The following is a 60,948-nucleotide window of genomic DNA, read 5'->3' as shown; positions in this document are numbered from 1 at the left end:
GTTTGGCACCAGAAAGAGGGGAGGGGGCAGTGGGGTCTTTTAGAAAAAGAAGAGCAGGTCCTTATCTGCTCTCCACTACCACAGGCAGCTTCCTGCTGTGGTGGCACTTGTCCCAAACGCTGGTGCACGGCACCAGCATGCATATGGAGTCTGCATATGCATGGGCACTATGTGCATGCTGGTGCTACACATGGGAACTTGGGACAAGCGCTCCTGCAGCAGGAAGCTGTCTGCAGCAGTGGAGAGCAGATAAGGATTTCTAAAGCAGGTAATATTCTAAAAGACACCCTCCCCGCTGCTTGCTCCCCTTCTCCATGGTGCTGAACCAGTGTACAAAACTTGGTTCATGCAGATCCCTATCTGCCAACTTATCCCCAGTGGTGACTCTTGCTTTAGCCACCCATTTGGTGGATGCGACAGATGTGATGAACCTGGAAGTCATGCTGAAGCAACAATGCATGACAGGATTGGCAAAGAGGGGTTGTTTAGGTGACCAGCTGGACTGCTGGTGGAGACAGGCGGGGAAATTTTTGCAACAGCAGGAACAGAGCCGGTTCTCATGGGGTGGAGAGAAGGGATTTCATGTAGTGGGAGGTGGAGGATGAAGAGAAGAAGCACAAGGCAACTGATGGCCAGAGCCTTAAGGAAGAAGGCAGCCAGAGGAAACAGTCCTGCAGGAGGAGCGCTGCATGCTTGGTAAATGTATCCCGCCACCTGTCAGTACAGAGGCTTCCAGGAAAGGAGAGAGTCCTCCACAATATACCATTGGCTTTTATTGTGGGCATTTGAGACCTTATCTGCATCATAGAAATTTAGAAGGGTGTGTGCCATAGAGGGAGCCTGTTCTGTATGAAAGGCTTCCAAAAACAAAGCCTGTTACCCATTGTCAACCTGCTTCCCAGAAAGACTTGAATGAAATTTTAGGCCTCTCATGAAAGGAGCTATTTCAAAAGACTGTTTCTTGTGACAGAACAGTGTAAAAGAAGCTGCAGCTAGCTGCCTGGGGTGAATAATATAGTAAACACGGTCTCTGTGACGTAAGGAGATGGCTCCAATATTATGAGTTTCATAATTTTGAAGGAACTGGCCCACATAATGGGCCCAGGATGTTCTCTTAACACTTTAACCAAAATGTACCAAAATCAGGAAACAGTTTATGACACAAGGATGGATGAAGAGCATGGTTTCAAACTGAGAACCAATTTCGTGATTTGGAGGGCTCCCCAATTCAGTTTGATTCAAAAGTTGGTGGTACTTAGGATCAATTTGGCCGAATTCAAAGTGTGGCACCTTACCACCCTCCACTAACTCCTGCAGTTGCTCACTGGATAGTTTGGACACAGGTTGGTTTTTCTTTATTTTCACAGGTTAGTTTTTCTTTATTTCAAGAAGTGGAGCTTTCACAATAATCCTGAGAAAGGAGCACACTATAGTTCCCAAGAAACCCTGTGCCTTTCACACAGCTCCAAAGGAAGAAGGGGGGGAACCCTCCTTCTGTCAGGGGTCATTTTAAATTGCAGCTGCTATTGATGCTGCACCCTTACTGGTGTGAGTGGAATAAAGGAAAGCCAGCCATGTCTCTTGCCCATGTCCAGTAAGTAACTACAGTGCCCTGGGGAAAGTGTTATAGTGGGGCCTTCAGATCCTGAATAAAGTCCTAATTGAAGCAAGGTTAATTGGGGCAACTTTGGGCCAATTTGTCTGAACCAGGTTTGAAGTTTTGCAACACACTCTTATTACAGAACGTTCTTTCTGTACATGTTTAGTTAATTGTTGATATGGGAGGAGAAATTGGCCATGAAACAGTGACTATCCCTCCACAATAGAAAGAAATAGGTGTGGTGTGTGAGACAAATATTCATGCCATCCTTTGAAGACACCATTAGAGTCAATGAATACCTCCAAAGGCTGCCCTCCCCGTCTCCCATGCTTGGTAAGGAAGAAGGCTCCTAGAGGAAGCCCTAATGCAGACTCTTAAGAGTCTCACCACACTCTGCATTTCCAGAGCTCCAGAATAAGCTGGGTATAAACAAAAATATTAATAGTTTCAATGCATATTCCAGGTCAAGCAAGAGAAATTCTGTCTTGGCTTGGACTAGATTATATTTACTCCTGACAATGGCATGTTTATGTTTGGTAGGCAATTTTTCCTCTCCCTTAAAAAAAAAAAAGTCAAGGCAGTTCACAATTACGTTTAACAAGTTGTTCTAGTAAGAACTAATCTGCCTACTTTCTTTTCACTATCCTTATACCTGCACCAAATTTGGTCCATATCGGTTTCCACTTGGACCTCAAACATTTACGTGTGCACCATCTTGAATCAGGGTGGATGACAACATTACAAATAATGCCCTTGAGCCATCTCTATGTGTCCCTACAAGCAGTGTTTTTTCTATGAGCCCTAAATGTAGCAAATATATTCAAATCACACCACTGAGGTTTTCATGTGTGTCACTCACTACAACTGTACCCAATTTGGTTCAAATTGATTAGGTAGCCCACAAGTTAGCCCTCTTGCACCTCAAACATTCATGTGTCCACCAACGTGGATTGGAAAGGATGACATAATTACAAACTACACCATTGAGGTGCCCCTATGTGTCACTCACTGCAACTATAGCAAATTTGGTTCAAATCGGATAGACAGTCCACAAGTTAGCCCACTTGTGCTTCAAAGGTTTATGCATCCACCCTCTTGGATTGAGGTGGATGACATCTTCACAAACTATGCCGTTGAGGTATCAATATGAACCAAATCAACTATACCTGATTTGGTTCACATTGGTTCAGGCATTGTGAAGTTGATGTGTGCACACACACACACACACACCACTGACAGGTGATCTCATAAGCCTACTGGAAATTTGGCTAAAAACTTTCATGTATCAGCTGGATCAAAATTTTAAAAGTCCTGCTGAATGTCAGACAAAGAATCATCTGCAGGGTCTCAGTTGTTGAGTGGAGTGCCAGGATAGGGTCATTTGGAAGGAAGTTGTTCTTGAGGTCAGGCTGTCCTTAGAGCATGGCAAGCAGAGTGACCGCCCTGGGGCCCCACTCTTTTAACTCCCATTAATTAATGGGAAGGGGGCCCTGCACAGGCTGATTTTGTTAGTGGTTGTTGATTTTTACCCACAATAGGTAAAACAGCAGAGCACTAAGGAATGAGCACACACTCCAGTTACAGAGTAGGTAGCAGAGGATGGTTCGGATATTGCAGCTATTTAAAGAAAACACATGGAGATCCTTGTATGACTAAACACTAAACATTTATTGGTTAAATACACTTAGATAGGAAAGACCTATCTCTAATCTAAAGGACTACATAGTGGATAGGTAAGGAGAGAGAGAGAGAGATGTTTCCATCTGCTCTCTAGGAGGAAAGGAAGGATTGTGACTCAGCACAGGAAGTGCTGCAGAGTCAGTTCAGGGGTCATAGAGTAGGGACAGATAGGGAGACCTTGACTCACTGTCTCTACTCCCAATGCCACTAGTGGTCATTAGGACAGTTGGTGCAAAAGGTCGATGCACTGGAAGTTCATCTCCAACAGATTTGCCCCGGGCCCCACACCCTACCAGGGCTTTCTAAGGACAGCCCTGCTTGAGATCTCCTGTGCTGAAGGAAGATTCCCATTATATCCTACTTGCTGATTTATCCTGGAAATGTTACACCAATAGCAAGTACCATTATGATTCCTTCCTGTCAAAATCACTGCACTAGCACATTTATGTGGTGCTGGTTTACAATCTAAACTGTGAGTTTCTACATGCAATCTAAGGAGAGATGCATTGCAGAAGGCATTAGAAAGAAAGAAGCCGAGAAAGTACAGCATGAGAGCAATGCCTATGCATCATCTTCCTTCATGTTCCATTTGGAACTGTAAGTGCATCAGATTTGCTGCAGATCCAACGGTGTGTTGTTGTGTCACATCCTGAGGAGCTGGCTTCAATTTCGGCAGCATTGGTCAAATATGCACAGTTTCCTCCATCTCCAAGAACCTTCAATCTACAACACAAAAACTGGAGTCAAAGTAAGTTTGGGAATTTCCTTGACAGCAAATAAAATATCTTTTATTTAGCTCAATGGTCTAGATTAATAGTTTCGTCCAGCTTGGTGTAGGGGTGTGTGTGTGTGTGTGTGCACACACCCACACACACACACTGAGGAGTCAAATGCTTGAGCAGGAGCTTAGATTACCATCATGCCCTGTTTGCTGATTTATCCTAGAAAGGTTAAACAGACATCCAGTTCCAACTTAATTTCCCCATATATATGCTCTCAACTGACCATGCCACAAAGTCACTGTGCTCACACAAAATTTATGTTGGAACAAGGGGTGTAGGACCAGCATCCAAGGGACAAGCCCCCACCAGTAGCCCCTACCCCACTGGAAATCGGGGCATGTGCACTTAGCACATGCGCCCTAGCCATACCCCCTCTGCATCAATGTCAGGTGCAGGGGGCATGGCCAGTGGTAATGGGGCCACTCAGTCCTGCTCCCAATATTGGCTATGCCCCATGTGTGTGATGTTGATGCAGGGGACGGGATCACTACCCAGAAGAGGGTCAGTTTGGACCATCTCCTGAGTGTCCCCAGTAAGCACTTTGTTCCACCTCTGCCTCACTGAGGGCAAGGGGGTGCCTTGGCAGCCCCTCAGACCCTGGGAGCCCAGGGATGCTCATTCTCAACCCTTGCTCCATTGTCCCCACACCCTTGTTGGGACCAGTGGGGACGAACCTGAACCTCTTTTGATGTCAAGAGGATTATCCACCATCAGCAAAAAGCCAATTAAATGCAGTGGCAACTATATATAAGCAATTAATCCATCCCAATTATGGCATGCCATTTTAAAAGATAGGTCCACAGGAGGGTGTACAAGAGGGGAACAACAAGTGGACTGCACACCTAGGAAGGAAAGCAGCCATAGAAACTAAAGCAGCAATCTCAGCTAAGTGAACATATGATTTGAAATTGCTTATAGTTTCATCAAATCATTGGTTCTTGTAGCTCAGCACTGCGTCTACTCTGGCAGTGGCTCTCCAGGGTTTCAGGCAGTTGGGGTGACCAGTGAAGTGGCCAAATTTGCAGGTGACACCAAACTATTTGGGGTAGTGAAATCCACAACAGATTGTGAGGAGCTCCAAAAGGATCTCTCCAAACTGGGGGAGTGGGCGACAAAATGGCAAACGCGGTTCAGTGTTAACAAGTGTAAAGTGATGCATATCGGGGCAACCCCCCCCCCCCCCCAACTTCACATACACTGATGGGATCTGAGCTGTCAGGAGAGAGATCTTGCAGTCATGGTGGACAGCTCATTGAAAGTGACGACTTAGTGCATGGCAGCTGTGAAAAAGGCCAGTTCCATGCTAGATATCATTTGGAAAGTGATTGAATAGATTGAATCACTGGTGTTGAATAGATTCTCGTTATTGACCATTTGAAGTGTGTTATTGACAATTATCATCATCATCATCAATCATCATCAATCATCATCATCATCATCACATTTTATATCCCGCTCTTCCTCCAAGTAGCCCAGAGCGGTGTTCTACATACTTACTTATATGCTCAGTATCGCTGCCGCAAAGACGGATGCAAAGAACTCATTGAGCTTCTCTGCAAATTCCATATCCTCCTTAATAATCCCTTTCACTCCCTCATTATCCAAAGGTCCAACTGCCTCCCTGGCAGGTTTCCTGCATCTGATGTATTTAAAGAAGTTTTTGTTATTCTCCTTGATGCTTTTAGCTAAATGTTCTTCAAACTCTCTTTTCGCCTCCCTTATTGTCGCCTTGCATTTCTTTTGCCAGAGTTTGTGTTCCTTTCTGCTCTCTTCATTTGGACAGGACTTCCAATTTTGGAAGGAAGTCTTCTTTATGTCTTGCATGACAGTACCTGTTAGCCATGCTGGCATCCACCTGGACTTAGTGGTACCTTTCCTACTTTTGGGTATACAATCTAACTGGGCTTCTAGTATTGTGGTTTTGAGTAAATTCCATGCACTCTGGAGCGAAGTGACTCTCCTGATTTTCCCTTTCAGCTTTCCCCCCCACCATACTCCTCATTTTGGAGAAGTTTCCTCTTCTGAAATTCAAAATGTCTGTGTTAGACTTCCTAGGTGATAGTGTCCCCGCATGTATGCTGATTTTGATGGCACTGTGGTCACTGTTCCCTAAACGGTTGATGACACTGACATCATGCACCAGGTCCTGGGTGCCACTCAGGATTAAGTCCAAGGTCGCTTTCTCTCTGGTTGGTTCCAAGACCAACTGTTCTAGGGGACAGTCATTCAGCATATCTAGAAATTTGACCTCTCTGTCCTGACTTGACTGTGAATTTACTCAGTCTATGTGTGGATGATTGAAATCACCCATTATTACTGCCCTGCCTCTCCATGAAGCCTCCTTGATTTCCTTCTGCAATTCCCAGTTACTATCAGCATTTTGATCCAGAGGGTGATAGCATGTCCTCTGTAGCACATTTCCTTTCAGGCCTTGTCTCATCACCCACAGGGTGGAGGATGCCAGTCCTCCTAGGTTTTCTTCTAGCTTGTTAGATTCTATCCCTTCTTTAACATACAGTGCTACTCCATCTCCAAGGCGCCCCTCCCTGTCCTTTCTATAGAGTTTATACCCAGGGATAACAGTGTCCCACTGGTTCTCACTGTTCCATCATGTTTCTGCTATGCCCACTATATCTATTTCTGTGTTAGCAAGCAAGCACTCCAGCTGGAGGCGTAACTTGGAGAGGGGGGAAGGCAGGGAATGTGCCCTGGGCGCCACTTGGGGGGGCACAAAAGTGCCATGTGGACCTCTTGTGCCGCCTCCACCCCACCCAAAATATTTAATTTCACTTGGGGCACTCCTGCTGCCATGGTGCCAGCGGCGGCAGCGCCTCGGCGAGCTCAGCTCTGGCCGGGCGCCGCACTGCCTACCTGATGGACTTCCGGCTCCTCCTCCACCTGGCACGCCTGGCCCCGCCCCCTCACGCATGCGCCTCTCTCATCCAGTTGCACCGCACATGCAGGTGATGAGAGAGCACATGTGTGTTTGCTGCTCCGGGAGCCCGAGGAGGAGGAGGCTGATGATGAAGATGAGCCAGGAGGAGCGGGAGCCTTGCTGGTTTCAACAACAGCAACTTCAATAAAAGTTTGCAGACAGTGCATCCAACCAAGACCAAGGTGTGTGTGTGTGTGTGTTTATTTATTTATTTATTTTAAATTAAATTATGGAGGGTGGCTTCTTGCTTGGAGCTGGCTTCTATCTTGGCTGAGGGTGGCGGGGGTGTCGCAGGGGGCAGTGGCCGGCGGGTTACTTTTGCTTGTGTAAGTTGCGCTGCTTGCAACTATCTTGGCTGGGGTGGTGTGGTGTTGGGGCACTGGCAGCCAGGGGGTGGCCTCCCCACCCCCGACAGTTGGGTGGAGGGTGCGGCAGCACACTGGCTTTTTCCATCCTAGCAGTGGGGCAGGCGGTGCCGGCGCACTCGCTCTGCCCTGCAGGAGAGTGTGAGAGAGAGAGGTTGGTTGGGTTCTTCTCTTCCCCTGGTCCCGCCTCCCGGCTAGGCTAGGCTAGTCTGGCTGGGACACATGGCGCCGCCACCCATCGGGTGGGGGACCTGAGCTGAGAGGTTTTTTTGACCTCCGGCTACCTGTGTGAGCGGGGGAGGGCAGATTTCTGGGCCGGGTCAGGTGCAGCGGCAAGGACGCTCCCCTGCTTGTTTGGAGGAGGGAGCTTCCTCGCTGCTGCACCACCTGGCTGGAACTTGGGAGTTGTGTGTGTGCTCGCTCATGCCTGAGAGAGGGAGGGAGTTGCGGCCTTGTGGTGCAATCCAGCAGCCACAGTGACGTGCGTGCGTGCGTGCTGCCTGAATCGACTGCCCAGCCAGGACTCAGAGTGAGTCTTTCGCAGCCGAAACTCAGTGCAGGCAGCAGCCCCAGCAGCCTCTCTAGTCTCTCCTCCTCCCCAATGGTGCCCAGCCCAGCGGCAGCCCTGCATGCCCTACGTTGTATCTCTCGTGCCACAGGGCTTGGGGGGGGCAGGGTGAGTGTAACTTTCTTGCTGCCTCAGCATTCCTTTGGGGAGGACGGAAGATGGATGGATGCTTGGAAACTTGTGGCTCGCTTGCCCAGCTGTTCTCGTTTGGTTCTAATCTTTGCACACAGTAAAAATGGCATGTAGCTTTGTGACAGTCAGGCTTGCCCCTTGGTGGCTTGAAACTCTGACGACTAACAGCAAACAGCAAAAAGTGCAATGGGCTTGCTTTTTGAAAGTAATACTTGTTGCTTCTCCCCACCCCACTCTACTTGGCTCTCAAATAAAATCCTGCAAGTGTGGTGTTCTCCCTGCTGCCCCGCCACACCTGCTAAATGGATCTTGGTGTTGTTAGAAAAGGGGGGGCTTTAACTGTTGTTTAGAACAAACTAGAATACTGTTGTCATTCATCCCCCCCACTACCTCATTCCTTTAAACCAGTGTTTCTCAAACTTTTTGGAGTCAAGGACCGCTAAATTCTTCGTGCAGAGTTTCAAGGACCGCTACATTCTTCATGCGCAGTTTCCCGGACCAGCAGTTAGTAAAGGGTTTCAAGTCTGTCTATCTATCTCTCTATCAGACTTCTATACTGCCCCAAACATGCATCTCTGGGCAGTTTAGAATGAAAATAATATAAGCATTAAAATAATTAAATTTGGAATCTTTTGCAAACATGGAATATTAGGGGTTCTTAACCTTGGGTCTCTCAGTTAAACTCCCATAACTCCCAACAACAATGGCATTTGGCCATTATGGCTGGGGATTATGGGAGTAGAAGTCCACCAATGTCTGGGTACCCAAGGTTGAGAACCCCTGAATCTAAAAGCCTGGGTGAACAAATTTGTCTCCAGTATGTCTGGAGTGGAGGTGCTTGTGATTACTCAATGGAGAGGGTATGTTGGGCCATTAGAAAAATTCAAAAGCTACATGGGGCCAATGAAAACAACATACAAGCAAGCCCCACTGATGCAAGAGGGAAACAGCGTTCCCTCTCAAGGTGCCTTGACCACAACAGGCAGCTGGGTTTCAACCAACCAACCTTTGGCTGCAAATAATGAGCATGCAAGAACCAGCAGCCCTTCAAGTGGCACCCACTGCCATACTTTTTCCTCCATGCCCCCGCACCGCATACAGTTTGAAGCTGTAAAGATAGGGAATAAGATAGCTGTAGGAAGATCTCAGCAGCACATGGAGGCAAGGCACAAGAAGGGTCCCATGCCTCCGTGATACTCTTCCTCTTCCGTGCCATGTGCAAAATTGAGGAAGTGAGTGCCTTGATTTCAGTTGGGGGGGGGTTGACTCCCAGTCAGGGACCGGCACTCAAGCCTTCGGGGACCGGCAGCGGTCCAGGGACTGGTGGTTGAGAAACACTGCTTTAAACCACCACCCCCAAACCCACTTAACAACTGTTGTGGTTTGATCCCTTAGAATCAAAAGCCCAGGCACAACTGCAGGGGCTAAAATTCTGGTGCAGTGAACATATGGTGCAGGGGAGCAATTTAGCATTCTCTTGTTAATCTTGTATTGAACAAAGTTGCCACATTACCCCAACATCCCTCTAGGACTTTCCCTTTCATGTTCCAAATGAGGATTAAATGAATCTTAAAAAACAAAAACCCATAACAGTCCTCCTGATGCTTTTAGGCTAGAGAGCAGAGCTGTGTTTCTTCATCCAACTATGCAGACAGGCAGATACAGAACATTAAACTTGCAACCCTAAAATATTTTGTAAGAGGGACATGATCAGAATTTATTATTATTATTATTATTATTATTATTATTATTAGTAGTAGTAGTAGTAGTAGTATTTTTTAATGTGATTTCTATACCGCCCTTCCAAAAATGGCTCAGGGCGGTTTACACAGAGAAATAATAAATACATAAAATTTAGGTAATTAAATGGTTTAAAGAGTACCTTAATTGGTAGTAGCTCTAGGTGCTAAACATTCAAGATTATAATGCTATGCACACTTACTTGGGAGTAAGTTCCTTTGAACTGAATAGGACTGACTTCTAATTAAACACAGAACTGGGCATTGCCCTTCCACCACCATTCAATGCAAATCATAAAATTGGAACTGGAGAAGATATCAAATTGTCCTTATACATGTAAGACTCCACAGGTAGAAATAGCAATGCTCACTAAAACTAGTATCCAAGCCAAGATTGAAAAGACATTTTTTCGAGTAGAAGTTGAGCAGAGGGTAAAACAATTCATTTGCACTGTTTGGGTGGTGAACATCATTGACTGACTATTTACAGATGATTACTAATCTTTCCAACTTTGAGAACACGCTAAATGCTGCATGAGGAAAGGAAAACACGTCCTTCTTTTTTAGCTGCACCCTGTAGCCCCTTTTATGAGCAGATGTGTAACAGCAGCAGCTAAAATGTGGTAGATTGGATGCAGTGCATGTCATTAAATAAATCCTTGAAAGGAATTCCAAAGGCAGTAGAAAACTGTGGGTCTATTTGGGTCTATTCAGGGAGTAGGTTTTTCTCTAAACCTGCATTGTATATTAGAATTACTTTGTTTTCAAGCCATGCATCCATTTGGAAACTTAAGATGATGTATGGAATCAGTGTAGAAGTTCACATGGGCCCCAGCACTGTGCTATTGGAGGGAGGTTTAATTGGGAGCAGTTGAGCTACAAAAGTGGAACACACTAATCCTGATGCCAGCCCATATAAACTGTATAAGCTTGTCTATCAAGCCAAATCCATGTAGACCATTTTTATATACTTGACTTTACAAGCCTCTCTAATTGTTCCCTGTACTGTATCTTTTGGGGGAATAGAAACTATTTCAAGAGGCCTCTAAGCCCAATTAAAAGCAGCTGCTGATTTGTCACCACCTTGCCCCATGAACTTAGCAACCTTTATTTTCAGGTGGTACTTAAAACTGCTTTTCCCTCCTGGCTTGTAGCAAATCTTAGGTCCCCCTTCTTTGCTGGGTAAGAGCTATGCCTTTTAAAACTCGCGCTTTCTCTTCAGTGTATAATCCTGGATTTAATGGATGTTACATAAATCCCATCTCCTCCTTTCCCAAGTGATTTGTTTGAAAAGTATGATGTTTTATTTTTGCCCACTAGTTTGTTAGCTTGTTGAAACTCCATAAGGGGATTATCCTATCTGATACACTTCCCCCTGATGATTAGGCTCTGCCTATAAAGCTGTCACCTGTATAAAGATGCTATGCTTTACACTGCTATTGGCATAACAAAATACTACTTAAATAATTGCAGTACTTTTCTATAGCAGGTATTAAGCCATATTGCTTAAAAAGGTTTCCTCTGATGCAGTGATTAGATTGGATTAGATTAGATTAGTCAGAGAGACCTGAAATCTGTTTTGCTAAGCTGTGTCCCCTTCAGGAATTACTTCTGCTTTTTAAAGTTGGTATTATGGCTAGTCAGAGTCTATTCCCCTGAAATTAGGAATAATTAAAAATGCAGAATAATAAAAGCATAACTTGTCAGCTTGGATCCTTAGAAGTACAACTGGAAACGATGAATACAGTACATCCAAACCAGTTTTGCACCACTATGAGGCTAGTGCAATAGTGTTGCACAAAGGAGCCTTATGTTTCTTTTAAACTGTGAGCCCTTTGGAGACAGGGGACCATTTTAGTTATGTATTCTTCTTTGTACATCACTATAATGAGCCAGTGTGGTGTAGTGGCTAGAATGCTGGACTAGGACCAGGGAGACCCGAGTTCAAATCCCCATTCATCCATGAAACTAGCTGGGTGACTTTGGGCCAGTCACTTCTCTCTCAGCCTAACCTACTTCACAGGGTTGTTGTGAGGAGAAACCTAAGTATGTAGTACACCGCTCTGGGCTCCTTGGAGGAAGAGCGGGATATAAAATGTAAAAATAAAATAATAAAAATAATTACTATTTTCTCTCAAAAATCAATAATAGCACCTCTGCTGACTAGAAGAATTGCAGCCACATGTCACTGCTTAGTAACAAGCCTTCCAGGGGAGGACTTCTAATGTAAGTAATTCAAACATTTCTAAGTCAAATGCAATTTAATGTTATACAGTGTAATTTATTGTAAGTGAATTAATTGAAACACTTCAGTGCAGAAACAGGTGTGGGGGTGCTGGCTCTCAGGAAGTCCAGTGTACTGGAAAGCATTATTGTGCAACCAGGGGTGTCCAATGCAGAGACAGGTGTGGGGGTGCTCTGGGCTCCTTGGAGGAAAAGTGGGATGTTGACATAACAATGAACAAATTCCCTTATAGATTAGAACATCATTATGCCACAGAAGAAGGAGAGTGGAGCTGAAGGACGGAAGAGGCGGAAGTTGGAGGCGGAGGAAGCCAAGAAGTCGAGCAGGTTCTTCACGTCCTTCTTTACAAGGCCCGGAACAAGTAGTTCAACACCACCTTCCATAGAGTCACCAGCACCTGCTCCAATGTTGTTGGAATCCGAAGGTGGATCAAGTGCACATCCACCACAAGCAGAGGAGGAGGCAGTCCAGTCAGATGAATTCCAGTATGAAGAGGCTGCCACAGAGAGTGTGGACATGACAGGAAGGGAAGCTGGTGGTGATGTTGAGTCTACTGATGAGATTGAACCCGACGACACTACACCCAGTGAACTGGATGCTGCCAAAGAGCCTCCAACTGTTAGTCTGGAAATGATTGAACAGCGTGACATTGGACTTCTGAAGTCTGACAAGGATACTGGAAGACCAATTCTGCCTGACACACTGAGAACATAAATAATAAAGCTGGGTTCAAAGTGTTTCCAGAACACTGAGGTGCCTTTCCTACCAACAAATAACCATGCAATGAACAAGACTTGGTTCAGGAAGAGATTGGGAAGTGGCCGTGGTGAGGAGGTGGCTCGCACATGGCTCATCTATTCCCCTTTTGAGAAGTCTGCATTTTGCTTCTGCTGTCTTCTCTATTCCCGGTCAGACCATCAATCATCACTGGAGCAGGAAAGTGGATTCAACCACTGGAAAGCACCTGAAAGGATTTGTGTTCATGAGAATGCCAAGAATCATCGGGAGTGCTTCACACAGTGGAAAGAAATGTAGCTGGAAACAGAGGACTTGTTGATGCGGAACTTCGGTCACAGAATGAGAAGGAGAAGCAGAGGTGGCGGGATATCTTGACAAGAATCCTTCACTGCATCATACCTTGCAACTCAGAACCTGGCTTTGCGAGGACACAGGGAGTCACTTCAGCTAGACAAGGATGACTCCAATGTAGGAAATATCCTTGGCTTAGTGAAACTACTAGCTACCTTTGACTCAGTCATGAAAGAACACCTGACCCGTGTTGAAAGTCATCCTGGATCCACCTCTTATCTTTCACCGGCAGTCCAGAATGAATTCATCCACCTGATGGCATCCACCATTCGCCAGAGTCTACTGAGAAGCATTTGTAAAGCCAAATACTATGGCCTCATGTTCAACTCAACTCCTGACCTGGGACACCGTGAGCAGGTCAGAAGTAGTTAAGTACGTGGAATTTGATTTTGAGAAGAAAACAGTCTGTGTGAGAGAGTCCTTTGGTTTTATCCAGTTAAGCCGGAAGGAATCTAAAAGCTTGACTGAAGACATCTTGAAACAGTTGGAGAAGGACAGAATGGAGCTATAAGATTGTCAGTCACAGTGCTATGACAATGCTGCTGTGATGGCTGGACACAGAAGTGGTGTTTCCCAAAGGATAAGTGAGAAAAACAACCTGGCAGTGTTTGTGAATTGCGACAATCACTCACTCAACTTGGTGGGTGTACATGTAGCCAAACAGGATGTAATGATGGTGACATTTTTTGGAACCCTTGATGCCATCTACGCGTTTTTCTCTTGCTCAGTGCAGTGCTGGGAAAAACTCAGAAACACCATGCCTATGTCTGTTAAGTCAGAGTCCGAAACCAGGTGGAGTTCAAGGACAGAAGCAGTGAAGCCAGTCAACAATCACCTGGAGGAGATACTTCAAGTTCTTCAGGACATGATAGGTGATGAAGATGAGAACACTGAAACCAGAAGTGATGCAAGGCAGCTGTACAACCGCTTGTTGAGTTATGATTTTCTGACTCTACTAGGATTTTGGAACAAAATCCTCATTCGAATTGACCGTGTTCAAAAGAGGCTGCAGGATCCTAGAATGAACTTCCACGATGCTGCCCTAGATTTGAAAGCCCTCCGAGATCATTTTCATGATGAGAGAGAAGTGTTGGTCAGTGAGGTACTCAACGTAGGGCTTGGTCTCTGTCAAGAATGGGATGTTGAAATTGAAAGATGATTTTGAGAGATGGAAGAAACGAATAGCTGGTGAGAAATCAAGAGACGATGGGTTAACAGCTCAGGAGGAGATAGAAAGAGTCATGAAGGGAACACTCAACCGTCTTCACAGAGAACTGGATGAAAGGTTCACTCGTCTGCATGACACTGATGCCAAGTTTGGGTTCCTTCTCGATATCGAGGGACTGTGTTACGGTGCTGACAGAGAGAACCTAAAGAAGAACTGTGAAAATTTTTGCAAACTGTACAGCTCTGATGTTGATGTGGAGCTATAGGAAGAAATTTTGGACTGCAGAATGTTGCTATCAATGCAGACCAACATGAAAGTATCAAGACCGGAAGAGCTTCTCAAATTTATAGTTCAATATGGAGATGAGAGCGTCTTCCCCAACCTCCGCATTGCTATTCAGATCATGCTGACCATTGCAGTTTCCACTGCCAGCTGTGAGAGATCATTCAGCAAGTGAGAGCTGGTACTTCCGTATCTGAGAGCCTCCACGGGTCAAGGCAGACTCTGTGATCTTGCTCTGCTGAGTGTAGAGAGAGAGGAAACTGTCAAAACTGACTTTGATAACATCATAGACCAATTTGTGTCAGTGAAAGCAAGGAAGGTTCAGTTACAATTTTCAGGCATGTCATAATTTGCTAATTAAAAGATTAACAAGCTTGAGTTGTATTTTTTGTAATTTTTTGTTATTTTTGAGGTAATATTATGGTAAAATAAAAGTTTTCTGAAAGATGCGTGTCAGATGTTTGGATGGGGGGGCAGCGGCGCAATTTCAGTGCTTGCCCTAGGCGCCGTTTCCCCTAGTTACGCCTCTGACTCCAGCTCACTTTCTTGGCTTGGAGGCTTCTGGCATTGGCATATAAGCACCTATACCCTGAATCTCTTCCCTAGTGTGTGCTATCTTTCTTTTGACTCTTTGACCAGCTGGCACAGGCTTCTGTCTGCTCTTTATGTGGTTCTGCTCTGTCCCCTTCTGTTTTATCTGAATTCTTTGCACCCTCGCACTTTAAATGCTGCCGTTTGCCGAATCGGATACTGCCCAGCTCCCGTCGGGAGTTCCCCATGCATCTGGGTTCAAGTACAGCCTGTCCCTTTTGTACAGGCCTTGCTTGCACCAAGATATATCCCAGTGCCTAACAAATCTAAACTCCTCCTCCCAGCACCAATGTCTCATCCACACATTGAAACCCCTCAGCTCTGCCTGTCTCACTGTACCTGTGCGTGAAACAGGTAGCATTTCTGAGAATGCTACCTTGTGGGTCCTGGTCTTTAATACGCTATCTATCAGCCTAAATTTGCCTTCCAGGACCTCCCAACTACATTTCCCCATATTGTTGGTGGAGAAATGGGTACTGGGTTTTGTTGTTACAAAATCCACTATTTTGTTGATAATGGATTTTCTGGTCATTCATCATTTTGCACCAAAGATGATGAATGAACAAAGATGTTTGGTGCAAAATGATTAATGAACTAAGAATCCACTATCATTGATGATAGTGTAATTCGATTTGGGTGCAAATCGAATTAAAAAATTGATTTGTGCACATCCCTAATGAATAGCACCTTGTTGCGGTGGTACTGAAATAATTGTAAATCCCTCCTTCGTATGAACAACCCCCTATGCTAAGTGTAGTGAAGTAGGAGTAAAATGCCATTTGGAAAAGCTCCAGGATAAGAGAAATGAAGACAAATACACAAGTCCACCTGGAGGCCTGCTTGGGTAGTCATATGCAAGAGCTTTCAGCCTTCTCCAAACCAGTGAGCCCCTGACAGAGGTGGGCCCTGGGCAACTGACCAAGTTGCCTTGCACAGCTTAGTGAAATAGTCTCAAGAACTGCCATGTGAATCTACCCACATACTAACTGCAGTCATTCTATATGTGCGAATTCACTTTCAGTGATCTAGTGGGTTTCATAATCAGGATTTCAGATGTAATCTATTCTCAGTTTTAGATTAATTTTGAAGAAATCATGACTTTGCTTCAAGGAATGGTGACAGAACTCATCTCATAAATAAAGAAATGCAGAGCTGCATGGGAAACATAGAGCTGCCATGGGATCATTTCATAATGAGAACTCACGTTGAATGTTTTCCATTTGACCATTTCCAAGGCTGGCCAGTTTTCTCTCGCCTGAGGTCAATCCAGTAGATATCTCTGCATTTGTAAAGACTCACAAAATCCTGTAAGAGATGGATGGTAGAACCCTGAACTGCCATATCTGAAGGCCAACACAGGAACAGAACTACATATATTTTAAATGATACATACACATCAGATTTTTTTTTTAATTAACAATTTAGTTTCTTACAAACTGTGACTTCCACCACCTCATATGCTTATATCATACAAAGAACAGGAATGTGGAATATAGATATAGATATAGATATATAGTTTACAACTAAGAGTTTAATACTAGGGGTGTGCACGAATCAATGTTTTTGTTTCAATTTGTACCTGAATTGAAACACCCCTGATTTGTTTTGGATCTGAATCTAACCCCTCCGAATCACACCAGATTTTATTTGTACCCGAAATTTCTGAATCTGAATTGATTTGGATCAAAAAACAGGTTTCGGGGCCAAAAGAGTTGGGTGGGTGGTAGTGCCCAATGGGTGGAAGCTACCACCCAGATTTCAAAGAAATTGGGCAAAGGGGTGATTTTAAAAGAATTTTTGAAGTTGGTGCCTCTTTAAGCTTTTCCCCATAGGGAATAATGAGGGTTTCAGCAACCTTATAGCTCCATGTGGGGGGTACCAGGGTGGCCCAGAGTGGGTTGTGGTGGGTGGTAGTGCCCAAAGGGTGCAAGGAAGCTACCATCCAGATTTCAAAGAAATTGGGCAAAGGGGTGATTTTAAAAGAATTTTTGAAGTTGGCATGTCTTTGGGGCATATTTGGGGCAGAAAGGGGGTTTCAGGGGCAGAAGAGTGGGTCAGTTGGTAGTGCCCCAATGGGTTCCTGCTACCATCCAGATTTCAAAGAAATTGGTGAAAGGGGTGATTTTAAAAGAATTTCTGAAGTTCGCGTGTCTTTAAGCTTTCCCCCATAGGGAATAATGGGGATTTCAGCAGCCCCATAACTCCACTTGGGGGGCACCAGGGTGGCCCAGAGCGAGAGGTTATGTAATGAACATAGGGTGCCAACCACACCCAAACCCACAAGCCCATGGGGCACCGGGTTTTGTTGTTTCTGTGGTGTTCTGAGGGTAGATTCTCTGGTAGCAAATGAGACTCTGCTACCAGAGAATCTATTACTATTACTATTACTAATTCGATTTCTATACTGCTCTTCCAAAAATGGCTCAGAGAAATAACAAATAAATAAGATGGATCCCTGTCCCCAAAGCGCTCACAATCTAAAAAGAAACATCAGATAGACACCAGCAACAGTCACTGGGGTTACTGTGCTGGGGGTGGATAGGGCCAGTTTCTCTCCCCCTGCTAAATAAAGAGAATCATCACGTTAAAAGGTGCCTCTTTACCAAGTTAGCAGGGGTAAATCTACTCTCAGAACACCTCAGAAACAATAAAACCCAGTGCCCCATGGGTTCAGCATAATCAACTGTTTTATGTAAAAACAGTCATAACTGTTTTTGTTTCAGTCAAAACTGGAAAAAAAACTTTAAAAAACAGTCAAAAACCAGTCAAAACTGTTTTTACAGTTTTGTTGTTACAAAACTGTAAAAACAGTTTTATTTACATAAAACCTGTTTTATGTAAAAGATCAGATATCTGGACTTCTCACCCACCATCTCTTCATTTTCAATTCTAACCAGAGAAGCGTTGTACGAAGAGCAAAAGTCCTGACTGGATTTCCAATTCTTTTCTTCCTTGGAAAAGTAGTAACACTTTCCCTGATATCCAATCCAGTCATTTCTGCACGGCCGAGCATCCTGTGCAGGGTAAACATGCTGAAAGTCTTGTTTCCGTATTGATACTGCTAGAACTGAAAAAGGTACAGGAAGTTAGTGAGTAACTCGCCCAAACTCCTCTCCTTCTGAGGAATGCGGAAATAATCGGGGATCACATAGAAACAGGCCCCATTTTATGCAATCCTCAGTGAGCACAGAAAACCCCCAGCATGGGCAAAATAAGTACATGGGACGCTGCATAATACAGAATCAGAGCACTGCTCCATCTAGCTCAGTATTGCCTGCACTGACTGGCATGTGCAAATATGCATGCATCACATGTGCATGCATGCTTACAATGGCTAACACTGTGCATGTACAAGGACATTGTGCAGGTGAGTTCCACTACATTAGGCGCTTGCTTTCCAGATGAATGTTGCCCTTGTGCAACAGGTGAACTAGCGCAAGCAGGGTGCGTGCCACACCTATGCCACACCTCCTGTTTGGAAGTAGGGATGTGCAAATTGATTCAGATACAAATTGATTTGTACCCGAATCTGGCTGATTCAGGTGATTCGGATACAAAACGAATTACCCCTGTGGTCCATTGGCTAGATTTGGGTACAAATCGAATTGCGGCTGATTTGATTCGAATCGATTCAGGTTTCAGATCTGTGCTATTAATTTTCCCCAGATTCCCAGCTTTAATTTTTTTTTTTTTAAAGCTAAGCTCTAGCCCTTATAGAAGTGGAGTTATGGAGCAAAATGTGTGGTCACTATTTTTCAAGTGTTTGGATTCTTTGGTGTATAATAACTTTCATTCAATGAATCCTTATGAGGATTCATTACACACCTTCATTTCTTCTATTCATTTTGACTGTCTTTTCGACAGTGCCAATTGTCAACTGCCATGTGCCAACTACACCCAACTCCCACCCGCAAGGCAGTGGGGTACTACTCAGTTAAGTGCCTAATGGGTAGAGGCTACCACCCAAATTGCAGAGGGATTGGGCAAAGGGCTGATTTTTGGTGAATTGTTGAAGTTTATGCATCTTTAAGGTTTCCCCCCATAAGGTATAATGGAGGTGCATTGCTTCACGTCGGGGGGGGGGGAAAGGAGTGGCCTAGAGCAGTGTGGGGTTGGTGGTAAGGTGGGCAAGGAAGCTACCAGAATTTTTTCAAAGGATTTGGGTAGAGGGCTGATTTTTGGTGATTTGTTGAAGTTGACGCATCTTTAAGGTTTTTCTCCATAGGGAATCATGTACTGTAGGTTTCAGCAGCCCCATAACTGCACTTGGGGGGCTCTGGGGTGGCCCAGAGTGAGTGGTAGTGTAGTGAACAGAGGGTGCCAGCCACCCCCATCGGTTTCTAACCCATGGGGTACAGGGTTCTGTTGTTTCTGAGGTTTCTGAGTGTAGATTCTTTGGTAGCAAATGAGATTTTCAATACAAACCATGAATCCACTCTCATTTGCTACCAGAGAATCTACACTCAGACCACCTCAGAAACAACAGAACCCTGTACCCCATGGGTTAGCAACTCATGGGAGTGACTGGCATCCTATGTGCACTACACCACCACTCGCTCTGGGCCACCCCAGCGCCCCCCAAGTGCACTTATGGGGCTGCTGAAACCTCCACTATACCTTATAGGGAAAAACCTCAAAGATGCATAAACTTCAACAATTCACCAAAAATCAGCTCTTTGCCCAATCCCTCTGCAATTTGGGTGGTAGCCTCCACCCATTAGGCACTACCACCTCACCAGACTCTTCCACCCCAGATCTCGCTTTATGCCCCAAATCTGCCCCAAAGACTCTAAACCTTCAGCAATTCACCAAAAATCAGCACGCTCACACAGGGCGTGCTGGAGCTTCCAAGGGCAGTGTGGCCCCCAAACTCCCCAACCCCGGCCGGCTCCATGATGGAGCTGACAGTTGTGTGGGCGGCCGCTGTGGCCGCCCAGAGCAGACTGCTGTTCGTCTGTGGCGAGAGTGGGCTAAGCCTGCTCTCCCTGCAAACCCCCTAGAGGCTCTTCTCACTAATCGTGAGAAGAGCCTCAGTGTGTCAGATGGAAGCAAGCATGAAAGGTTGGGGTACAAATTTGATAAATAAATAAAAATAAAAGGAACTGAGACTGAGCACTAGTGCCCGCCCCCCCAAATGCTTCCAGAAAACACAAAAAAGGAGTTTTGTGGAACTCAGTACTTTAGTTTTCACTTTGCAGAGCAGCAGTCTCCAAGTGACACCATCTGGAATCTACTCGAGAGGTAGAAATGGAACCACTGTAGATACCATGGTCAGTGCTATTGAAAACTGCAGAGAGGTCCAAAAGAATCAGTAGAGTCGCACTCCTTCTGTCAGTTCCCTGGCAAAGGTCATCTGTCAGGTTGACCAAGGCCATCTCAACCCCATAGCCCACCCTAAAGCCAGTTTGAAATGAGTCTAGATAATCCATTTCCTCCAAGACCATTTGGAGCTGGTCAGCTACCACCCTCTCAACCATCTTACCCAGCCAGCTTATAATTAGTGAATCAAGAGTGGGATTCTTAAGAAAAGTTCTAATCATTGCCTCCTTCAAACAAGGTGGCATTCTGCCCTTCCTCAGTGAGGTATTAGTGATATCAACTAGGCCTCCCTGAAAGATGATATCAGCCTTGTCGGGTAAGGATCCAAAGAACAGGTGGTAGGCTGTACCACTCCAAGCAGCTTGTCCAAGTCCTCAGGAATCAAAAACTGAAACTGATACAACCTAATCTTGCAAGAGGTATTGCTGGACACCTCCCTAACTGGCTCTGCAGAAATATTGGAGTCCAGATTAGCCCAAATGCAAGATATTTTATCTGCAAAGAATTCATTAAATGCATCACAGTGAGACATTGTTTCCAGGAACAGATTTGAAACAGAAGGGGCTTGAGTTAAACCCCTAACAATCTGGAACATCTCTTCCGGATGAGAACTTGCAGATGCAACATGCTTCCCTGCTGCATGTATCGCCTCAGCATACGCCTCAAATGGTCTCTATGCTGTATCAGACTAGATGAGTCCTCCTCCATTTGCGCTCCAGTTGTCTACCTTGCTGCTTCAGCTACCATAGCTCTTCCATATACCATGGAGCTAATTTTGAAGCGGGTTGGAGAGGACACTTAGGAGCTACCATGTCTACTGCCCTGGTAAGTTTCCTATTCCATGTATCCACCAGGGCATCGACAGAATCACTGGCAGAACCAACTCCAAAACCCTCCAGGTCTCTTTGGAATCCTACTGGATCCAACAGCCTTCTTAATGAACCATTCTAATAAGTCCACCAACCCTGCAGGGGTCAGATGTGACCATGAGATCAATCTTAACCAGGAAGTGGTCTGTCCATGACTATGGGGAAACTACTGCAGACCCCACCCACAGAACACCCCCCTGATCAGAGCAAAAGACCAAATCCAGCATGTGACCAGCAATATGTGTAGGTCCTAAGACTAATTGGGATAGGCCCATAGTTGTCATGGCCGCTATGAACTCTTAGCTGCAACAGACAAGATAGTCCTAAAGTGGATGTTGAAATTACACAGCACCAAAAACCTGAGCAACTCCAACACCAACTCAGTGACCAGCTCTGTCAGCTCTGTCAGGGATTCTGTTAGGCAGTGGGGTGGACAGTACACCAACAGAATCCCAGTCTATCCCAAGTCCCCAACCTAAGGTACACGCCTTCAATATAAGTCAATTCTCTCAGAAGGATCCTGGTAAGGGAGATGTTATTCTTATGGACCACAGCCAATCCACCCTGTCGCCCACTTTCCCTAACCTGATCAACAACAGAGTACCCTGGGGGAAGCCCACACAGGACCACTAGCCTCCGGCAACCAGGTCTCAGTTATACAAGCCATGCCAGCTCCTTCATCCACGATCAAATCATGGATGATTTGGGCCTTATTTTGAACTGACCTGGCATTACAAAAGAACATGGTTAGGTTCAGTGGGAAGTTGGAACTACTCCCTGAGGCCTGAGAGCTGATAGGGCAGCTGGAAGGGAAAACAGCAATTAAATTACTTGACTCCCTTCCCCTGTAACAGCATGCGGGCCTGCCAATGCCCGATTCTCGATTCCCCACCACTACTAAAATAGCCATACCCAATCTCCTTGAATGCGTTCTCCTGCTCTATCCCGAACAAGAGAAGCCCAGACAATTCCTTATGACTAGCCTGGATCAAAACACTAAAACAAAAATCAAAATGGAGGACCTTAAAATAACTTCCCTTCAGAACTCAGTCCCACACCGAAGGCCTGACACCAAAGGCTGGTCCCCTTTGGCAGATGCCTACAGATTTTATTGGATGTTTTTTACTGTTGTGCTATTTGGAGCCACCCAGAGAACAATTTGTTATGGGATGGCTAACAAATAAAGATTATTTATTATTATTATTATTATTATTAAGCTGGCTGTGGGCCAAAATGGATGTGACAGCAGCATCTGCCCCAGTCATGAGTGAGCACCCCCCCGCCACACTGAGCCAATATTACCTACTGTATTTTGATTTCTATACTTTGTATGTGTATGTTTTGCTCCCTGCTCCTTAGAAAAAAGTCTTGCAGATGACTATGGCCCCAGCCATGTCGAAAGAGGGGAACAAAAGTGGAACACGGGTGAGAAATGCAGAACTTACCACTGATATGTTCCCCCAGCCACTCTCTCTAAACACTTTTCCCCCAGCTAAGGGAAGAAAGCCCCTCAGTATAGAAACTCTGGGGTGGGGCAAGTTGGAGGGGAGCATTCTGCACTTTTCACTCACACATCTCTTTTAGAATGAATACATACACACCTTTGCATTACTGGGGCAGTTACACACACACACACACACACACACACACACACACACACACACACACCTGCTGCTGTCGCATCTACTTTTGGTCCTTTTAACTTGCCTTCTACAATCTATAGGTGAATGGAAAACTGACACTAACAGAAAGCAAGTTTCAATCTGCTCGATCCTCTCTCATCTAAAAAAGCGTTTACTAGTGACACCTAATGGTATAGCGGAAAAGTACATTTTCCCAGCGTCAATGCATTTTCCTGGCAGACTAACCTACTGCTTGTCCCACCACTTTCGTTCTCCTAGTCCTTGACTCCTTTTATGTAAGGCTATTCATTACCTTCACATGTTCTGCCTTTTCTTCCTCTTCTCCTTGCCCATCTTTGACTGAAAGCCCGGCCATTTCTGCATTCTGCTTCCATACAACAATAAACTGTGGCGTATTCAAGACTCTCACACAAGTACCAAGCATGATTTTACTCCCCATATACACACTGCTGCAGGTTTCCATGCTTCTTTCTATCTAGCGTGAGATTACCCTCTGTACACACACTGATCAGAAACCTCGTGTGACTTTGGCCACGTCAGCTGCCAGCCAGCTCTTGCATTCAATTTCTGAGAAGAACCTGTCCCTTTTCCATTACCTGTATGCCCCCCCCCACAGAGGTAATACCAGCTTTGGGGATAGGGGGCTTAGGTCACGAAAGTGGCACAGGAGGAAAGGGTTAAACATATTCTCCTTCAGTGCTTTAAAGCCCAATCTTTAAAGCAGCCATAAGGAGCTCTGGCAATTAGTAAAACAGTAACACCAACCCGGGGAAGAGAAAGGAAAAAGATTGAACATAGATCTCCCACATCATGTGTGGACCCTTGGTTCCCACAGAGATGGAGATGACTGGCTCACTATTTTGGCAAGACTCTCAGATATTTTAGCACTAGAAATCCAGGCAAATATTAATATACCACTTTTCAATGAAAGTGCTCAAAGTGGTTTACATGGGGGGAAATCAATAAAGTGGATCCCTGTCCTAAAAGGACCCACAATCTAAAAAGAAACATAAGTAGACACTAGCAACAACCACTGGAGAAGTACTGTGCTGGGGCTGGATAGGGCTAGTTGCTCTCCCCCTGCTGACTATAAGAGAATCACCACTTTAAAAGGTGCCTCTTTGCTCAGTTGGGATCAGCTGCATCACCTGCAATATCAAAGAGAACTTTAAGAGAACAGCATCAGAGTTTGAATAACTTACCAATTATAATGATGAACTGGACAATGTTGATGGTGACAGAAATCCAAGAAGCCCGCTTGCAGCATTCTAGAGTACAAGGAAAGACAACACACAAATCAATAAGCATTTATGAGTCTAACCTGATGAAGCAGTGGGAAACTCATATTATGTACCTACCATCTGCAACAACTCAAGTAGAGGTCTATGTGGAGAACTCCCTTTAGCCCAGCCTTATAGGGTTAAATTTATTTATTTGGAGGATTTTTTTTTTTTAAGTCTGAATGAGGCACAGAAGCCTGTCAGTCAGGCAGCGGTGAAAACTGTTACATTCTTAGGAGCTGCCAGTCAGGTAGGTGAGGCAAATGCTGTCCGGAAGATGCCATAAATGAAGTGATTTTTGATACACCTTATAATATTCAAGTTTGGGGACTGCAAAAATCAGAGAATTGGAACTGACCCGGAAGCAAAATTAAAAGAGACAATTGGGTCAGAAGGGGAATGGCTAGAACTGATGGAGACTCAATACATAGCTCCAATCATCAACAAATGAATTCAGAATAACAAGCACCAAACAGCTGTGGGATGTGGAGAAGAAAACGTGTTGAACCGAGAAAGCAGAGGAGGGAAGGTTATGAGGGAGGTCCTAGAAGAAGGGAGTATAACAGCTTCTGTGAACACACAGCAGTAAATAGGATCATGAGGAGAAAGCTGAAATGCAGAGACCAGTCCTAATAGGATCCTAGCGACTCCTCAGCCAAAACACGGCTGATATAACAAGTAGGGCTATGCATGACTCCAAATATCAAGGTTGGATCAGATTGGATCCAGATCCCCAGATGATGGATTGGGTCCTTTTGGAGCCTTCAGAAGATCAAAGTTGGAAAAAACCGCTGATTTTTTGGTCGGTAAAAATCTCCATAGAACTCTATGGGGAAAGAAAAAACATTGCTGATGGGGAAGAAAAGAAGAAGAAACAACTCTGAAAATGGGGAAGCAAGGGATGGTTGGGTTCTGTGGGGATGTGGTTGGGTTCTGTGTTAAAAGTGACTTCAAAAATGTGTTGTCTTTAAATCAGTTTTTTAAGTAACCCAGAAATTGTACTCGCACACAGAGAATGAGGAAGAATGTGGCATCAGAGAATCTCTGGGGAAGTGATGTAAAACCTAGAAATCTTCTACTTTATTTTTCAAAGTGTAAGTTTAAAAAGCCAACTAAAAGTAGTAATAAAAAAGGAAATCAAAGTGTGGGCAGATAGGCAGACATATATAGAGAGTAGAAGACACGGTTCCTGCCTGCCAGTTGCAACTGCTAAAATAAGAAGCAGATTTCTGCAGTCTTTTTGTCTTGAAAGAATCCAAAGCAACTTATAAAAATGAAGTAAAAGCAATTTTTTTATTTTACTGAAATTAGCAGTGAGAAACACAAGTGTGTGCATGCATACACAGCAAAATAAAAAAGGAAAGAAAATAATCCAACAGTCATTGTAGGCCAAAGAATCTGACCTTCAGCCTCTCCAAAATTTAGAGAGGGATCCAACTACACTTTACATGGCAGGGAGCTTCAGACAGTGAGTGCTACCACAGAGAACAACCTCTCATGTTTCCCTACGCACCAAACTACAGAAGAGAATGGAATGTGCAAGAGGACCTCCGCGCCACAAAATATCTCAAAGAATGAGTAGACTCATATGCAGGAAGGAGGTACTTTGGTTCTAAGCAGTTTAGAGCTTAGTCCTTGAATGATCTTGAAAGGTCCAACTTCTTGCCACTCACTGCAATTTTCTTTTTTGGTTTAATGAAAACAATAATACAAAAATACAATACAATCATATCAAAGAAAACAAAAAGTATGGGAGTATGTCATTATTAAATTTTAAATTCAAAAAAGTAATAAAATCCATCATTGCACAAATGTGTCTGCTTTTACATTCAGTTCTGATCTTCTAAAATAAGTTAATTTTGTAAGTAGTGTGATGTCCCAGATACCTTAATACTAATCTGTTAATGAGACAGATTTCCAATGAGATGAAATACAGTCTTGCAGCTGATAAACAAAAAACCAACTCTAAATCATCCTCTAAAACTACCCCAGTCCTTTGACATACCAAAGAAGACTGTTTTAGGATGATATGCTAAGACATATCCTGTTATCTGCTTTATCATATCCAATGAGCTATGTTTTCAGTCTTCATTATGTGAGGCTAACTTTAAAGTATACTTTCTTGAAAACTATAGAACTTACAACAATTTTGTAACTTTTTGTTTCACTACCTCAGTGGCACCTGGCAGTTCCAGAGTCTAGGCTGGGTGCTAAGCAGGGCAGGTGACGGGTGAAGCCAGGGGTAGCAAGAGGCAGAGCCAATTGTAAAAATGTTTGGGAGTGTCCAATTGTCCTCAGTGGAACTTCTTAGTAAATACATAAGGAAGCTATTCTCATGATCACTGGAAAGTGGGCTAAGCTCCCTTAGCCCACTTTCCAGTGTTCATGGCAACCACTGGGCTCGCAGGAGAATAGGAGAACATAGGAGGAGAACATAGAACATAGAACATAGGTGTTTTTAGCAACCAGTTAAAATGCATACTTTTAAAGGGGCTGAAGTTTTGATAGTTCTCAATTTTTTGGCTTTTAAAATGACTTTAAATTTGAACTTTTAAAAAGTGTAATTTTAATTGTGGTTTTAGTCTGGTCTTTTTATAAACTTGTTTAGTTTAATTTGGTTAACTTTATTAGTCTTATTTTACATTGTATCTATTTTATTAATGTTCTTGTTTGCCTGTGGCTGCCACCAACTCGTTTGGCAGCTACTCGGGAATGGGCCTTCTCCATTGCAGCCCCTGGACTTTGGAATGTGCTCCCTGTTGAAATAAGAGCCTCTGATCCGCCCCCCGAGCAGTAGAGAATTGCAGGGGTGGAGGTATACATATCTAAATAAATAAATTACAACCACCTTGTGGGGTGGGCTGATTTATAGTTTTCTAACTCCATCATGTTCTTGTTTTTAGAACTGACTGCTGAGGAGCCAGGCAATGCTGAAAGATCATGGTGAATGGCTGAGGGCAGAGGCATAACTAGGGAAAACGGCACCCGGGGCAAGCACTGAAATTGCGCCCCCCCCACCGCCCCCCCAACATACATCTGACTGACACACATGTGTTTTTTCCTCACAACAACCCTGTGAAGTTGGCTTGTATCCCTAACATCAGAATTATGATGCGATGAATGATGATACATCCTACATTACACTTAGGTTTTTCCTCACAACAACCCTGTGAAGTTGGCTTATGTAGATTCAGAAATGGCAAAAACAGGTCCTTCAAACAATGCTTAATTAGCTTATGTAATTCACTGCCACAAGATGATTTCCAGTAGCTTAGATGGCTTCTTTAAAGAGAATAAACTCATGCACCTAACAGCAGCTATTAGCCACACAAGCAAAACAGAACCTCCAAGGTCAAATGCAGTATAACTCTGAAAACTAAATACTGGTAAAAAGCAAGGGAAGGTCACCTTCTTGTCCTGCTTGTGAATGCCCAGAGACATCTGTCTGGCTGCTGTGGGAATCAGAATGCTGGAATGGAAGGACCTTTACACTGACCCAGCAGGGGAATTTTTGTTTACTTTTTTAACACCATTTGAGCTGAGGAATTTGTGAAGTGCTAATCATATGTAAAGACTTAATACTCCTCTTCTAGTTTGCAGTATTAGAAAACACAGATTCACTCACAATACATGGATAATCCCAGGATGTTTTCAGCGATAAATAACATTGTAATTAGAAAACAAACGGTGGTCTTTTGAACAGATCTCCAAAACACCCTCTCTTAAAATACAATCTGCAATTTATTACGTTTATTTCCAACAATCCCACTCTCCCTCTCCCAGAGCAAGCATACTAGCTTAGCGCATAAAATCTCAAACTGAAAACCAGAACTAAGTGAAAGGAAGGAGTAGAGAGAGAGATTCCTCCACATACACTTCTTGTCTTATGCCATTGCCAACTCAAAAAGCATGTTTACTCTCCCTCCCCGAGGGAGTCTTTGTGTGCCAACTCAGACTGAGAGCGAAAGAGAAAGCAAAAAGCCTTACCTCGGCAGCTGCCCAGCCCTACAAAGCAGACTTCCTTAAACAAGCCAGAAAGGTGCAGCAGCTTTTTAGCCACTATTGACACAGGAGGCTCAGCTGCCGAATGTGCCGGCCGGGGTGTCCTCTGCTGCCTGCTGCAGCCCCAGCCCAACGACGCAAAGTCGCGCGGCTCTCCTCCTCCGCTCCACTGCCACGTGCAGCCTGAGCCGGCTGCAAAGTTACGAGCTGGGAGAGGAGAACCACTCAGGGAGGGGCACAAAAGGGGGGAGGTTTGTTCTTTTAAACCAGGCAAACGGAAGGAAAGGCTGGAGTCCCAGCGGCGCTCACTCCCCGGGCTTTACCCCACTGCAGCAGCAGCAGCAGCAGCAGCCGCCCCACGTAGGAGTTGCTGAGCACCCTGAAGGAAACCCGGGGATGGGACGGGGACGCGGCTACCTGACTCTCTCCCACTCCCCACCCCACCCCAACCCCCGCTACTCGCGCTGGCCTCCGCCGAATTCAGTTCTCTCCTTACCCGACTGACTGAGCGAAGAAGGCAGGAACACAAAACAGGGCACCCTAGCCCCGGCACGAGGAGGAGGAAGAGAGGGAGGCTGCTGCCGCTGGCGGCTCTGGAGCCTCCTCCGGCGCGAGGGACAGCAAGAGCCGTGGCCACCCCATCCCCTCGAACCCGCCCCTCTCTGTGTGTGTTTCCCTCACGCTGGCTCTTGGACTGGCCCAGCGCCGTCACCACTGCCAGCCGCGCACACTCCTCACCACCACTCGCCCAGCCCCGCCTAGCACGCTGCAGCTGCCCAGCCTGCCTCCTCTCAAAGCCTCGTCTCCCCATTGGTTAGCTTTGCCCACCCGGGGCGCGGCTATGCTAACCAGGGCGCAGCAGGTCATATGGACTAGGGAGGGAGGCTGGCTGGAAAGACTTCTTCAGTAAGAGAGAGCGTTTTTAGGCAGCTTGGTTTTGGTTTGCGTTCGCAGCCGCCGCCCGCTGGGCTTCTCTAGAGGCAGGCGGCTAGTGGTGCGGTTGGCTGCAGCCTGCTGCTCGGTCGCTCTGAGTGGCGGCGGCGGCAATTCAAACAACAATTTAAAAAATTCCGGTAAATTTTCGGGGATTGGCAGGGGCACTTTTTGGCGCCCCCCCACGTGACTCCAGGGAGTGGCGCCTGGGGCACGTGCCCCCCCTGCCCCCCCTATCGTTACGCCTATGGCTGAGGGTGATTGCTAGTTGTCTTGATGTCTTTAAAAATGTTGCTATGCAGATTTTTGAACAAGCCATGGGAGTTACTGAATACCAGAAGAAAGTCCTGAAACACTGTAATGATTTGTTTGAGGCCTTCAAGTTTCAGAAATTAATTAAAAATGAGTACATGTATTCCTGTACCACCACACATTGGGGGAAGGGGGACATGAACACTTGTAGGGGCCAAAAGCCATCCTCTGCTGCTAATTCTTTAGAAACCCCATCCACACCATCTGCTAATGACCCTACAGAGATGTCTCAATCAAACCCATCTGTTACTCCATGGGGTGCTGATGAACAGTTGGTTACCCGTCATGGTCCATCTACAGAGGCACTTTTCCTTTGTTGAATCCTGCTATGGGTTCTCAGTCAGATACCTCTACAGAATCTCACACTAATATGGTGTCATGTGTATACCCAGACCCCCCATATTCAAGAGGAGGGGGGTATCTGCTTTAACAGTGTCCCCGCTGTGTGGGCACTATATCTCAACCAGTCCCACTTCCCATTCTGCAGGAAGATCCCGAGGCCTTGCTAATTGGGTAGTAAAGGTCGATCTAGTGTTCTTTCTAGCATTACAGGAGAGGGTAATGTACGGTAAAATAGCTTCCTTATGTATTTACTAAGAAGTTCCACTGAGGACAATTGGACACTCCCAAATATTTTTACAATTGGCTCTGCCTCTTGCTACCCCTGGCTTCACCCATCACCTGCCCTGCTTAGCACCCAGCCTAGACTCTGGAACTGCCAGGTGCCACTGAGTAATGTACGGTATTTTTAAGCCCGTTATAATAACAGGGGCTAGCTCGCCTCGCCCTTTAAGCGTTCTTCCTTTCTATTGCCCTATTTTTTTTGTCCGTCTCTCTTCCTTTCTCTCCTTTCCTTCCTTTTCTTGTTCTCCTTTTCCTTCTATCTTTTTATTTGTTTGTTTGTTTTTTATATGTTTTATTTTCTTCGTTATCTTTTTCTCTCTTCTTTCTATAAGGGGTGTGTTCTTTGGGGGTTTTTGTGTGTGTGTGTGTGTTCCTTTTTCTCTTTTTCTATCTTTTGTTTTTTCCCCTTTGTTCTTCACTTTTATCTCTCTTATTTTCCCTTCTTCTCTCTTTATTTTGTTTTTTTCTTTCCCATCTCTCTCTTCTCTCTTTTTCCTTCTTTATTTCTTTTCTTTTCTCTATTCTTCTGTCTCCCTCCCTCATTCCTTGTTTTGTCTTTTGCTGTCTGTCTATTTTTTTGTCTGTCTCTCTCTCTCTCTTTCTCTTTCTTTCTGTCTTTGTTTTGCACACCCATTGGGAAAAATGAGAGTACCATCACAATTAGAATTATGTTTTGCTTAGTGGCCCCAGAGTGGTTGCACTTTGGAGTGGCTTGCAAGCAGTACATGCACATCTCAGAGCTATGGATCTCTGCACAGTATGCAAAGTAGTATTGGAAAGTTCTATAATTTTGAGCAATTACAGTCATCTTCACAAATAGTAAATAATTAAGCAGAGCATTAATATAATATATCTGGAATATAATGTATTCCACATGCCATTAGAGTAGATAACCTTGCTATTTCTTCCTCAGCACATTTGAGACAAAGAGGGACAAACAGAAATGATTAAACAAAAGTCAATGGATCCTTACACTGGGGTGCTACAGAAATCAAGTAGTCAATGTAGTCATTACCACAGGAAAAGATTCAAGCAGTGTTTGATTTCTAAAATGAGACACACAAACTTGTTTGCAAGCTCTGTCCCCCAACCCCAGATCCAATATCCTGTCTTTCCAAGCTTGAGGCCAACTTCACACTGAGCCTTAAAGGTCTAAGTTTTTTTAAAAAAATGTTGGCAACCATAATGGTACACACCTTTTTGGAAAAGAGCCTGGTTTTAGGGAAATGAGATAGCTAGCAATAGTGTGAGCAGCAATACATTTCTTGTTCTGCCTGTGGAGAAGTGCGCTCTACTAACCCCGAGGGTTTAAATAAATAAATAAATAAATAATCCCAAAGTAGGAAGGGGGCGCTTAAAGCCTGCGGAAGGAATGTGTCCCTTACACAAAGGAAATCGCAATACAGTTAAAAACCCAGGTGTCCGTCTATTTCCCGGTGCTTTCTGAGGTAAAAACTAAAGGTAGCTCGTGCAAGGAAAGGCTCGCCCGGGCAGCTGTGACAGCGTTCAAGAGCATTTCTTTGCCACAGATGAACTTGCGGTTTGCGTCCTGCACTCCCGCTTTCTCTTTGGGGGATTGGTGGAGTTGCCAAAGCAGCAAGTCCCGTGACATCAGCCAAGGGGACTGTTTAGCTCGTGCTGAAATATTCATTACTTGGTAATGAGACCCTCGATGCTGCTGCTGCTGCTGCTGCTGCTGTTTCCTCCTCTGGCACGCGCCAAGCGACCAGCCACCGCATTACATACTTGTTCCGTCTCCCTCCAACAGGCGCAGGAGCGCGCGCTTTAGGAGCCCCCCTCCCCGCACACCTTGAGAGAGCTTCCCCGCGCAGCCGTCGCTCAGGAGGGGAGGCGCCCAAAGTTGTCTGGCTTCTGAAGAGGAGCCATCAGGACTCCTCCGGGGCACGAGGGGTTGGGAAGGCAACACTCTGCTTCGGGCTCCTCAGGCGAGGAGGCACCGAGGAGGGCGGCTGGATTATTGACGGCGGGCCATGGCAGCATCGGCGCTGGGTTGCCAGGGGTGGCGAATGAGGGACAGGAGAAGGTGAAGGAGCTACGCTTTCAGTCCCCGAGACTTTGAGACTCTTTCTGACTCTCGATGCCGTTCCTGGCCAAGCACTCCCTTCCCAAGATTCTTCCTTTGCTAGCTCCGTGGCCGCCCTTGTCAGCTCCCTCCCCATGGCCGCCCTTGTCAGCTCCGCGGCGCGGCAAGGAACTGCCGCCTGCGGGTGGTCTGCAGCCTCCGCCGCCTCTGCCTCCCAGCGGCTGCCGCAGCCGCATCTGTCCTCCCTGTGGCCGCCTTTGTTAACCCTGCGGCCAGGAAGAGTCACAAACATGGCCGCCTGGTGCCTGTCTCCGTTTCTGCCTCGGCTGTTCTGTGCATGCGCTCTGTGCATGCCCAGAACGGCCGAGGGAGGCACGAACACACGCCTTGGTGTCCACGGACGGACACCAAGGCTTTTATTAGAGAGGATGATAACACTTTTATTCTGTAGTCCTTCTTGAGGAAGCCTTGGTGAAAAACACTGAATATCCGGACAGTTTTTAAGGACTTATTAGTGAAAGGAATATTATCACAAGCTCCAGATAACAGAATGGACTATTATTACAACACATTTCTTTATGTCAAGGACCTCCAAGTGAAAGAATTATTATTCTTACAAGCTTTGGATAACAGAATGGACAATCATTACAGCAAGCGCATTTCTCTTTGCCAACAACTCTGGGAAATAGTGAACTTGTTTTGGTGTTCTGTTGCAAAATCACAGTCCTTCATATTGATTTAGTAAGATTGGTATATTTTTACCATCTTCATTACTCTTTGCTCTGGGCTACATTGGATATTTTCTAATGTTCCTTTGAAATATGTATGTTTATTTAAATAATTTAAAGTATTATTTAAATAATTTAAGACACATATATATAAAAGTATTATTATTTAATCTTTGAATTTGCATGTTTATAATAATTGCTGTCTGCACACAGTTTGTTGCTGGTTTTGGTTTGTTCTTTACACGTGTGGCCCTTTTGTTATATGTTCCACAGTTTGGAAACCAGGCAAGTCCAAAATATTCAAGTAGCTGCACCTCTCTTTATAGTCCTTAATTATTCCAGTTTTTGTTTGTTTTGTTTTGTTTGCTGTTGGTTGGTTATTTTGTTTTTTTAAACTTTGGTGACTGATAGGAGTACTGAAAGGAGAGATCTTCAGCATAAATTCTCTGTCAGGTCTATGATCTATATGGCTAAATTTTACAAAACTGATAAAGTAAATGTTGCATAGAATTGCAGCTGGGATTGATAGAAATTAATCCAGATTTTTAAATTTTAATTGGATTTTTTCCCCTAAACCAATTTTTTTTTAAGAACATAGGCCAAACATATCACCATCATGAGTGTTAATCATAACTCCTAACTATATTCTGTGAACTTGGTGGTACATTCACACATTATGTTCAACAATTGTACAATGAGTGCACATTGTGGACACAATGAGTGTCCACACAAATCTGTGCACAGGTACAGTCATTTGAATGTTACACAGGCACAGCATTATACTTCCAATGTGTACTGTGCATTTGAAGGGCCCTGTATCCCGGTTTGAATTTTAAAATGAACCCAGGTACAGTAATTCACAGCAACATGTGTACACTTCCACAGAATAATGTCTGAATTGGGATAAAGAAGGCCAAGGAATGACTAGAGGATTTGAGGAGGATGGAATAGATCTCTGCAAGGAACAGGAACATAGAAGAAACCTTTTCCAAGTGTATCCTCCATTTTAGAAGGGAAACACCTATCATGGCTGCATGCATAAAAGAGACCTCACTTGGGAATATTTTAATGAAGTTTCTGTGCATGTGGGTAAGTCCGGCATGTATGCAAAAATGCAAACACTGTAACAAAGAAATGCAAGGTCTGGTTGCCAGAATGAAACAGCATTATGATCTCTGAATATGTATTACATCTCTGAATACGTATTAAGGTTATATTAGATTAGATAACAAGAATGTACTTTTACTAGAAAATGTTGATTAAATAGAATCTTCTTGACTAGTGATCTAAATTGTAATTTAAATCATTAAAATTGAGTTCTGTGAAGTGATTTAAAGCATAGCAGCCCTGATTGCAACCATTCTATACAGTTTCCAAGTCAAAGCCTTAATGAACTGGTGGGGGCTTACTCCCACGTAACTGTTGTGTGCATAGGCTTGCAACCTAAGGATATATCCCAGAAATGTTTATCTTGTGAGACAGAGAGAGAAAAGTCTTGCTTTTAAAAAAGTGTGCATGTGCATATTTGTGAGAAGAAAGGAAATTAGTGAGCTTTGGTGGGAAATTCTCAAGCCGGGTCTCATAATCAGTGAGACCCGGTTTGGGGAGCTCAGCGGGGAGAGCAGGCTAAGCCCGCTCTCCCCACAGACAATCAGGGCAGGAGCCCTGGGTGGCCAGATCGGCTGCCCCCACGATTGCCGGCTCCGTGATGGAGCCGGCGGGGGCTGGGGAGTTCGGGGGCTGCACAGCCCCCGGAAGCTCCAGTATGCCCTGAGTGAGTGCGTAGGGCATACTGGGAAGACCCCCGAGCCGGGAGGCTGCTTTTCAGCCTCCCACCGGGGGTCTACTCATGAATAACCATGGCACGGAGCCACGCCATGGCTACTCACGATAAAAAAGCCTGGGTTTGCAGAGCGCTCACTCCACAAACCCGGTTTTAGGGGCGGGCTACTTGAGCGGGTGACCCGCTGAAGAACCACCGGGCTCGCAGCCGAGCTCGGTGGTTCTCACGATTGTAGAAAATCGGGCTAGTGGAGGCTAGCCCGATTTTCTACAATTGTGTGAATAGCCTCCTCATCTTCAGAACTTGTGCTAATAGAATGCTTTCTTGGGCTTGGTTTTACAGCTGTCAGTGGTACAAGCTGGCTCCAATGATCTCTCTGGGGACACCATGATCACACAAACAGTGAGTCTGCAAAACCAAGATGGTTCAGAGAGATACAGGCTATTCACCTGACCCTTGCATTTATTTTGCCAGAGTTTGTGTTCCTTTCTGTTCTCTTCATTTGGGCAGGCCTTCTACTTTCTGAAGGAAGTCTTCTTCCTTTCTAAAGCTTCCTTGACTTTATTTGTTAGCGATGCTGGCAAAGTGGTAGGGACTTGTTCATAGGCCTTGGGTGGTAGGTTTTGTTCACAGAGGAGACACTTCACCCCGTTTTGGCCAATAAAGTTACACAAAATGGCTGCTGACCCATTATCACATCTGTGCGATTGGGCCTTTCTGGGCTCTGAAACCTTTTCCTATTGGTCCAGGGTGGAGTGCTGTGTTCATAGAGGGGTCACGTGCCCACCTTTGGGGCATGCCCAGGCATATTCTGGGGTAGGAGCGGAGGGTGAGGAGCCAAACTTCTAGGGGTAAAGTCGTACCCCTAGTTCTGACCCTTTCTGGTCATGTAGGGGTCTCCTCTGACCATTTTCTGTGATGTAAGCCCCTCCTTTGGTTATTTCCAGTGACATAAGCGAATTTTGACAGCTCCCATGATGTCAGCACCCCACATTGGCACCATGATTTCATTCCTCAGCCATGTGCTTCTGTTTGTAAACAAAAGCACATGGAGTTTGACAGCAGGTGGGTACCTAGACTACTGGCGCTCTAGGCACCAACACATGATCCTGACAGCTGGGTTAAGGGTGCATTTGCTTAATCTCAGCTAAGACCAAAGCTTTGGCACTTAGTTTGGCACTGCAGGGCCACTACAATTGTTATGGATCCCGGTGGTTCTCATGGGCAGCCAAGTACAGACTTGGCTGCTTGTGAGAACAGCCTCATGGTTACTTTCATGGTTTCATTTGGTTTGGGGCTTTATATATTTCTCTCTCACACACACATAACACTCCTCCGTGGTTAACCACTTTAAATGATAGAACAAATAAGATTTCCTAAGAACTAATCTGCCTACTTTCCTTTCACTATAATCTAAATTGAGAAATTACCATCTTTGCAAGTTAGCCTATTTGCATGTGCACACTTCTGATGTCTTGAATTGGGGTGGATGACATTTTCACAAACTATGCTGGTGAGGTGTCCCGACAACTGTGCCAAATTTGGTTCAGATTGGTTCAGGCACTGCAAAGTTGATAGGGATGGGGACACATACACCTTGATGATTTCATAAAAGCTTGTTTTCCTTCAGGAAAGTAGGCTAAAAAAAAAAAAAGACAATATCAGATAACTATTCAACTCACAAAGAAAGTTAAGGAATGCAAGTTAAGTTTCTCTCCCAGCTAGAACAGGGCTGTACAACTTCTGCCCTCCAGTTGTTGTTGGTCTAGAACTCGCATCATTCTTGGCCACTGGCCACTGTGGTTGGAGATAGTGGAAGCTATAGTCCACAAGCAAGGGCCGAAGCTGTGCCACCCTGATCTAGAATGTAGAGGGCATTCTATGAACCTCAGGTTGCCTGTTCTCCAATCCGCACCAAACATCTCCCAAGGAAATGGAAGTTCCGTATTCAGAATCATGCATTGCTTGCATTTTTTAGGGTTTATATAATTTGGATTTTTCTGCTGCTGCAAAAAATTGGGTGTAGGAAGGATGCAAGGATGGAAGAGAGAATGCCTTAGGGAAGAAAGGTTAGGTGAGAAAGCAGTTGAAGTTCACATATTATTTTGTAGAGCACAAGTATGCTTCTGCACTCCTTCCTAATGTGATCATATCCTCTGGCCACATGCCTACCACTACTTTGTAGCAAAAGGGGAAAGGGATGGGTGCTTTTTTGATTGCAAGGGCTGCACAACTCTGGCTCTCTGCAGATGTTGCGCTACAACTCCCATCATCACCAACTACTGACCACTATGGCGGGGGATGATGGGAGTTGTAGTCCAAAAACAGCTGAAGGGCCAAAGTTGTGCAGCCCTACTCTAGACAATACTGATCAAGATGGACTGATGATGTGACTGAGTACAAGGCAGGTACTTATTTTCACTGCTCCCCCATGCATTTGCTGCTGTAAATCAACTCTCTAGGCATATTTATTTAGTCTTTCACAGTAAATGACCTAAACTTCCCCTGCTAACTAGGCAAAGAGGCATCTTTTTAACATGGTGATTCTCTTTATTTAGCAGGGGGAGAGTAACTGGCCCTATCCACCCCCACCCCCAGCACAGTACCTCCAGTGACTGTTGCTGGTGTCTGTCTTATGTTTCTTTGTAGACTGTGAGCCCTCTGGGGACAGGGAGCCATCTTATTTATTTGTTATTTCTCTGTGTAAACTGCCCTGAGCCATTTTTGGAAGGGCACTATAGAAATAGAATAAATAACAACAACAGCAACAACAACAACTAGATTACAAACTACTGGCTGATCCCACACAGAGCATCTGTGAGGTAGTAAACTCCTCCCAAGCCTTCTGCCCCAGTCTTCCCTGCCCTCTCCCCACCTTCTGCCCCAGTCTCCAGTCCCCGGCGCCCACCAGCTTCTCCCCTGCTCCCCGCCAGGCAGCTTCTCCGCCCCACCCACTCCCAGGCCACAGTTTCTGGCTAGCTTTCCAGTCTCTCCACCGCTTCCTCCCCTTCTACCCTAGTCCATTCCCCGTTCCTGCTTTCCAGGCTCTCTGCTGCTTCCCCCCACCCACTGTTCCTTCCCCTCTTGCCGGCACCTCCTCTCCTGTCTTCTTGCCACAGCCAGGCCAACCCGCCACTGCCTCCTGCCCCCTGCGGCCAGGCCAGGCTGGGTCGCCATCTCCTCCTCCTTACCCAGGTGTGCCAGGCCGTCCCGCCATTGCTGCCTCCTCCTCCCAGCAGCTGGCCCAGGCTGCCTTGCATCCCACCACCACCGCCCGCCACCATTTTTCTTCGCACAACTACCAGAGCTCTCCGGGAACTCTTACAGCATGTCGTGAGAGTTTCGCCGTGAAGACACACATCCCCACAGTCCAGCCAAGTGAAATAATAATAATAATAATAATAATAATAATAATAATAATAATAATATCTAATAATAACAATTATATAATAACACCAGAATTAATAAGTGAAAGAGCAAGGAAAATTAAAAATTGGACTGCTCCAGGCGACAATGAACTGCATGGCTTTTGGCTTAAACACCTAACAAGCCTTCATAAACAACTATCAAAACAGTTCAATCACGTTTTGCAAGGAGGTGATATTGAACAATGGCTAACAACTGGGAAAACTTATCTCATCATGAAAGACCCAGCAAAAGGTGCAGTTCCAAGTAATTATAGACCGATCACCTGTCTGCCAACCATGTTCAAATTATTAACTGGAATAATAGCAGATGAAGTGATGCAACACTTATTAACTAACAAACAGCTTCCAGTTAAACAGAAAGGAAATTGCCCGAACACCAGAGGCACAAAAGACCAGCTGCTGATTGACAAAATGATTTTAGAAAATTGCAAGAGAAGAAAAACCAATCTAAGTGTTGCATGGATTGACTAGAAGAAAGCCTTCAATTCATTGCCTCACACATGGATACTAAAATGTTTAGAAACAACTGGTGTCAGCAAAAACATTCAGATATTTATTTAAAAAGCAATGAGCATGTGGAGTACACTGTTAACAATCAATGGCGAGACACTTGGATAGGTTAGCATTAGAAGAGGCATTTTCCAAGGGGACTCACTATACCCTCTGTTGTTTGTAATCACCATGACCCCACTTTCACAAATACTAAACGGAACAGGCCTCAGATACCAAACATCTAAAATATCAAGTCAAATCAACCATCTGCTGTACATGGATGATCTGAAGTTGTATGGAAAGTCCCAGTCAGAAATAGACATAGCAATACCAGGGGATAGCAGAATAGAAGAAAAAGAAATAGAAAAAATCACCAAATACAAAGATCTACAAATTGAAATTGAAAGGCTGTGGCAGAAAAAGACCAAAATAATCCCAGTGGTAATTGGCGCCCTGGGTGCAGTTCCAAAAGACCTTGAAGAGCACCTCAACACCATAGGGGCCACAGAAATCACCATCAGCCAATTACAAAAAGCTGCTTTACTGGGAACAGCCTATATTCTGCGACAATATCTATAACAACAGCAACAACATTGACAATGAAATTAAGCCATCGCACGTCCTTGGGAAGGACTCGATGCCTGGATAAAACAAACCAGTCAATAACAACTGTCTGACTGTGTAAACAAGGAATAATAATAGTTATTTCTTGCAAACTGACTCACTGTGTAGCTGCTAATCCAGTCATCTTCACACGGGTGGGAGAAATAAACCACTCCTCTAATCCTTCCGCTCCACCAGGAGATTTATTCAATTCATTTCATTTCTAAAACACCCCATCCAAAGGCTTAGATGGTTGTTTTAAAGCAGCAGACTCAGGACATACTCTGGATCTGGTTTTTGCCAACCTGGGAATAAATGATCTGGAGCTGGGGGAGTTTGAGATAACTCCCTTGCATTGGACAGATCATCATCTGGTGAGGTTTAGTTTGACTGCTCCGTCTGCCCTCTGTAAGGGTGGTGGACCGATTAGAATGGTCCGGCCCAGGGGCATAGCTAGGGGAGAGGGGGCCCGTGTTCATCCCTCTCTCTGGTGGATCCCCAGAGTGCGGGAGATAATGAAGAAAATAGGGAGGGGTGGAGCTGGAGGGCCCTCAAGAGCTGGGGGCCCATGTTCTTTGAACCCTTTCGCTCAATTATAGCTAAGCCCCTGGTCTGCCCCTGGAGGCTTATGGGTCCGCTTGGTTTCCAGACGGCCCTCAGGGAGTTTCCAGTGTCTAGAGCTGGTGACTCTGTCGAGGCCCTGGTGGATCTCTGGAATGGAAACACAGCCTGGGCTGTTGACACGGTTGCTCCTAAACGCTCCCTCCAGCTTGGTGGAGCCAGTTCTGCTCATTAGTTTTCCTCAGAGCTTAGGGCAATGAAACAACTCGGGTGATGGCTGGAACAACACTGGAGGAAGAGTCGTAACTAATCCAACCAAACACAGGCTAGAGCCCATTTTTGGGACTACTCCGTGCTGGGGGTGGCGGCGAAGAAATGCTTTTTCTCCACTTCCATTGCATCTGCTCAGTGCAGACCAGCGGAGCTGTTTCGTGTAGCAAAGATATTGCTCCACACATTCTCCCCACCCACCCCCACCCCAGGTAATGGGGAAGGATTCATCTTCAACCCGTTGTGAACAGTTTGCATGTCATTTTGCAGATAAATCAGGATTATCTGGACCGTTTTCAATCTGGCTTCTGCCCCGGATATGGGACTGAAACTGCCTTGATCGCTCTAGTGGATGACCTACTCCGGAACTAGACAGGGGGAGTTGGTTCTGCTGGACCTCTCAGCTGTGTTCGATACCATCGACCATGGTATCCTTCTGGACCGCCTCTCAAGTTTGGGAATCAGAGGTACTGCTTTGGAGTGGCTCTGGTCCTTTCTTGGGGGGAGGGTCCAGCAAGTGGTGCTGGGGGACTATTGCTCGGCTTCGTGGCCATTGGCTTGTGGGGTCCCACAGGATTCAGTTTTGTCCCCCATGCTGTTTAACATCTACATGAAACCACTGGGAGAGATCATCTGGGGACTTGGACTGAGTTGTCAGCAATATGCAGATGACACTCAGCTCTATCTCTCCTTGTCACCTGATCCTAGGGAGGCGGTGGATATCCTGAATTGGAGGCTGGAGGCCATGATGGGTTGGATGTGGACTAATAAACTGAGACTGAATCTGGACAAGACAGAGGTAATGTTGGTCAGTAGGAGAGCCAATCGGGATGAGGAGATTTTGCCGGTTCTAGATGGGGTTGCACTCCCCTAGAAGAAGCAAGTACGCAGCTAGGGGGTATTACTGAACCCGGCTCTGCTTTTTGGAAGCTCAGGTGGAGGCAGTGGCCAGGGTTGCCTTTGCATGGCTTCGTCTAGTGCGCCAGCTGCATTCCTTTCTCGAAAAGGCAGATCTGGCTACAGTTACCCATGCATTAGTCACGTCACGGCTGGATTACTGTAATGCATTCTACATGGCGCTGCCCTTGAAGAATATCCAGAAACTGCAGCTAGTGCAAAATTTGGCAGCTAGGATTTTATCTGGAACTGCCCGTTGGGATCACATCACACCCATTTTGAAAGAGCTGCACTAGGTACCAGTTTGTTTCCAGGTCCAATTCAAGGTGCTGGTTTTGACCTTTAAAGCACTTAACGGTTTGGGCCCAGGATACCTGAGTGACTGCCTGCTCCCAAGGGTTTCTGCCCGCTTGATGAGGTCATCTGAGGGGCCTCTGCTCTGGGTGCTGACAATAAGGGAGGCTTGGTTGTGCACGCGGGACAGGGCCTTCTCTGTTGCTGCCCCCAGACTCTGGAATGCTCTCCTGGTGGCTATTTGCTCCTCAGTCTCCATCACAGTTTTTAGAAAGCATGTTAAATCTTGGCTTTTTACCCAGGCTTTTATAGGATTGTCTCTACTGCTGCTTCTTTGTATTTTGTACAGTTCTTATGCTTGTATTTTAAATCTGTTTAGTCAGATTTGTTTTATATTTTAGCTTAACATTTTAATTGTGTCATTTTTATAGTCCTGTTTTTAATTTTTGTGTGAACTGCCTTGGGATTGTTTTAATGAAAACAATCCTCATAGGGAATGATGAGGATCCTCAGTTTCCTCATAGAGAATAATGAGGATTCCAGCAAATGTATTGCTTCACATTGGGGGGAAAGGGGTGGCCTAGAGCAGAGTGTGGTGGGTGGGAGTGCCCAAGGGAGGCAAAGAAGCTACCAGAATCATTTGAAAAGAATTGGGCAAAGGGCTGATTTTTAAGTGATTTTTAAAATTTACGCGTCTTTAAGGTTTTTCTCTATAGGGAAAGAGGGAGTTTTCAGCAGCCCCATAACTGCACTTGGGGGGTGCTGGGGTGGCCCAGAGTGAGTGGTGGTGTAGTGCACAAAGGATGCCAACCACCCCCATTGGTTGCTAACCCATGGGGTACAGGGTTCTGTTGTTTCTGAGGTGTTCTGAGTGCAGATTCTCTGGTAGCAAATGAGAGTGGATTCATGGTTTGTCATTGAAAATTTCATATTCTTCCCTATGGAGAAAAACCTTAAACACGCGTATCATCATACGCATGTCTGATTATACGCGTGTCCGATTGCTTTGGGGATTGGATGGTAGGCACTCATGGGTGCCAGCTACCATTCCACCCACTTTTGGAGGTTCAAACTGGTTCAAAACAGTTAGAATTTGAACCAAACCGGAATGGGTTCAACCAGAACCAAAACTGAACCTCCCTCTTCCAGTTTGAACCTGGTTCGAATTTGAACCAAACTGGGCAACCCGGTTTCGTGCACATCCCTAGAACAGAGTCTACCCCAAGCATGTACATTTGCTCATGTTTCTGCCTACTCCCCAGCAAAGAAGATAACAATACCTGCTCCCTTCTTTTCAGCATGGCTTTGGTCAGGCGGTCCATCACGTTGGAGATTATTCTGGTCTGTCACAACTTCTTCTGGAATTTCGATGTCATCCATTGCTATCTGAATGTGTTCTCTCATCAGTTATGGAAAAAACTATGCTCCAGAGTCAGGTCCAGCCACAGGCAGAATTCCACTCCGGGGCTTATCTAGAATCAGAAATGAAAGAGTCAAGACACCACAGAAGGGTCAGATGAAGGAGCTCAGTGCACAGGGTGCTTAAGTCAAGAAAAGGCTTCCAGGAAACTAGACACATTACATTATTTCACTGAGGGGCCTGCAGCCAAAATTGTGGCCTACATACGTGTGTACACACAACAGACCGTGAGAGGATATCCTCCCACTATCTATCTATCAATCCTAAACCCCAGTTTTACTCTTTCCCGCTCCCCTCTAGCCCCAAATTCTTCTTCCTAATCTTAGTGACTGTCTAGTGCTAGATACAAGCAGTGGCACACCTAGGTAATTTGTGCACCCAGACCACCCCCGCCGTGAGGCCCCCCCCCCGCCACTGCAAGCCCCCCTGCTGCAACTGCGAATCCCCCCACCGCTGCCACCACATCAAGCCCCCCTCGCCTCTGCCGCCACAAGGCAGAACCATCAATCTTTGCAAGTGTTTTAGCTGCCATGTGAGCAGCCGGGGGATGGGGGGGGTGAGCCTGAGCAGGCCTCCCCCCCCCATGGCAATGGCCAGAGTGGGAGCAGCTGCTGGGCAGACCATCCACCTCAATGACTCTTGAATGGATGGTCAGAATATGCAAACTCGAATCTGATCAGATTTGATTTGAATTGGATTACATTAGATTCAGATTCAGATTGATACAACCAAATTCTAAAGGTTCAGGGAGCACCAAATCAGGGTGCTGAGTAGTCCCTCATGGGTGCCAACTACCTCCTAAATTTCAGGTCAGTGGGGCACTTGGTGGTTCTTTTTAATGATTTTTTTTAGTTTTTACTGATTTTTTATATTTCCGCCATAGGAAATAATGGGGATTTAAAGTTGCCCTATCCCTAACCCTAGCATGGATCCCCAGCTTTAATTAAAAAGAAAGAAAGAAAGAAAGAAAGAAAGAAAGAAAGAAAGAAAGAAAGAAAGAAAGAAAGAAAGAAAGAAATGCTCTAGCCCTTTTAGAAGTGGAGTCATGGAGCAAAATATGTCATCACTGTTTTTGAAGTATTTAGATTCTTTGGTGTCTAATAACTTCTCCTTATAATGAATCCCTATAAGAATTCATCATTACATACCTTCATTTCTTCTCTTCATTTTGACTGTCATTGTACAGTGCCAACTGTCAACTGCCATGTGCCAACTACCCCCACCCCCTATCCATGTGCCATGTGCCAACTACCCCCACCCCCTATCCATTTGCCAACTACCCCCACCCCCACCCCCTATCCGCAAGCCAGTGGGGTACTCAGTTTATTTTTAGAATTTTTTTCAAGTGTTTAGACGCTTTGGTGTCTAATAACCTGTCCTCATAATGAATCTCTATGATGATTCATTACACGCCAAAGAGTCTAAACACCTCAAAAATTCCTAAAATATAAACTGAATAGCCCACTGGCTTGCAGGTTGGTGGGGTGGGGTGGGGGTAGTTGGTACATGGGATGCGACTAACCCTCCGCCCCCTCCACCCGCAATGCAGTGGGGTCAAAATGAACAGAAGAAATGAAGGTGTGTCATGAATCCTCAAAGGGTTAGTTACCCAGAGAGGTTCATCTGGTTGCCACTAGCTCATCTGGTGGCTACACAGGGACAGGCCTTCTCTGTTGCTGCCCCAAATCTCTGGCATGCACTTCCTGCTGAAATTAAGAGCCTCCTTATCTCTGACTTCTAAAAATTCCTTAGAGACTCATTTTTCACTCAAGCTTTTTCATTTGATGGTGGTTTTAAATTTTTCTAAGGTTTTTATTTTTGTTTAAATTTGCTTTATGTTGTTGTAAACTGCACAGAGATAGAAACTTGGGGCAGTCCACACATTTAATAAATAAATAAAATTATAAATAAAACAATAACAGAACCCCTGCTAACTAAGCAAAGAGGCACCTTTTAAAGTGTTGATTCTCTTATATTTCACGGGGGAGAGCAATCTGCCCTATCCAACCCGAGCACAGCATCCCTCCAGTGGCTGTTTCTGATGTCAGCCTTATGTATCTTTTTAGATTGTGAGCCCTCTGGGGACAGGGGAGCATCTTATTTCTGTATTGTTTATTTTTCTATGTAAACCGCTTTGAGAACTTTGGTTGAAAAGCGGTATATAAAAATTCTTAGTAGTAGTTCTTTAATCAGTCTAAGAAATGCTGGTTAAAAAAAAAAGGCGTATGCAAGCCAATCTTTTTTTTTTTTTTTTAAAGAAACAACATACACATAGCTAAGTAATCAGAGGGGGAGATAAAAGCCAACACAATTTAACCCATCAGTCTTAAAGCTCACTTAGCTAGGGTTTGCACTGGCCCTGAACTACCCCACCTTTTCCCTTTTCCTTAAGTGGTATTTAACCTTGGGGAAGGATTGTAGGTCAGTGGTAGAGCCAGGGGCGTAGCTATAATTGAGCAAAAGGGTTCAAAGAACACGGGCCCCCAGTTCCTGAGGGCCCTCCAGCTCCATTCCTCCCCATTATCTCCCTCACTCTGGGGGGCCGCCAGAGAAAGGGATGAACACGGGCCCCCTCTCCCCTAGCTACGCCCCTGGGCAGAGCATCTTTTCCATGCGTAAAAGGCTCCAGTTATCCCTAACATCTCTAGGTAGGGCTGGGGAATGACTTCTGCCTGAAACCTGGACAGCTGTAACTACCAGTCTAAGTAGATAATACTGTGCTAGAGGGGGGCTAATGATTTGACTATATATATGGCAGCTCTCTATGTAATCACCATCTCCCAGGAAGTTTTCCTCATACAGCTGACTCCATTCCTCCTCTCTCTCTCCTGCCTGATGCCAGTGTATCAGAACCACAGCCAAGTTCAAAAAGCCAGGGATTATCTTCCATCTACTGGCACAACCCCCATCCAGGAAACCTGGGACCTCAGTTTGTACTTCTGGACAGATGCATCTCCACTTGTGCACCTGAGCTGTAACAAAAAGAAAATACGTTTATCGAAACAACAAGAAAGGAACTTTAAGAACGGGGTTCTTTTCCAAATACGAACTATGCCACAGTCTATGGAAACCATCCCCAAATTGGAGGTGGACAGCTAAAAAACCTGCGTGTTCAAGTTCTACCCAACTGTCTCCTGAGCTGTTGCTGCTGCCAGTCATCCTATGCTCCTCCTATGACCTCCAAATGGAGAGTATTGTTTCCAACAGGTTGCAGCTGCTGCTCTCCCATACCTGACTTGCCAGTTGGTGATGCCCTGAAGATCTGAAATTCAGCCACCTTCCCCCAATAAGTGATCTCAACAAAGATGTTGTGGAAGAGGGGCTGATGCAGGAGTGGTCACCACTTCAGGAATTCAGCTCAAGCAAGTGAAATGCCAAGACGACAACAGGAATGTCTTTGCCCTTCAGTAGTTTCGACAACATTGCATACACCAATACACTCCTTATCTTTAAGAAAAATAAACGAGAAACACTGCCCCAAACAACCAACAGTACCAGACCTTATAACAAAAGCACAAGCTTTAAACCACAACCAGATCGACTCCTAGAAAATTTTGTAGAGCTACAGAGCACTATTCATATAGTATTCATTGTCAGGGACAAGTGGTGTCAGGAGGATGGTATACAATTTCTTCCTCCATTCATTGGGGAACCCTAACTGCAATGACATAATTCTGACCTTATCAAAACAGTCACTACAGTTCAAAAATAGGGCTCTGCAGGAACGTTTTTCATTTCAGAATTCCATTAAGCCCACATAATCTTTACTCATTTAGTTACTCTTTCTTACGCCCCCCCCCCCCGCCAATTTCCCAGACCAATGCAGAAATTAAAATCCAAGCTGGAGAAGAATGTGAAGAGTCATAATCTGCAGAGATGTTTTTCATCAGAATTCCATTAAGCACACATAAGCTTAACTCATTTAGTTACTCTTTCTCGCCACCCCCCACCCCCAATTTCCCAGACCAATGCGAAATTAAAATCCAAGCTGGAGAAGGATGTGAAGAGTCATAATCCCAGTCTTCTATTAAGGTGAGAATTATGAGCCCACCAAGATTCACATTTCTGATACCAGAAATGCTAATTCAGCAGCGTCACTACCTTAGCCTGTTACTAGCAAATGGGTAAGCTTTTCATTTTCATTTCCTAATTGAAATTGCTCACACAGCGACACTGGAAGGACCCCAGAAGATCTGAATCCCAGGGTGGCTCCAGGACTGGGCTCAGGCAAGACACAGATCAGCTGCAGTTCTACAAACTGGGAAATGGGACTATAAGGCTGTGCTGACTCCATCAAGAAGAGGGGGAAGGGAGGTAAGGGCTGAAGCTGAGCCTCAGATCCTTAGAGGATAACTCCAGAACCCCCCTCCCAGGAGGTAATGCCTGATCCCAAATATGGAAGTTATGGAGGGAAAGACTGCCTTGGAACATAAGCTTTTGATAAGGCAAATGGGGAGCAGAGTAAAAGTGGTCACCATGTAAATTATTATTATTTAGTAAATAGTAAATTATTACTATTTCATAGCTTCAATATCCCATCTATAAAGTGTGAATAACAAGGGCGGCTCCAGGGAAGGGACATGGGTGCAGCCTCTCCCCCCCGCCCCCGCCCAAGTATGGTGCTACCACTAGTGAATAATAAAGGACCTATCTGATCAGGTTATGGTGAGGGCACTGTAATTAAAGTTGTAATTTAAAGATTGCAAATTAAAAGTGCTGCTGTACTAATACTGCAGTAGTATTCATAAATACTACTACTGCAGCAGTAGTTGTAAAAAATGTAAGAGCAGTCATCCTAGGACTAGAGGGGTTTAGCTATTCAGTGGGGAGCTAAAACAGCAAAATATGTTTACAGACGGAGCATCAAGGAGTGGGCAGCATTAATATTTCACACTCATTACATTTTAAAGCATTTGCATTCTAAGGTCTACTAGTCCTCCAAGGAGCTCAGAGCAGTGTACATGGTTCTGTTTATCCTCACAACAAACCTGTGAGGTAGGTTAGGCTGAGAGATACATGACTGGCCCAGAGTCACCCAGTGAGTTTCATGGTTGAATGGGGATTTGAACTCGGGTCTTCCCAGTCCTAGTCCAACACACTAACCACTACACTATGCTTTTGATTGGTTTGCCTAACTCCAAGAGGAAGAGTGTAACCTCTAGCTAGCTTTACCTCTTTCTCTCGCCAGATGTTCCCACACACTTTAACCTTGCTTGTAGGGAAGTTGTTCAAGCCCACTGGTAAAACTTTACAGCATTATTCTATTTGTATGATAGGTGGTGCTCCTTCCAGACAGTGTTTACTTCATCAAAATAAGTATCAACAATCAAACATATTTAAACCTTTAAAATGGACAAGTAATGTTAGAATATGGGAGCAACGGATTAAAATATTAACTAAATGGCATATGACACAAAAGAAGCTGGCAAAGATTAAAAAAAACTCTAATGCTAACTGTTGGAGAGGGTGTATAGAATTAGGCTCTTATAAACATATGTGGTGGGATTGTGTCAGAGTTAATAGATTTTGGCAAGCAGTGGAAAATGAAATAGTAACTACATGTAGAGTTTTGATAACGCTTAATATAGAATTGGGACTACTGCTTTTGTTCACTGGAAATAATATAAAAATGGATAACAATGTTCTGTTAAGGTTTCTTATACTAGCAGCTCAAGCATTAATTGCTTGTAATTGGAAAACTGTTGAAAATCTTAACATCAGTAACTGGTATAAAATAATATGGGAATATATGCTTGAGGAACTCATTTTATTTTGATGTAATAATATGTGACAAAAGCTAAATAGATATGATTTTAAGCAAGTATGGAAAACAGTTATAGATGCAGTGGAGATAAATAGGGTTTATTATAATCCGAGTGAGATCTTGGTTGAAATGGTTAAGAAGGTGATGGATTGAATATGTAAGTATGATTGATATACTAGTTTAACAAAATCTATACCAACTGTACATATTGCAAATGTTTCTTTATCCTGTTGTACCATCCTGTTGTAACATTAATGTATATTTCTAATATTCAATAAACTTATAAAAGTTTAAAAAAACACACAAAACAATCAAACATATTAAATATAGGAACTTAAGTCCCTACAAATATTTTCTTTGATGAAGTAAATACTGTCTGGAAGGCGCACCACCTATCATAAAATTGATCTTATGTTTCTTTTTAGATTGTGAGCCCTTTGGGGACAGGGATCCATCTTATTTATTTGTTATTTCTCTGTGTAAACTGGCCTGAGCCATTTTTGGAAGGGTGTTATAGAAATCGAATGAATGAATGAATGAAGGATGTAAAGTTGTGTGTCTCACTGAATAAACTTCCAAGTAGGAATCGAACCCCTTTCCAAAAAGAAATGATTCTTTGCAATGTATATGCTCCTTTTGAGGTTTCAATCTTTGTGCTTTGCTTCTGCCTTGCTTTAGATTCTGCCTTGTTTTTAATTATACATAAACGTGAAGTGAAAGAAAGTCAAAATCTGGTTTTATAAATATAATAGAATTGTAAAATGCATTTCTTTCCTTTCATGTCTCTTGAGTGTGTATGTTCGAGTGTGCACACGTTTTATTATCTATAGTGGCACATAATAATGCACATATGCACACATTGCCTTGATACTGCTGCCCAGAACAAAACTCATTCTGCTCAGTTTTTAAAAATTAGAGGGGGGCGCCGATTTATAGGTTGCGCGGGGGGGGGGGGCAGAACCCTTAGCACCAGCCCTGCACAGCATTTCTCTCCCAACACCCCTTTTTCCTGGAAATGTCTCAGCCCTAGCCTCCTCCAGCACTCGAGGCTGAGCAACCCAACCGAGCACCAACAAACAGAGGTTGTGGAGATGATCTCGTGGGTCTGGAGAAGCGAACCACGCCAACACCTTTACTGCAGACTGCAAAACACTGCATTTCTTTTTCCAGCGAATAAATCAGTTCTAAGGATAAAGAGTTGCAGTTGCATCAGTATCTAAAGGATACAGAGTTGTGTCTTAGCAAAGAGATAAAGCAGACACGATCCTTGAATCACATCGTGAAAACTGTGCGGGGAATAGGATGGCCACCAACCCACCAGGAGGCCCCATGCGCCTTACAAGCGGGCTCGCCACCCTTTCCAACGCCTGCGCCTCCGGTTACAATCGAGAGACGATCAACTTTTGTGTCTCTCGGACAAGCTATGAACTCGCAGCGCCACTCGGAGACGGAGTAGTAGCCGAAGCTCTCAGCTCAAAATGCAGCCTAGGCTCCGATAATAAGCCTCCCCCGACAGCACCAAAACGGATGCCTCCCTCACCGTCACTTTCTCGGCGCCAGAGAGCCTCCGTGCGCCGTGCCCCCGTGATTCCTTCCCGATCCTTTTTCACTTGCCTGAGCCTGTGCCCTCTCTCTTCGCAGTCCAGACCGCCGGGCCTCTTTAGCAGGGCAATGCCGATGTAATCCCGCCGGAAGCAACAACACTGAGAGTTCGACGGGAGTGGCAGACGGGAGTGTTGAGACAAGATGCTCACATCATTTCCTGCTTTAAGCCAGTGGAACAGTCTGCCTCATGCAGCGGTGGGCCCTAGGGCTGTGCACGGAACCAGGCAGAGGAGGCTAGAAGGCGGGGCTGCTGCTTTAAGGGCAGGGGAGGGTGTACCAACCTACCCCTCCCACCGCTCTTCCCCTGAGGTTCTTAGAAAGTCCATGGGGCAGCAGCATACCTCCCTGCCACCCCATTTGCCCCCTTTACTGGAACTAACTGGAAGTATCTGACAGGCCTGCTGGCATGGGCACACGCACATCATGCCCGCCACATGCATGCGCCCAATGTGTGTACGCCCATGTGTGTCAGATACTTCGAGTTAGTTCCAGTAAAGGGGGCAAATGGGGTGGCAGGGAGGTACGCTGTGGCCCTGATGTACTTTCTAAAAACTGAGCACTGGCGGGCGAAGAGTAGCGGGAGGGGTAAGTGCACCCTCCCCCGCCCTTAAAGCAGCACCCCCACCTTTGATCCGGCAGAACCATCCACCATTCGAACCGGTTTGGAGGCCCATAAAGGTTCCATGCACATTCCTAGTGGGCCCTCCTTCCCCAAAGGTTGAGGAACAGAGGCTGTGACTCATCTGTCTGTCAGAATGCGGTATCAGTTTCCTACACTGAGCAAGGGGTTGGATTAGAAGACCCACCAAGGTTGCTTACAACTGTAAAATTGGAGTTGCAACAGAAACACCATAAAGATGGATCCAAGAATTGCTTTTAATGGCAATAATACTGAAATGCTTGGGAGAATGCTCAGAATAATTTTTAAAGGGAGAACACATAAGGGTGGTGGTGGCGGCGGCGTTACATCCAAATTTATTATCCATGTAAGTGTGTGTGTGTGTGTGTGAGAGAGAGAGAGAGAGAGAGAGAGAGAGAATGAATCTATGGCAGGATCCCAGCTTCTTGTCATGTCATGTGCACAGATGTCTTCCTAGAAATGTACCACACAAATAGCGTAGAAAGATCTGAAACTAAGAATCCAAAACACAACCTGACAGACCCAATAAGACAATTAGAAAAAAGGGCATAAAGAATGAATATGTAAATGTTAACTATATTGAAAATTATGAAGTCATATAAGCTTGGTGATTTTGATGGATCATGTGAGGCAAAAAAGCTAACAATACATGGAATACACTAAACATGCTAATTTCGTATGACTCAATATTAGTCATTCAGAGACATTTAATATTATTGGAGTATCATCATTGACTATTATTGAGTAAAAGGAGTGTTGAGAAATTTGTCAGCTTTAAAATTAGTAGATTATAATGATGGGTGAATATATGGGAAAGTAGAAGGCAAGAGAAGAAGAGGATGACCAACAGCAAGGTGGATGGACTCGATGACGACAGCAATGAATACACCACTAAGCGACCTTAAAGGCCAAGTTGAAGACAGATCATCCTGGAGAGAATCTATCTATGTGGTTGCTAAGAGTTGACACCGATGTGACAGCACTTAATCAATCAATCAATCAATCAATCAATGAAGAAGTTTTCACATCTTCAAATATCTTCAATATGGCTTTGAAGTTCTAGTAAAGATCTGATTGACATTTTTGGGAGATAATCTGAACTCATATGAATGCTTGAAAAAGTAGTTTGAAATAGCTTTATCATGATGTGCTGTCATTCTACTAGTACAGACTACATAGTTCTTTTTGAGTCACTGTTTAGTGTATTCCATGTTTTCTTAGCATTTTTGTTTTGCATTATCCAACAATATTACCATGTTTATATGACTTCATAATTTTCAATACAGTTTATATTTACATATTCATTCTTTATTTCCATTTGAGCCTTCTTTCCATCAGGCTTATGAGATCACCCAGCCAGGGGCGTAACTACAATTAGGCAGGGGGAGGCCGTTGTCTCGGGGCCCTCCGCCTTGGGGGGGGCCCTCAGAGGCTCTCCCGCCTACCTGATCTTCCGCCGCCAGGAGCGTGGACAGGAGCGTGCACAAGAGAGACGCCCCGCCCGAGCCCAGGGAGAAGCGCGGAAGATGGCTTCCTCTTCGGCGGGCTCCTCGTGTGCCTGGCGGGGGGCGGCGGCGGCAGCTCTGCTTCTTCCGCAGCCTGAGCGAGCGCAGCTCTTAACTTAGGTGCCCTTCGCGGGGGTGGTGCACACACACCCTGCGGGCTGCCGGCACTTGCTTGCCCCCTCCCACACAAAGCGGCAACCCGGGGCTGTGACTCCTTGCCGGGGCAGGGGGCAGTAAAAGAAAGTCACCCGGACTCTTCTCAGCCGCGACTTCTTGTTCCGCCCTCCCGGGGTCCACAGGAAGAACACGCGGCACTTGGGTCTCTCCTTCTCGCGCTACCGTAACGGCAGGAAACACAACGAGAATCCGCCGGAGCCCGGATATCTCGGGAGACTTAACTAGCCAGGGACGTCTCTGCAGGGAGGCATGTTTGTTGTGGCAGACACAGACAGAGGTTTTGCAGGGGCGTGAATGTAAAGAGGCTGGCTGCTGTCGGTGTAGGGTTTTTTGGGTGTTTTTTTTTTTTTTAAACAAACTATTATATCTTTCGGGAATTATTTTTTTTGCCATAAAAGTAGTTTAAAGGGAACACTGGGGTGCGGGACTGCTTGGGGAGATGTTTTTAGCTCCTGCCCCCACTAATAGGGTTAGCGACCATCGTCCCTTATTAGCAGGGACGTCCCTTATTTCATCCCAAAATTGTCTATCCCTTATGAGATGCCGTTTGTCCCTTATTTTCAATTAATGGGAGGAATTTATAGCTCAGATCACACCAGTTATTTTTTTACTTATGGTGAGATAAAGCTGGTTATCATGAACACCAGTTTTATCTCATTATAAGTAAAAATGAACTGCTGCTCCATTTCCCTTGGGGGCCCATTTAAGAATCTTGTCTCAGGGCCCACTCTAACCTAGTTACGCCCCTGCACCCAGCATTCTGTCTGTGCCTCTGTCCATGTGTGTGTCCCCACCCCCACCCTGCCACCCATCAACTTTGCAACGCCTGGATGAACATGAACCAAATCAGGTGCAGTTTTATGGACACACAGGGACACCTGAACGGTGTAGTCTGTAATCATGTCATCCACCCCAATTCAAGATGGCGGATGTGTAAACTTTTGAGGAGCAAGTGGGCTAACTTGTGAACCGCTTAACCGATTTGAACCAAAATTGCTGCAGCTGTAGGGACACATAGGGACACCTTCATGGTATAGTTTTTGATAATGTCATCCACCCCAATTCAAAATGGTAGACATGTAAACTTTTGAGGTGCAAGTGCACTAACTTGTGAACGGCTTAACCTGTTTGAACCAAATTTGGCACAGTTGTAGGGAACACCTCAACAGTGTAGTTTAGGAACATAAGAACAGCTCTGATAGCCCAGCACAGAACAGAACAGTCCATCTAGTCCAGCATCCTGTTTCACACAGTGGCCCACCAGATGCTGCTGGAAGCCTATAAGCAGGAGCTGAGGGCATGTCCTCTCTCCAGCTGTTAATCCTCTGCAACTGGTACTCAGAGGCATCCTGCCTTTGAGGCTGGAGGTTGCCAATAGCCCTCCAACTAGTAGCCGTTGATAGACCTCTCCTACATGAAGTTATCCAAACCCCTCTTAAAGCCATGCCGGTTGTTGGCTGTCATCACATCTTGTGGCAGAGAAGTTCACAAGTTGATTATGCTTTGTGTGAAAAAGTACCTCCATCTGTCGGTCCTAAATTTCATGGCAATCAATTTCATGGGATGACCCCTGGTTCTAGTATTATTTGAGAGGGAGAAGAATTTCTCTCTATCTACTTTTTCCACTCCATGCATGACCTCTATCATGTCTCCCCGCAGTCATCTTTTTTCTAAACTAAAACGCCCCAGGTGTTGTAGCCTTGCCTCATAAGAAAGGTGCTCTAGGCCCCTGATCATCTTGGTTGCCCTCTTCTGCACCTTTCCCAGTTCTACAATGTCTTTTAAAAAATGTGGTGACCAGAATTGTACACAGTACTCCCAAGTGTGGCCACACCATAGTTTTGTATCAGCACATTATAATATTAGCAGTTTTATTTTCAGTCCCCTTCCTAATGATCCCTAGCATGGAATTGGCCTTTTCCACAACTGCTGCACATTGAGTCAACACTTTCAACAAGCTGTCCACCATGACCCCAAGATCTGTCTCCTGGTCAGTCACCAACAGTTCAGATCCTATCAATGTATACTTGAAGTTGGGGTTTTTCGTCCTAATGTGCATCACTTTACACTGTTCAACACTGACTGAACGACATTTGCTGTTTTGTTGCCCATTCACCCCATTGGGAGAGATCCTTTTGGAGCTGCTCACAATCTGTTTTGGATTTCACTACCCAAAAGAGTTTGGTATCTGAAAATTTGGTCACCTTGCTGCTTACCCCTACTTCTTGATCATTTATGAATAAATTAAAAAGCACAGGTCCCGGTACAGATCCCTGGGGGACCCCACTTCTTACTTCCCTCCATTATGAAAACTCTCCATTTATACCTACCCTTTATTTCCTGTCCTTCAGCCAATTAGCAATCTGCACATGTACTTGTCCCCTTATCCCATGACTGCTGTTTTCTCAGGAGTCTTTGATGAGGAACTTTGTTAAAAGCTTTTTGGAAGTCCAGGTATACTATGTCAACTGGATCACCTTGATCCACACACTAGTTGACACTCTCAAAGAACTCCAAAAGGTTGGTGAGGCAGGATTTACCTTTGCAGAAGCCATGTTTTTTCTCTCCCAGCAGGGCCTGTTCTTCTACAGGTGAAACTCGGAAAATTAGAATATCGTGCAAAAGTCCATTAATTTCAGTAATGCAAATTAAAAGGTGAAACTGATATAAGAGACAGACGCATTACATGCAAAGCGAGATAAGTCAAGCCTTAATTTGTTATAATTGTGATGATCATGGCGTACAGCTCATGAAAACCCCAAATCCACAATCCCAGAAAATTAGAATATTACATGAAACCAAGAAGACAAGGATTGTAGAATAGAACAATATCAGACCTCTGAAAAGTATAAGCATGCATATGTATTCAGTACTTGGTTTGGGCCCCTTTTGCAGCAATTACTGCCTCAATGCGGCGTGGCATGGATGCTATCAGCCTGTGACACTGCTGAGGTGTTATGGAAGACCAGGATGCTTCATTAGCGGCCTTCAGCTCTTCTGCATTGTTTGGTCTCATGTCTCTCATCCTTCTCTTGGCAATGCCCCATAGATTCTCTATGGGGTCAGGTCAGGCGAGTTTGCTGGCCAATCAAGCACAGTACACTGTATACTTTTCGGAGGTCCGATATTGTTCTATTCTTCAATCCTTGTCTTCTTGGTTCCATGTAATATTCTAATTTTCTGGGATTGTGGATTTGGGGTTTTCATGAGCTGTACACCATGATCATCACAATTATAACAAATTAAGGCTTGACTTATCTCGCTTTGCATGTAATGCGTCTGTCTCATATATCAGTTTCACCTTTTAATTTGCATTACTGAAATTAATGGACTTTTGCACGATATTCTAATTTTCCGAGTTTCACCTGTAAATATGTTTTTCAAAAAACCTTGACTCGTTTAGTCTTCACCTGTTAATTGTTTTCCCATTGACTTTATACTCATTTTGGAGAAATGTTGAAAAATCATCAAATGTCTCTTCTCACCATTCCTTGCCATTATCTCTTCTTTTCAAAATATGTTTTAATTTTTCCATACTTTTCCCAGGACAATCTTAAAAATGAAAAGAACAGAATTTCTTTTATACCAGGCCCATTCCTTTCCTCTACTTCTATGGCTGCAACTTAAAACCTAGAGTGAAATCCCTTTCTGCATTAAAGTAACCACTTACTTAGGCTACGGCTGCTGTTTCATCTTCTGTAGTAGGGTTGTGCATGGAACTGCTTTGGCTCTAATCTGGACCAGATTTGAGCTGACCCAGCCCAGATTTGGACTTGGCCAAACTGGGTTCAGTCCAGTTCAGCCATCAAACTGGACTGGAAAACCAGTAAAGCAGACTGGAAACTAGTAAAGTAGGATTCCCTAGCCAAGTGGCAGGGGAGGTGAGTATAAGAGAATCCTTTACCTTTAAAACAAAGGCAATGGGGACAGTGGAGGCAGTCACGGCAGCAGCAGTGGACACATCAGAGGTGGCAAGCCCCCAATGCCACCTCTGCCCCATTCCCATCCCCATCATTTTAAAGGCTAGGGAATCCTGCTTTACTTGTAAGGGGGAATCTTAGCCGGTATGTGTTGCTATGGGTTCGATGTGCACACGTGTGCAAGCTACTTCCATCTACTTCCATTCTGAAGAGCAGATGGGGCAACAGGGAGGTACACTGCCACCCCATCAGACTGGTTTTCCAGCAAGCACTGGCAGGGGGAAAGCAGAGTGAGGGGTAAGTGCACCCTCCTCACCCTTAAAGTTATCCCACCCCCACTGTCAAACTCTTTGAACTGGCCAGTGTTCGAACCTGTAAAAGGGCCTCCAAACAGGTTTGTGCACATCCCGACTTTCAACACAGCACTTCTGGCCACTGCCTCAACCTGGGACACCAGAGAGAGGCTTGGATCCAGAAGCACCCCCAGACTGCATACCTGTTCCTTCCGGGGAAGTGTGACCCCATCCAGAACAGGCAGATCAAACTCATCTCCCAGTTTTCGACTCCGCACAATGAGTAGCTCTATCTTATTTTACAAAGGTTCATTGCCATAAATGCAATTCAATAGAAGATTCTGCTCTTCAGCCTACAGAGACTGAGTCATGGTGAATGTGAGGGTGATCTGGCTGTGACCAGGGCCGGCTCTGGGGGATCTGGTGCCCCATGCAACATTCTGTTGAGCCCCCCCCCTTATAGTACAAAATAAAAATTCAAAATAATTACAATTAGTGTGTATTCAAAATTTAATACACAGAGATTTTACTTAATTATGTACATAACATTGTATATAATATAATTATGTACATAATATGTATATAATATAATTATAATTATATTACTCCTATACTTAAAGAGCTATTTGGCTACCAATACACTTCTGGGCAAAATACAAGGTGCTGGTTATAACCTATAAAGCCCTACACAGCTTAGGCCCTGGGTATTTAAGATAATGGAGCAGTCTTGGCTTGAGTGAGTGAGTGAGAATGGAGCAGTCTTGGCTTGAATGAGAGAGAGAAAGAGAGAGAGAATGGAGCAGTCTTGGCGAGAAAAAGAGAGAGTCAGTCTCCCATTGTTCTGGAGGTCCCCGTCCACATCCTGCCAGAGGCAGCTTCCCCCACCCCCGACAGCGCTTTCTCTCCCCACCAGGCTCCCGCCCTCCCTGCCATTTTTGCACGCCCTTCACCAGGCTCCCTTATGAGGCTGCCGGTCACTTCCTTCTTCTCCTCCTCCCTCTTCCATCATCACTGCATCTGGGGCCATTTTCTTCTCGCCGCCTCCCGCCAATTCGAGCCGCCGCACGGCTGAGGAGATGGCTGCGGGGGTGCGTGTGTGTCCTTCTACCCCCCCCCCCCCGCCGGTGGCAGAAGATATCAGAGCAATGTCGTGGCCTGCTGCTTGGCCCGGCATTGCTTCCCAACTGCGAGGTGTGCCTGTGGTGTGCCTCGCAGTTGGGAAGCGACGCCCTGACTCATTGGCTCAATGCCCTCCTGCAGACTGTGCCCCGATGCAGTGCATCATCTGCTTACTGGTAAGAGCCGGCCCTGGCTGCGACATCTGTCACCCCATTGATCGCCAGGGTTGATTGTTTCAGCTGATTCCTGGAAGGTAAAAACTCTATCTGGAGGTTTCCCAAACTGCAGGCTTCACTGTGGAAGAAAGTGGTGCAAATTAGGATGGAACTAAAAGCATGCAGAATTGTACATCAGGGCAAATCAGGGAAATCAGGGCCATTCTCATTGGGCCTTTCCCTCTATGTGGTCTCTCCCTGTTCCATCCAGACTCTGTTTTTGCTTTGGGAGAACTTTTGTAAAACACTTGTTAGCATTTACAAACAAATCTCCCTTCCCTCTCAGCCTCCTGCTTTATTGTTTCATGCTAAAGGCTCTGCCGGGGCAGAGCCACCACTGGGCAAATGGGTTCAAAGAACCCGGGCTATGCCCCTGCCCCGCCCACTGTGTCAGACATCCATTTTGAGCCACTTAGCAGAGCGCTGGCTTCCCAACCTAGCCGAGAACACTAACCGGGAACACGTCTGCCTCCCTTTAAAAGGATGGAGAGCAGCTCCCGGCTGTGCTTGGAATGCAGCACTGGCCGGGAATTTGCCCGAGCAAAACCATGCCCCCTGCATCTGACGTCAGGCATAGGGGGCGGGGGCATAGTGGCGGGCAAACACAGGCCGCTGCTGGCCTCCCTACAGGCCTTTGCTCTGCGCCCCCTCCAGGTGGGGATTCAGCTAAGGTTGCCATGGCTGGAGATCCACGTGGGGCGGAGAAGGTTCCATCTGGCTGAACCTGCAGGCCGGCTGGAGACAAGCAAAGGGAAGGGCTGCAGAGCAGGAAGGGAGCAAACTGTTGGAGATGCAGCTCCAGCAGCATCGACTCTTTACACTTATCCTATTGTCCACTAGCGGCAGAGCAAGCAAGGGTCTTCCTCTTTGTTTCCCTACTCTTCTCTCTCTCTGCCTCCCCCTCCCCCCTTTGGCTTCTGATTGGTAGACTGATACTCTCAGGTCTCCCCCTCCATTTCTCACCTGCTTGTTTCATCTTACTTTCCTCCTTCCTTGTTCTGCTTCTGCACTATGAAGACATAAGATGCTCAGGAACACAAGCTTTCTATCCAAGTATGTAATTTCCTAAAGAAACTTCTATAAGCTATTGGACCTTAAATGTCTGTCTCAAAAAACTCTTAATGGGCCTTGGTTCTTCTTACAGACGCATGCTCTATTATAATTGGACTCATTTAAATCCCTTCCCTATGACACAAATGGCAGGTAGAAAGAGGAGGGCGGGGAGACATGGCAGGTGAAGCTCCGTCCTTGAGCTGAGAAAGTTGAACCATCCCACCAAAACATTTTCAAAAGTGCAAATTGTGAAAGGATGCACATATTGTACGTTAAGGGCAAATTATTAGGGATGTGCCCGGAACCAGCAGGGGCTGGTTCAATGGCAGGGGTGGATAACCTAAAGGGGCTGGGAGGATGCACTTTCCTCTACCCCCACACTGCATTTCCCCCGCTGGTGCTTAATTTCCTAAAAGCATACTGTATCTCCCTGCTGCCCCATTGCCCCCTTTACTGGATGTAACCAGAAGTACTCTACATGCCTGCGTGCTGTACACGTTGCATGCACCCAACGTGCCGGAGTGAGATGTGAGTGCATGCACCAGATGCATGCAGGATCATCAAGTACTTCTGGTTACATCCAGTAAAAAAGGCAATGTGGCGGCAGGGAGGTACGCTGCCGCCTCGGTGGACTTTTAGGAAATCAAGCACCTGCAGGGGAAACACGGCAGGGGGTAGGGGTAAATGCATCCTCCCCTGCCCTTAAAGGCAGACACTCCCCCACCATTGGATCTTGTAGCTGGCCAATGCTCAAACCTGTTCAGAGGCCTGAAAAAGGGCCTCTGAACACATCCCTACAAATGCACATCTATACAAATGATCAAGAAAAAAAGGTGAATAATGCTGATTGTTGTATGAATGGCACTGAACTGAAGTCTCTGCAAATCCCTCCCATGTATAAATGCCCCCCACCCTAAGGGTAGCGAAGAAGGAGGAAATTGTCATTTGGAAAAGCTCCATAAAGGAGGAGAGAGGAGTGAAAATTGTGCCCTCTCTGCTTCTCCTCTCACAGGGACTGCAGAGAAAGATTGGAGTGCAGTTAAGTTCCAGTCTCCACAGATATATTTCTGTTTTTTTAGTAGCCCTGCAGAGGATGTCAGCTAACTTTATGTGAAGGAATGAGGCCTGGACCACCTCTTTTTGTGTTACAGATTTTATATATACATGTGCAGTATTGAAATCGGCAACACAACTAACTCTGCTGCAGGCAAGTCTCCTTTTATTCTCTCCACCCCCCTCTAAATTTCCATAAACTGCAAATCAGGACAACTCAAGTTTCCTCCATTATTTTAAAACATACACAATCAAATGAAATTCTTTCTGCCCTCCAAAGGTTAACCTTGGTGCTTTCCATATTAGACCCTGCAACAGGTTCAGGACGTATCTCTGAAGTGTGCTCCCAGACTTCCTGTGTTGTGACACCACAGTCCCTCCTGCTCTGACAGCAGGGTGCCATTCATATTTCCAGTGCCTTGTTTTGAATTTAATCACTGTGATATAGTGCTATGTTGTATATCCGGCGTTAAAAAGTTGCTGTTTTTTCGGGTTGTTAGTTTTCGTGAGACTGCTCCCCCTGCTGTTTACATTTTGAATCCGCTTTGCCTGAATGGAAGCATTTTGCTGCTGTTGAGTGGCTAACCTGGAAAGCGCCCAGTAAAACTCTTTCCCCTCCCAAACCAAACTGTAGGGGGAAAGTTCACAGCTTCTTTTCTATAGTTTGGTTTAGGAGGGGAAAGTGTTTTACTGGTTAACAGAGGCGTAACTAGGGAAAATGGCACCCGGGGCAAGCACTGAAATGGCGCCCCCCGCGCCACAACATACTACATTATACTTAGGTGTTTCCTCACAAGCGCCCGCTGCCGCCGCCAAGCCAAGCCACTGAATGGCCGCCAGGCGCCAGCAAAGCAATGGGGGGGGGGCGCGGGCGGCGCAGAAGGGACCACTCGTGGGGGATGGGCTGCCTACGCGCTCCCTTGACT

The 60,948-nt window shown here is 45.3% G+C and overlaps 1 protein-coding gene and 1 long non-coding RNA gene across 2 annotated transcripts; both read right to left on the bottom strand.

Annotated features, from left to right (window-relative positions):
• Positions 1 to 3,259: 3,259 nt before the first annotated feature.
• LOC128343960 (C-type lectin domain family 2 member D-like) lies at positions 3,260 to 31,770 on the bottom strand. The gene is made up of 6 exons (XM_053293400.1): positions 31,645 to 31,770; positions 28,786 to 28,951; positions 24,210 to 24,275; positions 18,047 to 18,243; positions 16,381 to 16,481; positions 3,260 to 4,003 (listed from the first exon to the last, which is right to left on the bottom strand). The coding sequence occupies exons 1-6, from the start codon at positions 31,768 to 31,770 to the stop codon at positions 3,859 to 3,861; spliced, it is 801 nt and encodes a 266-aa protein (XP_053149375.1). The 3' UTR covers positions 3,260 to 3,858.
• Positions 31,771 to 35,006: 3,236 nt separating this feature from the next.
• Positions 35,007 to 50,254, bottom strand: LOC128348084 (uncharacterized). Its single transcript, XR_008317917.1, has 4 exons — positions 49,983 to 50,254; positions 45,453 to 45,650; positions 42,539 to 42,730; positions 35,007 to 36,352 (listed from the first exon to the last, which is right to left on the bottom strand). It is a non-coding gene; the product is annotated as an uncharacterized LOC128348084 (long non-coding RNA).
• Between the last annotated feature and the right edge of the window lie 10,694 nt (positions 50,255 to 60,948).

This window comes from Hemicordylus capensis, chromosome 2, assembly GCF_027244095.1.
Source record: "Hemicordylus capensis ecotype Gifberg chromosome 2, rHemCap1.1.pri, whole genome shotgun sequence".
NCBI lineage: Eukaryota > Metazoa > Chordata > Lepidosauria > Squamata > Cordylidae > Hemicordylus > Hemicordylus capensis.
The sequence above is the reverse complement of the archived record's forward strand: the minus strand, read 5'-3'. Positions and strand labels throughout refer to the sequence as shown.

Bases quoted from the DNA above. Each gene is read 5' to 3' on its own strand.
- LOC128343960 (XM_053293400.1), bottom strand. From the start codon at position 31,770: ATGTCACGGGACTTGCTGCTTTGGCAACTCCACCAATCCCCCAAAGAG. The intron at 24,276-28,785 runs GTAAGGAGAGAA...CTTGTACTCTAG, and splicing joins TTCTTCGCTCAGTCAGTCGG to AATGCTGCAAGCGGGCTTCT. The intron at 4,004-16,380 runs GTGAGTTCTCAT...TTTGTGTTGTAG, and splicing joins TCAAATGGAAAACATTCAAC to ATTGAAGGTTCTTGGAGATG.